The 60948-nt window shown below is 37.9% G+C and overlaps 2 protein-coding genes across 9 annotated transcripts; both read left to right on the plus strand.

Moving 5' to 3' along the window:
- Window positions 1–11661: 11661 nt before the first annotated feature.
- Window positions 11662–13565, plus strand: LOC103709167 (protein JINGUBANG). The gene has a single exon (XM_039114344.3). The coding sequence runs from the start codon at window positions 11704–11706 to the stop codon at window positions 13303–13305; it is 1602 nt and encodes a 533-aa protein (XP_038970272.1). The 5' UTR covers window positions 11662–11703; the 3' UTR covers window positions 13306–13565.
- A 1017-nt stretch (window positions 13566–14582) lies between these two features.
- On the plus strand, window positions 14583–60574 carry LOC103709193 (vacuolar protein sorting-associated protein, putative (DUF1162)). 8 transcript variants are annotated; one of them, XM_088719372.1, is made up of 36 exons: window positions 14583–15003; window positions 15119–15203; window positions 18323–20609; window positions 22468–22582; window positions 24024–24899; window positions 25249–25567; window positions 25652–26136; window positions 26634–26760; window positions 26849–26973; window positions 29339–30018; window positions 30144–30261; window positions 30364–30480; window positions 34175–34269; window positions 35332–35483; window positions 36788–36846; window positions 36929–37142; window positions 39282–39704; window positions 39822–40099; window positions 40294–40379; window positions 40455–40541; window positions 40765–41026; window positions 41141–41569; window positions 41690–41786; window positions 48019–48338; window positions 49477–49596; window positions 49827–49994; window positions 50197–50325; window positions 50436–50525; window positions 50938–51044; window positions 51137–51285; window positions 52513–52595; window positions 52680–52775; window positions 52902–53024; window positions 53149–53232; window positions 55505–55648; window positions 60186–60574. In XM_088719372.1, the coding sequence occupies exons 1-36, from the start codon at window positions 14944–14946 to the stop codon at window positions 60501–60503; spliced, it is 9507 nt and encodes a 3168-aa protein (XP_088575498.1). In that variant the 5' UTR covers window positions 14583–14943; the 3' UTR covers window positions 60504–60574. The 8 variants fall into 8 exon arrangements, 4 of the variants coding, with proteins under 4 accessions (XP_088575498.1, XP_038970269.1, XP_038970270.1 ...); XM_039114341.2 differs by having other exon boundaries at window positions 14588–15003; window positions 18346–20609; XM_039114342.2 differs by having other exon boundaries at window positions 14588–15003; window positions 18346–20609; window positions 36791–36846.
- The last annotated feature ends 374 nt before the right edge of the window (window positions 60575–60948 follow it).

Below are 60948 nucleotides of genomic sequence, written 5' to 3' on the forward strand. Positions count from 1 at the left end.
TTCACCGCTGAACTGATGGATCAATCCAATCATAAACTAAAACGCACAAATATATTTATCTTCTTCTTTTTTTGTGTGTGTATATTAGTTTGTGATTGGACTGATCTATTTCTACCATGGTGGAAATGGTCCAACCAATAATCTCTCCCAAATAGGGAGGACTCTTGTAGTAGTTAGCCCTTTCAACTGTTCCAAAAGGCAGCTAAGGAGTAGCCAACTGTATGATAGGAAAGAGAAACGATAAAGCGATGACAGTGATGATAGCGAAGGGGACAGCTTCCTGGTTCATATCGACGGCCCACCAACTTTGGTTTCACCCTAGAAAAGGTTCGTGTCATGGTATGCTATACCGGTCGGTACTGATCAGTACCGGACGTACCGTACCCATACCGATGGATACCGGTATCGGTACGCCAATGTCGATATGCCTGACGTACCGCATACCAACACTCGGTACGCCTATATTAGTGCGGCACCGGTACGGGATTCGGTACCGGTACGACGAACTTTGATTTGTGTCTAATCACATAGTAGCAAAGATGCTTCCAGTTCTGAGACACGACATAATAATTTGAGGAAGGATCAGAAGATTCGAAACCAAAAGAAATTAATTTGAGTCTTTGAAATCACCGTCTCCTAACTTGAGAAACATAGTCTACATAGCAAATCAACAATGCATGGAGGGGAAAAAAAATCAGGGAACCAAGCGTTATATGAAGGCAGATAAGACTCAGTAGTGGGTACTATTGATCTGAGTTCATTCTGAACCTTGATTACCATAATTAAGAAATATATTGGATTAAGAAATACTAGGGCATGCTATTCTATCATGGCATTTGACATGGTTTGCTGACATCGAGAAATAAATCTCTATGTTAATGATGCCGTAGCAGGCTAATATGTTTGGGTTGTTTCTCAATGTTAAGTCCAATGTTTAAGAGACTATTCTTCTAGCATTTTTTAAATACTTAATATAAGTTCAATTTTGATGATACCCAAAATTATACATATGATTTAACTTGCGAAGATCGCATTATCTGGAGGCTTGCTGTATGTTCCAGTGGAAGTGGTGCAGGATAAGATGTTTTTAGTAGTCAGTGTTTAAGCAATTTTTCGGACCCTATGCAACCCTTGTTTTGCTTATTGAGGGTGGAATCTGATGTGATAATTGTGAGTTGATGAAATTTGTTCTACGGAAAATTATTTTTAGGATCTGCCATCACCATTGTTCCACTTTAGCATAGTATAAATCCACTTTTAGATGAAAAATGCAATAATGCTTAACAAATCTTCAGAATCTAGACTCCCAAATGCATTATAAATAGAACATTTTGGCAATTTTCATTTGTTCTTGCAAAAAAATGCCGGCCCATTATAATTAATTGACATTATTGGACACTTACACTAATAGGTCATACCTTTGAATTATATGAATTAAATTCATGTTAGGCACATATGGGATGCATGAGACGAAGCATGGTTCATGTCTCTCATTTTATTATCCCTTGAAGAGAGATTGTGAGAGCAAGAACTAAAGCATGATGTATTTATCGAAGGAGAGAACATGCGTAAATGCAGTTTAGAACATTAAAAAAAATAAAAAATATTAATTTTATTTTTTATAAAAAAATTATTACTACGAGCTATAACTTTAAAAATGCCTCCTGCCGTCCATTTCACCTTTTTCTTTTTCATTGTTCAATATCATCATCAACCTACTCTACCTCTATTGTGACCAAAAGGCTACAAAATGAAATGAGGTAAAGAATTTTTTTTTAAGTAGTCATTACTTGAGGTGCATGAAGTGGATTGTTGAATTATCCATTAGATTAACTCGTCAAATTTTCATGGAAAAACAATCTTTGCTTGTCATCTTGGATAGAGTTGAAGTTTTAAATTTTGCAATTTGATACAAGTAGGGAATGTAGCAGCAGTACATGCGCAATTGCAATGTCTCCATGATCGATATTTTCTTTCTTCGACGCTGGCCATTGCTGATTATGCAAGCGGCAAACACAATTCCTCGCTATCTAACTTTGGTGACAAAGATCACAAGGATGATATCTGAATTCCACTTCATAGAGGCACCATGCATGTGGCCATGCATGATTTTTTAGAAGGGTAAGATGCCCCAAGCAATTACTGGTACATGTGGTGAGCATTATCTAGGTCACATCCATCTTTTGGAACTCCGGAACCATGCAAGCTTCCAAAAACATAGCCAAATTTTTCAAAGGACATAGAAAACTTCTTGGTTATTACGAAACATCCAAATCGATCCAGCCTTATCACTTCATGTGTAGACTTTGTAACAATTGACAATGACTGATGTCTTTTGTCCCTTGGCATCCAATGAACCCTCTTGGTACCCAAGAGACCTTCCTTTAACATCAAGAAGCTGTGTCTCAAGCGAGACAATGGTAATATGTGGAAGTGTGGAACCATTTCCATTCACCCAAGCCATTCCAAATGCTGAAGAGACATGGCCCTCAATTCCCTTTCAAATGACTCAGCCATGTGTAGTGTGGATGGATCTTTCCATATAATTGGGCAGTTATCATTCTAGTGGAGCTTCTTGCCAAGATGGACTTGCTCCATAGAAGAGAAACGGAACTCTAGCTCCAATAATTTCAACAGCCTATGTTACCTTGATAACCACTTATAATTGGCAATTGATGGCTTGAATTTATACACAATTGCCACGCAAGTGCGATACAAAACCAAGTACCCCGGGTCTTTAGTTGTTTCAATTCATGAACATCTTTGTTCCCTTGGACATGGACTTGTGAGATGAGAAGGTCTAGCTCTATATCATGTCATTTTCTTGTTGGTTTCAAATGTTATACTTGTCAACGCCCATAAATGAAACAAAAGCGCCGTGGAGGTGAAGAAAAGGAAGTGCATTGCGTGTCAAGACTTCAGGAGCCGGGAAGGGTGGTGCAATTGATTGGTAGGAAAATTTTGGACAGTGTAGACGAAACAGACGTAGACACAGTGTGAAGTCTGGAGACGGCAAACTACGTTGGTAGTTCATTGCCTCACCAAACTCTATCTCCAACTGACTTTTGGGATGCAGAATTTTTGAGGTTAGAAGTGAGGCAATTGACTTGAGAGGTTTTATAGTGTCATCCAAGGCCAAGCTAATTTATCCTTGGGCATTACACACAAAAAACAAAAATGTATAGTGTTATACCCAAAAAGAAATATCAGGAAAAAAGAAAAAAAAAGTAGTGGAGGCCATGAATTACACCAGCTAATGGATTCTTTATGTTTCCATGCACAAGTTGTGCAAGCTCCTTAATTGTGTTCTTTTATATTCTAATAACGACATCAATGAGATTAGTAGACGATAACTATTTCGACCAAAGTTACTTAGCTTCATCTATCTTTATTGTTTTTTTTATGAGAATTCTCAATTAATTGTAAAATTTGACAAGAAATAAAATACCTACTGTCTTATTGTATTTCTCAATTTTTTTAAAAAAAATATATGTGCTTTGAATGATGTAGGAAAAGTAGAAACTGCCACGCCGACTAAACTATTTTTTGCTCAACAGAACATGTAGCTGATGCAGTCTACATGCAGAGTTTCTCTCAAAAATTGAACAGAAAGGCACCACTTGTACGTAAAGCTCAATACATTGGAACCTCCAATACAAGCATAAATACAAAAGTATATCTTTGTATAAGGATAGAAAGGCAAATGCGCTGGTCAAAGAGACTATAGAGCGAAAAAGAGATCACTGAGCTCCAAAACTTCCAAGAAAAAAGAGCGTCAGGATCCCGTAGGCCCGACGCAATGCTCTCAGCCGCTAGGTATGGAGTGGGTATGGCCTCTCCCACGAGTTAAAGTTAATGCAACGTAGAAAACGACGCAATTTCTGATGGCGGTCATTTGCACATACGCAAAAGTCCACATGCACATAAATGTTTAAGATTTTGCTTCTGTTATATATATGTATTAATATTTAACCATAAGTGACGACAGAGATGGGAAAGTAGTACGGAATGCTATCTACAAGTGCAACCATTGTTTTATCTTAGAATGAGCTCTAAATTGAGATGGATGATCGATAATGGGCATGATACACTAAAATGGCATCCTTATGCGTGCATAAACAATAATTGTATGCATTTGTGTGTATCGTAACAATCTTTTCCTTGAATTACATACTTTAAGACTGAAAAAAAGAAAAAAACAATTATAGCCAATAAAAAAATAAATATCCGAAGATCATCATCGTACAATATCTGATTGAAGATGTTTTTTTTTAATCGGATAACTTTTTGAGTTCTATGATCGGGTGTTGTCCCTAAAAAGGACCCTACCCATAGCGACTGGGTCCAAATTCCTTCATTAAGATTCTAAAACGATTCGGATAAACCTTTTTTTTTTTTGAGAAAGTCTTTGACTGGACGTATTTCTCAAAAAATTTGATGAAGCGACAGAAGAAAAAGTTGATGTAGCAGTTGTGATCTACCTTCCGTAGGATTTTAGTTTTTTTATGTTTATTTCTACTAGTTATATTTATTTCTGAAAAGCTAGTTCTATTCAAACTAGGAAAGGAATCCAATCCGAATTATGCAAGAGTGGACCTTACCATTATAAATAGAGGCCACGTATCTTAGTTTTTGAATCATTAAAAAAAAGGAAGAGGATTCAAAACTCTACTTTTGTCAATTTTTCAATATTTTTCTAAATTTCTTTTGAAAGATTCGAGTTTAGTAGGTTGAGAAAAATCTTCATTTTCTCTAATCAGATTAACTGATACATCATGCCCCTGTTTATACTAGTAAAGTCTGCTCTTCGCAGAATTCAGATCTAATTTCTCTTCCAATTAGAAGATATGAGGATTGACGTTTAGAAAATTTATGTTTAGATGATCATCATGAAGTGAGGTACAACAAACACCTTGGAGGTAGCTGCACTGGTAGTAATCATCAAGAGCTTCATTATGCATCTGACATGCTGAAAAATGGACATTGCAGGAGAAAGTTATGGTCCAGAAATTATCCTTCACGATCTAGTCTTGAACATGCCAAATTTTGCTTCAAAATCCCATCTAAACCTACTCAAAATGGCTAGGTTGGTCCACAATGGATCCAATGATTCTCTAGGATTGCATATTTATGTTATATAGTAACAACATTAGTATGAATTTGTAGTTTGAATGCTCCATGTATCCCTGCCAAACCCCACAGATGAGATAAATGTTTCGAAAAAGTATATTTTTTTGAAATATTTATCTCTTATATGTGTCATGGACACTGTTGCATCTTAAATTATATAACCTTGCCATTTTATGCTTAGTTCTTCACACGGTTACACCAATGTTCTCGTTCTAGTTATTCTTGTTTTGCATATATTTATGTAGCTTTTTGTAAACTTGTTATCTTCTTTGCACAGGTTTACACCCAAGTATGTACAGAGCCAGGAACTAAATGAAAGAGACATACACGTCAAGTGACAGGGATGAAATTTTCCAGTCGTCAAAAACTAAACATAAAATACCAGTCATACAGCAAAGGTTCCAGGTTGCAGAAGGAGATGCTGGTATACAGGGAAGCACACCAGGTTGCCTACTGCCTGTGGTTCCTACTTCCTCGCTATATTATGATATACAAATATATGATATATATACGTCACAAGCTTGTAAAGTTAGTCTGACTCCTTTATATAAACATCTCATAAAGATTGTGCACCTCCTTAATCAAAATTCAGAAGTACAAGTGTATGTAAGCAAATGGAAAGAAGTAAAAGAAAAATATCTCAACCTTGATCTGGCAGGCACCACGTACCGGCCATTTCAGTGTAAAATAAGCAGTAGCCCAGTTTTTTATGAGAAAAAGTCCATGCAGATCCTGTTGGGATCTAGGATAGCATGAATGATATAGGAATAGTACATGCCTGTAATGCTAAAATTATCAGAGCTGATATCATGGAGGTTATCTGACAATATCTATGACTCATTATGATATACAAATATATGATATATATACGTCACAAGCTTGTAAAGTTAGTCTGACTCCTTTATATAGACATCTCATGAAGATTGTGCACCTCATTAATCAAAATAAGAACAAGTGTAAGTAAGCAAATGGAAAGAAGTAAAAGAAAAATATCTCAACCTTGATCTGGCAGGCACCACCACCATTTCAGTGTAAAATAAGTAGTAGCTAGCCCAGTTTTTTATGAGAAAAAGTCCATGCAGATCCTGTTGGGATCTAGGATAGCATGAATGATTTAGGAATAGTATATACCTGTAATGCTAAAGTTATCAGAGCTGATATCATGGAGGTTATCTGACAATATCTATGACTTATTATAATGCATGGGAGACAAGCATGAAGATTATGTTGCCTTAATCCCAGCTAATTAGTCTCCAAAAATATTATAGTAAAACATGAAATATATCTTTTGCGGATCTCTTTTTCATATTTTATATTGCAGGTCATGATTTTGCTTACATACATGCGTTCATGTTTTGGAACAGACTCTGACGAATTGCCAGGTGTTGGCCTGTTTGTCTGACCAAAGACTACTTTAACTCCTATGAAGCATGAAGTTGAAAGCTTGGTGGTTCCATGAATTGTTACCATGGTTATGGCATGTGGAAAGATAGGTTTGAATATGCCATGAATTTTCTTTATTTTTTGGATACAATTCTCTTTGCGTTGTCTTTTGATTTGAATGGTAAGCCCTGTGCCTTTCAGCCTGCACCTTTTGACCACTTAGCTCCAAGCTAGTAAGGGTTATCCGAACCCCTTATTCCCTTTGGATGGTTTTTTAAGAGAGAAGAAGAAGAAGAAAAAAGGAAAGGCACGCAGTTTGTGGCAGTGAAGTCCAAACTTCGATTGAAATATAATTTTTGATTTCAACTAAATTAAATATTGAACTAGCTGATCTTGTCCCCTCGATCCTAACTAGATATATCTAGTAGTTGGTGATATCAGGCAAAGATGAGATTTAAACAACCCCACTATTCTGAAATGTCCACTTATATAAAGATGAACCCCACTATTACAACTAATAATGTCAAAATCTCTACTTGGCAATCCTTGAGCCCCTTTATACTATTAGGCCCTTGTTAAGTCATTGCACTTCCTGTAGCTAATTCATCCATTAATTGATGGCATCAGCAATAATTCATAGTGTTCTTGATTTGAGGCATCTGTCAGCACAACTACCCTTTCAAGTACTCAAGATTTTTATAAGCATGAGAGGCCGTAACCTTCGTTGGAAAAAGGACAAGAGAATACAAATTTGCTCAAGTCACTACCATGCCAAAACTTCTAGTTTTGTTACTTGGTTGCAATATTATAGAAGATATTTCAATATAAAAGATAACAACACCAAGCCTGATTTATGTATCGATGCAAGTTACGCAAAGTAGCTTGTAAATATATTTCTCGATGGTTATCGAAGGTGCGGTGGACGAGATAATTAATTAAGGTGATGAGCATATATATGTGATAAGCAAAACAAGAGAGATCCATTAGATAGTGGTATCTGCAAGCTATATTAGCAGCAATTTTCTGCAGTCATTTTCTTTGAAAATTCTAGTTAATTGTACCATGTTGTTATATGCTCATTTAATGCAAAAATCTAGCAATGGGAAAGAGAAGCAACCTTAGTAAATGTGTGCAAAATCAAAGTGGAACAGCTTGACAAAATATTAATGTGTATTTTTCTTTTATGCAGAAAGATATGGAAGTTTTCTGCTGCAACTTTTTTTTACAGGATGCAAAAATGAATCTATAAACTAATTAATGTAACTTGTTCAAATATTTCACGTGAAGTAGCATGGCAGTTATAAATCAGAGTGCTAAATGCTCATGGTGATAAAAAGACACATGCAAACCAAGGAGCTCGAGCCCATATGATCTTTGTTTCTAGCTTGATCAACTTGTATCTCTTTATTAGATCTTTAACCAGAGATGGTGGTGAAGCCCCTAGGCTTTCAGAAATCTGTATGTCATCTACTGGTTCCAACTTCTTCAAATTTAGAGCATTAATGTGTGGTTGTCGCACTTTCACAAGTTCACCATAAAAATCAGTTTACAAACTTTAGGATGGATTCGAGTTAATTATAAAGTTTCCTTCAACCTATAGTGAATCACAAGAGAGAAATAGTGAAACAAATCTTTTATGAATTGCGAGAATATTAGCAAGTCTATGATTATTTTTCTGATCAAAAGCAAGCCTGCAATTATTTTTTGGGACCATCTTTCTCATAAAGATCATTATCTTTTTTCATCATGGTCCAGCCTCTACTAATCCTAAATTATTTCTATCTGGCAACCCTCGTGTTTTAGGTTGTCCAAAAGACACGTAGGGCCAGAACTACAATCTGGCTCATCTTAAAAGGCACTAACCGTTATATGTCATCACATTAGTTTATGAGATTCTTCTTGGAAGCGTGCTGGTGGAAAAGTAGAACACCCATTTGATGATGTGCCATTAATTTATAGCTCAAGTCCTGCCTAAATTTGCGTAACCTTAACACTTTATTATTATCTCATGACTTCTTTAATGAGTTCCTCAACTATTTAGGACACTGCCTAAAAACACATCAGGATTACGTAATTAGGCTTTATTAGCATGACACGTATAGGACTGAATGAGTCACAGGAAACAATTGATTTCCAGCTAAAATACGTGGCAGTGAATAGCATATTAGGGACCTATCTGAAAAATTAGAAAAATATATTATATTTTATTAGAGTTTTTTTAAAACTGTGTTAAGTTTGGTGCCCGCATATAATAGAATGAAGAATAATTTTTTTTCGGTAGAACAAGATAAATTTTTTTATTAAGAATATAATAGATATTTTATATAATTTTTTTAAAAATAAATGTGCAACTAAATATAAACTATTTTGTAATATATATTTTAATAAACTAAATATATAAAAATATTTTTTTTGAAAACAATATTATAGTGAGAAAAAATTGGGCTGAGGTAATTAAAACATTCACGGTTTTCTTGCGGCTGGTTGGCCCGAGCCCAGCACACACCGGGCCAGGTGGCGCGTCCGGGCTCTAGCCGTCGCAATCGCGCAGGGAAATCACGTGAAAAGCTCCCTAAACGTGTTGAGTTTGGTACCAGGACTCTCTTGGAAGCTTGAAATTTTCCCTGGTGTTACCATACTGCCCTTTTCATGTAGGCATTACCCATTATTCATTAATTAATGCGGAGTTACCTTAAATTGGTTTGCCAAGTGTCTAAATCAAATGTTTCATAATTCTTATCTAGCTAAGTAAAAGAGCTCTTCCACCGTTTATCTTTATAATAAAATAATGCATTGGCCTTGAAAATAAAAATAATGACAGGCAATCTGATTTAAATTTGTCACTTATACACGATAAACTCTATTTTCTAAAATGCAATGGAGATACCAAATGGATAAAACATCAAGTTCATGTTAAACAATAGCAGTTCTATTCTGATATTAGCAAGCATCTTTATTATATAAAGATCTAATATGATATGGTTAAGTGTTGTGTTAAATCATCTTAAAATTGTTTTTGACATTATGTGGAAATAGAGTTTTGAAAAATTAGTAATTTATAATTAATTTAAAAATAATGACTTTTTAATCTAGTTAATTTTTTCTTCGATACTTTAGAATAAGAAATATCTGTTAGCTAACATACTAGTAAAACAACATGGTTATTTGTTATATTATGACATAAAATAAAATAATTTAAAATTAATAGAGGATCTTAGACTATCAAAATATTTTATTAGCTTTCCTTAGAAAATACTTGCTAGATGAGATAAATATCAAAATGGTATTATCAGCACTTGTATAAACTAGATAGCACAATAAAACAATGAATGCTGCTAATTTATTTAAATAATCAAGTAGTTAATTAGAATCTTCAAAACCATTATAACAAGTGCACAGCTGGAGGTACTACTCTCTCGTTATTATCCACCAAAAAAAAAAGGTTACCTTTTTAGTTCCATCTCTTTCTTTTTTCTTTTTTTTTGCTTTGATTTTAGTTCTATCTCTTTGCAAATGAAGTTCCTAGAGAAATTGACCTCGAAAGGTGGACCATTAGGATGGAGACAACGGCGGCCCCTCCAGCCTCCTACCCGCCGTTTGTTCATTGCATTCTGTTAACGCCGTCACGTCTTGCCATGATCTAATCGTGACAATGGATCAAAGCTGAACGCGTCGTCACCTAATTGGTCAAACTAAGTTACTCAAGGACAGAAGCGTCATATACTTAAGATATAGGGGCATTTTAGGGCTTTAATAACAAAGTCAAACGCTCCAACCGCGGTCGGCACTTCTTGTTTCGTTTGGCTTCTCTGCTCCACGGCTAAAACTACTCTAGAAACCGCGCTGGAGAATTTTAAGACGTGTCAATCTTCCGTGTCTTGGTCAATTATTTCAACCTCTGATGGTCAACAACTTTTGATAATAAATAGTTTGTTTGAGCTCCTTGGAAATAAAACGAGAGGCAGCAAGTGTGAGAAATATTTTCCTTTTCTTTTCAAAAAATTATTACCTGCATTATATGCACCACATGGTCATGCATATAGCTAATGATTTCCTTAGACACCATCCATCAAGCATGCATATCAGTTCACCACAATGAAAATTAGTAGTTGTGATTGGCTGCGTACATGGCTATGTTAGTACGCATAGTATAGGCAATATTTTTTTCTTCTTTTAGGTAAAATTTCTCTCCTATGATTCGGGAATACTTATACAATGTAATATATCAATAATGATTTAAATAGTTTTAGGGACCCACAAAGATATTATGGATGACATATGCGGCTATAAAACTTTGAAGTTTTATAAATTAACTCATGTTTCTTGTTATCCATTTATCAAGAGAGTGCACGATACATTCTTTATTTGGTAGCAATTGAGTAGTTACCATGCTTTCCAATGTATACTAAAGGAAGCTTTGAAATACAATGCGTTGTCAATTATTTTTCAACAATATATTATAAAGAGGCAAGGGTGTAGCATATGAAATCCAATATCATGTAGCATATTTAATTTATTTACGATCATGAAAGAATATAATTTTTACGCTGCACCATATTTAACATATTCCTTCGCAAAAGTTAGGAAACCATCTTTGTTTCGATGGTGAACAAAAATGTACATATGCTATAAATCGAGGTGATAAAGTCATCAAATGATACTAGCATCACATATATGATAATACTTTTATTTGTTTTTCTGGGACTATTTTCCAGCCTTATTCTCAAAAGGCAAAAATTATAAATTTTCATTAACAACAACTATCATTATACATACCAAGATCTATGTTATTAGCTTCAAAAAACATATCATTCCTCCAATTCAGCAAGCATCCATCTCACCACCTTTAGTATGAACCTTTGGAAGATTGGAATGATATCTACAACTAGCAAGTATTCATGCAACTCCATGAATCTACCCTAATGCTATCGTATGATAGTTTCCAACTGTAACAAAGTGATGAGCCTACCGGAAAGTGCACTTGTCGCCCCAGCGTTGCTCCTTTGAAATTATTTATTTTTCAAAATTTACAGGGCAGCAGCCAATTATATAGGACACGTCATCAATCAACTATAATGCCACCTCAGCACTGGTCCCTTCTGATCTAAGTTTTATCCCGACACGCGTCTCACGCCCGCCGCGGACCACAGCTCCACATTTCCCCTCCCTCGCCTCTATATATGCCCTCCCATGCCTCTTCGGAAGCCTTCGGAAAAGCTCTCCGTCTCGTCCACACTTCCTCTCTTCCGTGCTCGGCTCCTATTCGACGAAATCTCTATGAGAGACCGGAAAGCATCATCTGCCGCGGCGGCGCCGTATAGCCCGCCGTGGCGATACTCCAAGCTCTCCAACTTCCTCCGCGATCCTATTAACCAATCCAATAGTGAGGACGACCTCCCCACCCCCACCTCCGCCACCGCCAGCCCCACCTACTTCTCCGAACGCAACCCCACCAGCGCCGCCAGCTCCCCGTATGCTCTCTCCCCCTGGAACCCCGCGGCCTCCCCCTTTGCGAAGTCCCCGTGGACCCATCTCGTCCAGCCCTCCGACGACCCCCACTCCGCCGGCCTCCTCGACTCCCTCGTCCGCGAGGAGGGTCACGTGTACTCCCTTGCCACCGCCGGCGACCTCCTCTACACCGGCTCCGACAGCAAGAACATCCGTATCTGGAAGGGCCGCCGCGAGTTCGGTGGCTTCAAGTCCAGCAGCGGCCTCGTCAAGGCCATCGTCATATCCGGCGACAAGATCTTCACTGGCCACCAGGACGGCAAGATCCGCATCTGGAAAATTTCCCCCCAAAGCCCCGCCGTCCACAAGCGCATCGGCACCCTTCCGAGTCTCAAAGACTTCCTCAAAAGCTCCATCAACCCCTCTAACTACGTTGAGGTCCGGCGGCACTGGAATGCCGTCTGGCTGCGCCATTTCGACGCGGTTTCTTGCCTCGCCCTCGACGAGGACGCGGGTCTCCTCTACTCCGGCTCCTGGGATAAAACCCTAAAAGTCTGGAGAATTTCCGACTCCAAGTGCTTGGAATCGATCAACGCCCACGAGGACGCCATCAATGCGGTGGCGGCGGCGGGGTTCGACAGGCTGGTGTTCACCGGTTCCGCCGACGGGACGGTGAAGGTGTGGCGCCGGGAGTGGGTAAATAGGGGCGGCGCCACCCGGCACGTGGCGGTGCAGACGCTGCTCCGGCGGGAGAGCGCCATGACGGCACTGGCGGTTGTGCCGGCAGCGGGGGGGACCGTGTACTGCGGGTCGTCGGACGGGCTGGTGAACTTCTGGGAGAACCGCGGCGCCGGCCGGCCGCCTGCTCACTGTGGGGTGCTCCGCGGGCACAAGATGGCGGTGCTGTGCCTCGCGGCCGCCGGGAGCTTGGTGGTGAGCGGGTCGGCGGACAAGACGCTGTGCGTGTGGCGAAGGGAGAAGAGCGGGGACCATACAAAGCTCGCGATATTGGCCGGCCACGCGGCGCCCGTCAAGTGTGTGGCCATCGAGGAGGACCAGAGCGGTGGGCCCGCGGGCCCGCGCTGGGTGGTGTACAGTGGGAGCCTGGACAAGTCCGTCAAGTTGTGGCGGGTGCCGGAGCGAGCATCCGAGTTGGTCGTGCGGACGCCGCAGCACGTGCGGGTCCGACCCGAGGCGGAGCTTCGGCGCTCGCCCCCGCACGTGCGAGGGCAGAGCGGGACGTACCGGCGGAGCAACGGCACTGGCGGGGCCGGGAAGGGCTACTCTTCGCCGGTGTTCTCGGAGTTGAAAGAGAGGAGGGCCAGCGTGCGGGCTGCCTCTTGAACACGTGCGGGATGTTGATGCCCTCTATGTGGTAGAGGAAAGATTTAAGAAAGATGTATATACCAGCCGGAGATGCTTTGTTTTTGATGTACAGAATAGCAGAGATTGGGTTGATGTTAGAAAGGTGTGGATAAAAACAATGATAGAGAAATGTCTTGATGCGTGTACCCAATAGTAGAGATTTGTATACATGGTTAAGCGTTTTGATGGATTTGAGATTTGAGTTTGTATCATGCTACTGCAAGCAAAATTTTGATTTACACCGCCCTCTCTTTACTTTTTCATGATTGTGTAGGATGTACACCCCCCTTCTCTTTACTTTTTAGTGATTGAGCAGGATGTACTAGTTATATAAATTATAAAAAAAATTTGTCTACAATTTTTTTTTACTGAGTTTTCTGTTTACTTTCTCTAATGTGGATTGGAACGTGGGAAAAAAAAGAAAATAATGGGAGAAATTGAGTTTCTCTTTATCTGGTTAAAAAAAAAAAAGAGAGAAGAGAAATGCGAATAAATCACTTCTATCTTGTTATTTTTTTCTCCTCTACAAATGGATGGTTTGGGGAAAAGCAAAACGGATGTTTAAATAATTTGTGTCTTCTTCATCACAAAATTAGATAGTTTAGATAAATTTTTTTTCTTTTCTAACCATAGTTTTTATTAGCACACAGTTTGGGATTGCTCCTATTCTATTAAAATATATATACATATATATTTTTCTTTTCTCCTCTCTTTCTTTCTCTTCTACCTTTTTTTTTTTTTGTTTTATCCAAGCAGATGTGCTATAGGAAATGCATCCAATGTTAGTATCGCTATTATTGGCAAATTTTTATGGAGAGGGCATGTATCCATTTAACTCTTTTTTATTAAACACATATTAATATATATATATATTTTTAAAATTGAAGGTATGGACTACATGTGCCATAGTTTTGTATTTTTTTCTATTTTAACTAAACAAATCAAACATATCTAGGCATGGTCACCTAGCACATTAATTTGCTCTATTAAATTAGTGATAATATGCTTCTAGCAAAGTTTGTTTGTGGCATGAGCCATGTTTTTTTTTTTTTTTTTATTCATTGGTATCGCTCATGCGCAGTCTATCGTGCATTGATAAAAATATTAAATTGATGTAGAAAACTATTTTAAATTGGTTATTTTTACTTACTTCATTGGTTCTGCGCATCGAGTCTATTTGATCTATACGATTATTTTAACTCAGCAATATTTGCCTATTTTGTTGGCTCTCTATATTAAAGTGCCGATATATTAGTGAGATACCACAGATAAAGACGCTTATGATCTTCTCCTGTTCGCGGTTCTTCTCAGGTCCCCGGTGTCCGTCCGCGTGATGGCGAGCAGCGATTGATGAACGACTCGAACCTCTCGATTCCTTCGATACCAATCCGCCGTGATGTTCATTGCGGAGGCACTGCGATCGAAGGTAGCGGCTCAGCTACGGCCATGGCTGCAAGAAGAACCAGATATGGAGCTCGAACTAGGGTTTCTACGATCTTATGGGAGAGCCAAGAACCTCTCCTTGGATCCCTCGGCACTCAATTCTTTGATGGACGACTCTGTGTCTCTAGAATTCAAAAGTTTTAAGGTTGGGGAAGTCCATATTCGGGTTTCTCCATGGTCGAGCCCTTCCCTCGTTCTTCAAATGCGAGGTGTCGATGTAACCCTAGCTTCAAGGTTTGTTTTGAATCTTTTATACCGTTTCTTGGCTTTTTTAAAATATTTTTTGGCTGTAATTTGCGTTAGTTATGCGTTTTGAGAAGTTAATGGTTGGTATGCCCATGGTTTCTAGGGAAACTGTAAGCAAGAAGCGTTCGAGTTCAAGAGATTTAGCTGCAAGAGAGAGGAAGAAGGCAATTGCTTTGGTCGATCCTCAGGTATTTTAGTGGCTTTAAATTTCTTGATGCGAGTTCTTTCGAATCTATTGATGATGTTTTGAGCCTGGTGCCACTGCCTTGCTATCTTTGAACCGGTAAACCCACTGTTGCTGAAATTTAGATAATAGGAATTAAATTTTTTCGAATGCAATGATATATCAAGGATTGGTGTGGCTAGAGCCCGTTCATGAAGTAAGATGGAAGCCCAATAGAGCAACTGAATGTGTTTGCATAGCCATGAACTTAGCAAAAACAAATATAAAAGGGAAGCAAAGATTAATTAAAGAGTACCAGATAAATTCTGATTAGAAGGGCAAACCAGCAGTCCCACAAGCAAACAAACAAAAAAAAGAAGAAAACTCTAGCGTGGAATGGTTCAAAGAAATTCACATTTGCATGCTAGCTCATGCCACGACCGAATGTCCAATAGCGTTGACATTCAAGAAACCCTGGAAACAAGTAACACAGGTAGTAGCTTGCAAGAGCTTGTTCCCAATGTGGTTGTCTGGATAGGATTGAGTTAAACATAGCCGACTTTGAGTTGGCTGGGCACAAGTTTGCTTAATTCAGGTTGGACCTGGCAACAATTTTGCACCAAACTAGGCACTGGTCTTTGTCTAGGATAAATTTCTGCTCAATTTTGGATCTGATTGACCAGGTCCAAACAACTCAGATCTGAATCCTTCTTCTTTCTGTTGTTTTAGCTGCCATTTTTTGAATAGTGTACCACCACTGTGTAGCAAAAAGAAGCAGAAAATATGCAAATTTCTAGTTGCCTTAGTAGCTGAGAAAATTCTATATAGGGTACTACACTTGCTCTGGACTCTTTGGAAACCTGAACCTGCTTCCACTTTCTAAGTTTTTCCCTTTTTCCCTATCTATTTTTCGGATTTAAAGTCCCACTTCCTCATATCTGTACTTGATTCCACTTCTGCACTTGTTCCCATTTTAGGTAATTAAGGTCGTTCCTATATATTCAGGATAAAAAACTTATCTAACCTTGTAGCACAATATGTTGCTTAACTATGATTTGGTACTACTAAATAAGTAGCGACATGGGCCATTGCTGATACCTACCATGTTATTCTCGAACAGTCTAATATGATATGGACTATCTAGTTATATTATTGCTTTGGCTGGATGAATAATTAAATATAGACTGAAATGATAATCATGTTAACATGCTAATTACATCTCCATAAATCACAGCCAATTAAGGCTGCAAATGGGTCGGGTTGACCCGTGATCTGACCCGATCCGACTTGATTGGACCCGATCCGACCCGACCTGATTGGACCCGATCCGAGCTGTTTTAAAGGATCCGTGGGGCTGGGCCGAGTTCTAAAATTCGACCTGTTTCATTTTCGGAGCCGGGTCTGGGTTTTCTGAATTTGGATCCAACCCGGCCCAACCTGACTCGACTCGAACCCGCTAAACTATTTGGGCCCGTGGGCTGCAGGGGTGTAGGCCCAGCCGCCTAGCTAATGCTTAAGGCCCAGCCCATAATCTTAACTCTCTGTTTGTAACTGCTGTTCTGAAGTTGACATGGAGTAGAAATGTAGAATAATATAATGATATCGAGCTTCGTGGTGGTCTCAAACTGTGGGGTTACATTTTTTCATGAAGGTAGGCGGGTTAGGTAAGAGATTGGTGCTCGTTAGGAGTATGAATGCTTTTATTGATTACATTTAGCTGGCATAAAATCAGAAGAAAAGAAAAAAATATGTATGGAAGAATTTATTTTTTTAAAAGGAAAAGGAAGCAACAGACGCAACAACATGTAGTGGAATTGGTGTTGTAGATTAAATCAACTTTAAAAAAAAATAGCAAATGCCATTGATACCGAAAACAGGTAGAGGTGCATAAGTTTATTCTGCCTATCTGGCAATGGGGACCCAACCTTTTAGTATCATTAGGTCGAGGATTTGTTTAGTGTTAGGTTTAGTGGTTGTAGGGCTTTTGCAGGCAGCTTGAGCCTCGTGAGCCTTTGTTCTATGCAACTTGCTGCTTTAGTTTAATGAACTAATAGTGGGCCAATAAATAGCTAATAATATCTAAACTTGGTTTATACCTAAACTCAGTCATGCCAGCTTGTGCTAATAATATCTTAAGCATGTTCTGCATTTTAAATATGATAAACATTAACCCATTTTAAGCAAAATAAATATTTATTTGTTATCTTTATACATATTTCTATATCTCTATCAATCTTATTTTAAGAAAGTGAAATTTTTTTAGATACAGTTATTTGCAGTGCAAGCAAAGCCATTAGAGTATTGGTTTTTATCCCTGAACTGGACCCGACCCGGACCCCAATTTTTTAGATTGGGACCGGGTTATGCATGGATCCAACCCGACCCAAATGACTCATTAGGTCAAAAATTGTAGCTGTGGACCTGACCCGACCTGATCCGATCTTTTATTGGGTTGGGTCTGGGTCCAACATTTGGATCCGAACAAGGAACTGGGTTGGGTGACCCGGTCCGACCCAACCCATTGGCACCCCTACAGTCAATGCACTGACATACTTAAGTCAAAAGGTTAATTAGAAAACGAACAAGGAAAACATGCTCAATCCAATCAAGAGACAGGTTGGAAAATGGATGGCTTGAACAAAAGTTAAGTATGCGTACCACTCTTGGTGACATCACCATTGTGTGCATTGCACCATCACACACAAAAAATATTGGATTGCCTAAATAGAGTCCATGGAGGACACCTACTGTATGAAACAAAATTTTTAACTGAAGGGAACTCTTTTCAGTTTGTTCTAGTGAGAAGGTCAGAAGGCTAACTTATAAGACATGAAGAGGATGATAAATCTCATGGTTAAACATGATTTTGGGGCAATATGATCTGAAGAAGGCTTAAATGTAAGAAGACAAGGGCAATGATAATGATGCTTATAATACATGTCTAACATGCATTCTATGCATCATGGTTTGTCCTGTTGTCATGTTCATTTACTTGTTGTGCTCAGACATTTTTTTTCACATGTAGAATGAGTGTTCATATGTGAATCTGCAGGAAAGAATACATGAGGTATCTAATATATGCAGTCATAGCATGATAATTTTATTTCAACCTCTATGAACATACTGTTAGCTCAGACACTGTAGGATATGCTTCTTATCATTTTCAGGGTGCTTCCATGCATGAAATGATCGAAGGACTTCTGTATAGGTCTTCTTCAGGAAATATAGCAATGCCTTTGTCTGGTGTTTTATTAAGTTGTTGTCAGGTACAACTCCAAGACATCCAATTAAAGTTGCAATTTATGAATGCATATCATGCTTGTGTGTTGAAGATGAATGATATTTGTTTGGAACCTGAGCTTCTTGAGTACAGTTCTTTCTTAAGAGGAATATTACACTCATTACTTCTGCCTAGAAAGGAGAGAATTTTAACTATTAGTTGCAATAGTCTGGAGTTCAGGTTGAAGGATAATGATTACACAAACTGCATCACATCTTTGATGGGTCTGTCAACATGCGTCAGATTAAAAGGTTCTCAACCACTGGGATTTGGCGTTCAAATAGCACATGCAGACATCAAATTTTCATCAGACAGCATTCCTCTCCTTTTGGTAATGTCATATGTATTATCTTCCAAAGAATGCGATGGTGTTAGGAACGGTCAGGAGCTCTGGAAGATAGCTGGACAAAAACTCGGTTGTTTGACTCTTCATAGAACTTTTTTGCAAAGAATAGTTCACATTGTTGTGCTATGGTCACGATATGTTTGTGCCTATGAGTTACTGCTATCATTGGTTGGATATTCTGCTAACATGACATTAAAAGAAAATGTTGCTAGGGTGTCCAACAATAGCAAATGTTTGAATCATGTTAAACATCAGTGGAAACTAATTAATGAACTAGAGGAGAAACTTCCTGCAGAGGCTGTGGGACGTGCACGACAGATAGCACGTCACAGATTATCATCGTGCTCATCATCCACTGATTTGAAAACATCAACCAGTCTTGTAACCACTTCATTGTTAAGAATTCTTGCACTCGTTTCACTTCTTTGGAGATTTATTTGCTTCATGTATCAGCTAGCTGCAGATTTATTTTTTAATTTGTGCATCCCTTGTATGCACCGAAGAATCAGTAGATCGTCTGCACTTATTCTCGGTGGTGTTTCTCAAGATTCTGGTTTGCAGTTTCAAATGACTCTCAGTTTAGGAGAACTCTACATCACGCTTTCTTCTGCAACTTCTGATCATGATCCTATTAGTGGAAAAGTTGAGCATGAAGCAAAGCTTCATCATGTAAACCTGCCTTCACTTTGTCTAATAATGAAGTGCTTGTGCTTTAACTATACAGTCAACAGCATTACAAAATCATTATTTAGTGTTCTTGGCGAACTGAGGTTACATCTGTCTTATGTTTCAAGGGCTTCATTTATGGATAATGACCCAGGAATTAAGCAAAGCTTATCTTTTAAAGCACCTAAAGTTCGTTCTGGCATTGAATCTAAGATAATCATGTGGAGTGACCCTGTTCGGGCATATGATCCATCAGAACGAGATGCTATTGATTCTCCAATTTCTGCTGATAATGCTTCAATCTTTGTCTTGGAAAATAATATTGCAAACTTGTGGTCAAAGTGGAAGAAAGTTAGTCAGATATATGCAGAGATAAATTTTCAGCATACTGATCAGCCATTTGTTCTTTGTGAGCTTCAAAACTTCCTTATAGATCCATATCTTGATAGTGGAGATTATGGACTTCATAAATGCACATTGACACTTGGAAAAATGAACCTTGATTTGGATTATTCATCTATAAAGTTTTCTTCTCTGTTGCTTGGGCAACTGCAACATTGTCGTCATTGGGCTACTACTATTGGGAGAATGCAGAGTCCGTCATCTTCGTCAATTGTACATGAGGAGAAACCTGAAATCAGTATGGAGGATAGGATAAGATCATACACCAGTAAGCTGAAGATTCTGTTAATTAATATGATTCCAGTCAGGAACATCCAAATTGGAGCAGTCATTGGTGGACCATCTATTCGAATTTTTCTACAAGATCAGCTGTTGCATGATACTGAACAATACAAGAGTCCTATAGTTGCTCAGGAAAAGAACAATTATTGTTTTGTGTTTGATCTCGCAAATATTGAATTTGCTGTGTTGCCTGCTTCTAAAGCTGTTTTAGCTGCACTGACTGAAGAGTCAAGTTTCAATGAGGTGGATGCTGAGTATATTTGGTTTAAGGAACCCCGCACGTTAGACATTTTGGAAGCACATGCCAGTGAAAGATATGTTGCTCGAGGGAGGATTGCGCTTGATGCTTGTTTGAGAATCATCGGCCTAGCTGTATCCATTGACAATTTAGAAGTACATCAGAAATCTCATGTTGTTGGACCTATGTCAATAACAATACATTCCTCAATCTGCAGGTAGAGTCTAATGTACTCCTGCTCTCTCTTGTCCCTATTTATTGAATTTCACTGTCAATTCATTTCTCAACCTAAACTTTTGCGTCACTTTTTTAGTATATTTATTTGTTTTACTGATTTTGTGTCTAAGTGCAGGATACATGTAAGCAACCTAATGCAACGTTTTTGATAGTTTCTGTCAGGATATTGGGATATTTGATGTCAAAGATTGCTGAACCGGTACCAGTAGGTGTAGTTGGCCACCGGACCGGTTTGGTACCGGTTCAAGCCGGTACGAACCGGTACCATTAGTTCGGCTTGATTTACGCATTCAAAAGCCTAAAAAAAAAATTGGAACCGGCACAGACCGGTTCGGGTCGGTACTATCCGATACTATTTTTTAACGCCTAACCGGACCGGTCAGAGATTGGACAAGTTCGGTACGGGCTTTCTTGTTTGATGTTCTTAGTAGGGTCATATTTTTGAACTAAATTATGCTTTGTCTGGATAATATTGTTTGTGCATGAGAGAGAGATGCGGAACATTTGACCAAGAAAGCTTAGGATTTATTAATATCCAAGTCAAAGGACTCAAAAGGATTCCCGAAATCTCTATAGTTGACCCTAAAGGCATCTGAGGACCCGAATGTAGCTACAATATCATGTTAATTTTTATGATATGCTCAAAATGGAATTCAAAACCTTGAACGTCAACCAAGACATTTAATGCCTAATCATCAGGCATTTTAGACTTTCATTCTGCATAGCTTAAGACCTGCTCCTTCCATGGAATTTCACATGTTTGTTTGGCGGCATTTATTTTATTAAGATAATATATTCAATTGGTTGGTTTGGAGGTTATTCATTACAAAATTATGAACTTATCCTTTTCCAAAGTTTAAATTTTTATGTTCGATGGTTAGGACCAAGGTATGCAGTACCGACTGTACCGACGTACCGGTGGGCATCGGTACCGGTACGGTACCGAACCAAACCGAGCCGAACCAGTACTGTACCGATGGGGCTAAAAGCCAAAAAAAAAAATGGAGCCGGTACGTACTAGTCAATTCGGGCCGGTATCGGTTCGGTACGGGCCGGTACCGGTCGGTACGGGCCGGTACGCGTCGGTACGGGCCGGTACGGTACGGTTCGGTACCGAAATATGTAGCTGTACCGTACCGGTAGGATCTGGTACCGGCCCGTACCGGCCGGTACGGTAGACCATGGTTAGGACTGTTCATGTGTTTTCTTGTTAAAAATAGAAGGTTTGGCGATGGAAAAAATGTGAGATGATAAGGAGAGAAAACATGAACTTGGAAATTCTATATAGAGCGAAATTATCAATTTCATGATATTAGAGCTTTTATGAAACTTTTTGCGCAACCAAACAAACTATTATAAAATCATAACTCAAAAAATATAAATTTCAATGCATACTTAATGCTACCATATCAATTTTAGACATTTTTTTTCTATCATTTACTGCACTTGCCTATGGTTGGGATGAGACTCTTTGTGAATTTAGTTTTCTGTTTGCATCATGGTATGCCGTATCGGCCTGAACTAGGTGGTATAGGGCGTATTGTACCATACTGGTTCGGTACCGGTATTCGGTATAGGTGGCGTACCGATACTCAGTATGCCAAAAAAATTTCATACCATACCGTACCGACACTGTGCTAGCGTGGCACCGGTACGGTGTTCGGTACCGAGACGACGAACCTTGGTTTGTATATATGTGTAGGGCCGAGGGTCATATGCTCAAGTGTATGTGGCCATGTTCTCCCATTCCCTAATTGTCTTATTTTGATAATATTAAATTTTATCTTCATGCTTGCCGGTTGATTTGCAATTTTGTAATATTTGAGATTCTTTTGCAGAGATTATCTTCGTTCATTATCTGGAGAAGTAGATGTTCTATCAATTAGTCTGAGTGGAATTACTACTGATGTTGCAGTTTATTTATATGCGGATGAACTTTTGATTTTTCTCCAGGTAATGATATTTTTATCTATCTTTTTGGTTAGAACAAACTTTATTGGGATTTGAATATTAATTGGAAGTTGATGAGCACAAACTTGAACGGACAGTTGTTTTTTCCTCTTTGTTATGCGGTCTTACTTTGGAATATATATTATCCTTTCTATTCCTCCTTGTTCAATAATTTTGGCTCCCTTTCCCAATGGGAAAGTACCAGAATTCCTAAATCACATTTCATATAAAAGATTTTCTGAAATACCCGATAGATGTTCATGTGTTTCAAGCAAGGTTTGAAATCATGACTGTACTGTACGTCTTGACCTTATACTGCATACTGTATCAACCTGTCTTGACATGGGTGTATTGTCTGATTTGGCAAACTCATCAAAAGCAATACCAATATTGAATGTTTGGCAGCCCAGCTAATGCTCGTTCTGTTGTATGCTGTTGTTGTTATTCCTGGTCGTAAGGTGTTGTCCAAGCTGGGTGCCCTAAGAAAGGTTGTCATTGGCAGCCAGTAAGGTGCCTTGACAGTTCACCAAGGTGCTTAGTCAAGGTTCTGTCTCATAGACTATAATGTTCAGGCCATTTGGAGCTTAGAGAGTTACCACATGGGGAATGGATTTTGTTTTAAAAAAATCTTATTATTTTCCTTAATAGTAGACGTCTATGAAGTCAAATTTACTAAATTTGGTCTAATGGTGCAAGAACATAGTCTCGAAGTAATTGAGTGTGATAATAACTTTGTAATATGTGATTGTTATGAAAATAACTGTGGCTTTTAAAATATCATTCATTTGTTTTTTCATTTTCTCTTTTCTTCTTGAGCTATATAGCATTTGTCTTTTTGTTATGTGGGTAGTTGACTTGGACTTTGCCAAGTTATATTAACTAATGCTAAATTAACATCAGAGTAAAAGGATGACGCAGGGCGATCTTAATTGCAGTAGGTGTTGCCACATGTACATTGTTCTGCTTCAAGTTTTAATTCTAATTTCTATTCTTAAAACTTAAAATTTTTTGTAATTCTTGATGAATCAGACCTCACTTACCTGTCCATAATATCTTTGAACAATATGCAAATTAGATTGCTTGAACAATTTGGGAAATGATAAGGTGATTAGGACCACAGGAGAATGATGAGGTTAGCAAAACCTGCTAAAGCACTTAATTGTTACCCTACATCAAGGCTTTCACTTTATCAATCTTAAGCTGGAAAATTAATAATAATATGCCGGCATGCTGATTGTTATAGCATCAAACAAGTTAGTCTTGTTGGCAAAAACAGACACAACTGCAATATTATGATCTAGTGTAATTTGATACACATCAGGGTGGTTCATCTCTTCACCATGCTATGCATTCGTGTAAGTAGGTCTGTTTCCTAAATAGCTTGTATCATATAACTTTGTTTATTTGTATATACTGCCTGTATTCACGTCTCTTCTTCTTTCAGGTTTTTAAAGCTATGTTTTCGGCATCATCTGGTTTTAGCAATTTCGACTCTGCCAGTCTTTGTTATCCTCGAGAATTCTTCAGTAAATTAATGACTTTAGCCAAGAAATATGATGATCTACAATTGACAAAATCTAAAGCTACTGATGAAAATATGATTATTAAAAATACACAAATTTTAGTTGATGCTGCACTCGAATCTGAGTCAGTGGACATCATTTTGAATGATTCACGAAATAAACATTTGAGTTCTATGAATGCCAATACGGCTTCCAGCAGTGCTATGGACAATGTCAACGTACCATCTACATGCAAGGAGATAATGATGACGAATATGATTCAATTCCTTAGTTTTGGTATTGGAGTGTTTGTTCAAAAATCTTTTATGCAGATCTCATGCAGTGGAAGTTTTGCAGAAATGCTGATTAATTTTTCGAAAATTCAGTCAGTTGTTTTCAACCATCAAAGTTCTGTGGAAGTTGGCACTGATATATTGCAGCTTAAGACCCAGCTTGATCAATCTTTAAAAAAATTACATCAATTCTCTCTTTGTAACTGCGTATTTAGTTTACAAGTTGGTTCTCATGGTGGTGCCTTACCGAGTTCATATGAAGTGGAAAGACACTTTCTGAATGCTGGAGAACCTGAGACCCACTCATGTGGTCCTAATCATAATGTGGAAGCAGGTCGATTGCTTGTGACAGATAATCCTGGGTCCTCATCTGGTTGCTGGATTTTTATGGAGATTGAATTTGGTGAGATTTTAATGGCTGAATGTTGTATGAAGACCCTGCTAACTGCAACACATCAACCAAGTATGCTAAAAACTTCAATTTTCTTTTGTGAGGACCTCCAGACAATCAGCTGCAAACTCCAGGTAATAATGGCTTGAAGATAAACTGTTAATGTTTCAAATACATTTGCCGCATATTTTTCCTTTAAAAACAATAATGATTTTTCATATTATTTTTGGACATGTTCAGCCATTCTATCATCCATATTCTCTTTTCTTTAATAAATAGACTGCTCTTTGTCTTGCTTCCACGGGCATCTGAAGAATATTTTATTTTTCTAATACTGCTTATCAGAGTCAGTCTTGTTTCAGTGCTTCATGTACTTTGCTGCAAATTTGGCATTAAACACACATTTTCCTTCTTTATTGTTTTCTGAAAAAATACATGGATTCAAATTGCTTGCTTCTTATGCAGTGTTAATATTGTGGACAGGGTGGTTTAATCTTTCTTGAAACGTCAACACTGGCTATGTTCATTGAGTGTTATAGACTATATTGTCTGCTGGCCATGCAATGTTTTTCATGGGTGTGCAATGTATCTGGAAGATCATCTGAAAAAGGAGGCATCCTGACACTTTCCAGTGAACATATTGTTAGATCAACCAACTGTTCCAATGAGGAGCACGACATAGGCACTGTGTCCTCGGCTTCAAATTCGGAAAAGAGGAAGATGTTTGAACATAACTTTGTCAAGGCACTTAGTGTTGACTTGTCTCAGTTTTCTCTTGCTCTTGTTGTTATGGATGGATCAGGTAAATAATTGCAATTTCTTATATTTTACTAACCCTACTTATAATATGCTGATGTTTTTTTTTTTTGGTTCACTTCTTTTGTAGATGAAATTCAGGAGCTAATTCTAGAAGCTGATATGAGCCTACAGCTTATGAGCTCTGGGAAAAATCTCTTTTTTGATTTAAATCGTTTGGCAATCTTTAGTCAGCATGTTCATAGAAATATGCTCAATCAAACAAGAGAATCGCTTGTGCCCCATTTTTGCTCCAATACAGCAGTTGCTTTGTCATCTCATAGTAGATCTGGTGAAAATATTCTTGCTTCTCAAGTTTCAAGAAGCATGCCTGCTGGCCTTGGTGATGCACATTCTGCAAATCTTCCAGCTCCTGGGCAGGAAATTTTGGTGGAGACATCTGGATTTTCTCCTTTATACCATGGCAATTACATCTTAAAGCATCTGGCTGCTTCTATTAAGATCGAGAAGATGGTTTTGAGGAATGAACTGGGCTTTGGGCTAGTGCAGAGTGATTGGTTCGGGAAGGGTTCCATTTCTGGTTTTGATTTGACAATAGCAATATCTGAAATTCAGGTCAACAATGGTCCCCCCCTTTTGTCTTTCTGAGTATCTCTTTAATTGAATGTTTTGGTAATCTCTTTAGAGGACTGCAGAGATATGGTTTACTTCTGCTGGTTTGGGTGACACTTAAATTAGAACAATTTGCTTAATATGATAATGTTGTCACATCTACATCATGAGCAAAGTTTAGCCCTTTTTTCTTTTCTTTGACTTGCATTACATATTTCATTTTGCTAATTAGGCCACTTTTACATTTTTAAGGGGCAACTTTTGAAAGGACATGTGAAATAGATATAATTCTGCAAGCGATTCTAAGCAATGCAAGCTTATGGTTATAAATTTTGTAGATGAATCCTTATTTCCTCATTTTTGGTAAGGGGTTTTAGTGTTCTTTTTTGTTTTTTTAATTTGATTCTTATCGCAGCACTGAGTGAGCTTGTAACAGTGCAGTATGATGTCTTCTTCAAGTATATATTTCATAAAGCATATCTAAATACTTTTATTCACAGATGCTTTTGGCTTTGTATGCACCTTTATGTGGGATATTCACTGCAAAGGCCAGCCAGAACTTGGCGCGGAATTTTGCCTATAGGAATCAAGGATGGACCACTGATACAGATAATAAGATTACTGATGGTATTTATGTTTGTCACTTTCTTCACAGAACATGTCCATATCTACATAAGTTATCATGAATTTGAACAAAGTTCTGTTCTTTAAATAGGAGCAATTGTGGCAATCTGGGATCTTCACCAACATATGTACTTTGCAGTTGAAGACAGAGAGAAAAAATATCGTTTAGTTGGTGCACTGCATTACTCTCTTGTTGGAGAACGGGCTCTCTTTAGGGTATGTAATTGGTTTTCTCCCCCAAGTCTCATTTTGCATATACTTCTGAAATATCTGAAATAATGATCACTAACTGGTAACTGGTGTAGGTAATATATCTTATGGAGAATGGAATGAAACTGTTATGATAAATTTTCATAAAAATGAATTTACATTATATAACAGGCTTTTTTTGGCGTGAGTAAATTTCTTTGTATGTTTTCAGCTTTTTTAATTTCTATATTTTGATTTTGTTATTCATGGTAAAACAGAGACCTGCAAAATTGTATTTACTCTATTTTCATACCATTATCTTATTATTAGAAAAGAGACAGATTCTTATATTTTTTTAGTGACGAGATGATGTAACCCTGTTGTAACTGCTTTATTTTGCATCTGGTTTTTAAGGTAATTTGTGATGCCACTCAGTTTATGATATATGGGTACGGTACCGAACCAAACCGAGCCGAACCGGTACTGTACAGATGGGGCTAAAAGCCAAAAAAAAATTGGAGCCAGTACGGACTGGTCGGTTCGGGCCGGTATCGGTTCGGTATGGGCCGATACGGTTTGGTACCGAAATATGTAGCTGTACCGTACCGGTAGGATCCGGTACCGGTATGGGACTATGACAACACTTTGTGCCTTTGTGGTCCCTCATTCCCCTTTTGCTGCTTTATTTTGATTGACAATAAACATATGTTTTTGATAAGTTGGTCTCAAAATCTAACTAGAGGGCATGTTCTAGCATTATTGGGCATTTGGAGTGCATGATGGAGCACCATTGATCCTGTTGAGCTGCTAATTTTAGAGAAATACCAGACAAAGGCCTTTGTTTGGCTTTGGAAGTTGAGAAGGCATGCACTTAAATCAAGGTCGCCCCTTCTAATAGTTAGGAGAAAGGGTAAGGCCAGCTAATTGGGAGTGGAGCACTCCTCTCCTAAAACATAGGATAGAAGGGTCATCCACTATTTTGGAGTGCACCCTCTCTCTCCTGACCTTATTAGCAGAAATGGGCCAACTTTTAAGTAAGCATGCCTTCCTGCTTATGTGTGCCCCCTCCTAATAACATTATGAGATGTTGACAGCCTATGAAGGGGGTCTTTTCTGAAAAAAGAAGGGCTGGTCCTTAAGTGAAAAAATAAAATCTCTTTCCTTCACACTCTTTCTCCCCGTTCCTTCGCTTCTCTCTCATCTCTCCACACAAGCTAGGCCCTAGGGTGTGGAGAAACTCCAGAGGCCTTTCCCCATGGGAAAGCAAGCTAAGTGGTGACTCAGCATGCATAGATAGTCAAGACTATGCTTTGACATCTTCAGGCTTGCAGTTGTGAGAGGAAGCTTGAATAACATAAATCGAACTAATGCAATTAGGTAACACTTTGAAGGTTTGACCCTTGCATCTTGTCCCTTGAGAAAGTCTTTTGCTGCATTTCTTGATCTCAGGGTTTGTGATAGTCTCTTCTGCACTATATACTGCCTTTCATCAGATATCACATAATCATGCCTTCTCAGGAATCAGAATGTAGTCAAGAATTCTTTAGATGCTTGACTTGTTTACGAACTTTCTTAGTTACATATGGTTCAAACTTCAAAGGGTTTTGAATCTTTTGATAGTTGAGGGAATCAGACCTTTTTTTGATTACACGGAGGTTTGAAGCCACAAAATATTTTGCTTCATCTTATGTGGTGATACCTCAGACTACTGACTTGCAAGTTACCAGCAGAAAATTTGTTTTCCTTGTTTAAATATACACTAAGATGTAGTCAAACATTTAATGTGGGTCATACGTTGAACCCGAACAAAATACTTCAACCATAAGTACCACCACATAATTTGCACCCTTTACTATTCAACATCACATCAGTAAGGGGACAGCTTCAAGACCATAAAGTACACCATATTAGAAGGTGTGATAATGAACCAATTCAGTGGTCGGCAAATGCAGCAAAAGAGAAGATATGGCAAAGTAGTTTTGATCAGCTTCCTTGTTATAATACTATGCGGTAAAGATTTTGAGCAATTGATCATAAATGCCTATACGCCTTCTCCTACCTAACAAAGAAAAGTAACTTGTTGGGATATTGAAATATAATTCTCCTTCCAGAATATCTATTAGACATTGGGTGCAGTTAGAATTTTAAACATGAAAGGATTTACCATGTGCACCTTTATCATTTGGAATTTTGTGCTTTTTTTCTAACTGTTATTTACCCATATTAGGAAGTCACAGTAGGGCAATAATGCTACGATTGTTGTAGTGATAAGCATAGTTGTTACTGGTGGATTTCTTATAGCTTTATACTCAGAATCTGAAAATTTAGATGCTGTTTCTTCTGTAAACCTTAGTACTATAATTGAAACATTTCTCAATTGGCCTGTTTTTAGGTGAGGTTCCATAAGACATGGAGAAAAAGAGTATCATGGATTTCCTTGGAATCATTGTACGCCACGAACGAAGAAGGTAAACCACTGTGCCTGAACTATAGTCCAGGATCAGGCTTTGTCGAAATATCTAGCAGCAATGGTAAAAGGTGTGCCCTTTGGCAAACCATCCCATATGAACCTGAGAGTTATGAGGATGATGTCGATGATGATTACATGAGATCTTGCAAAATAGCTTCTGGAAATGCTTTCTATCTAGTGAACCAGAAGAATGACTGTGCTGTTGCTTTTGTCGATGGCCTTCCGGAGTTTGTTAAGAAGCCGGGGAATCCATTCAAGGCAAAGGTGCTCAATGATTTTTCTCCAGCGAATGATGTTGGGAGGTTGCATATTTCTAATTCCTTCTCTGGCGACGTTAGTGGAACAAATGTTCAAGGAGAGTCATCTTGTATGGAAGGAGAGAGATCAAAACTTGATGCAAATCTCCCATCTGTAATTATTACCATTGATAAGGTTGTCTTGACCATCGTTCATGAAGTTTCAGATGCAAATGACAAGCTTCCACTCTATAAAGGCAGCATGAATGATATTCATGTCACCGGACAGATATTACCATCCAAATTCAGAATCATAAGCTCATTCCAGATTGCTGTTAACTACTTTGATGCGCAAAAAAACCTCTGGTTAGCACTCAAATTTAGCATTAGCATGTCTTCTATTTTCATTATCTGTTTGTCTTCCTGTTTCAAATTTCGCATCACAAACTAGACCTTCTTTCTTATACTTATAACTATTTTAAAATATGCAGGAGGGAAATTATTTCTCCTGTTGATTCATCTCTGTTCTTCCGTTCTAGATTCACACATCAGGTTTTAGTTAACAAGTATCAAAAAGTGCCTGTTTATTTTTATTTTGGGGTGAAGCAGGTGAGGAGGTTTATATTCTTGATTTGCCTTTCATCTAGTTTTAAGTTAAATGTGTTATGTTATCAAGGTCAATGCAAACAATTTCTCATGACTTTTTGGCAGGTGGATATATCTCTAACTGAGCTCTCATTGGATGTACTTCTTTATTTGGTTGGGAAATTAAATATAGCTGGTCCTTATGCTGTGAGAAGGTCGATGATATTTACAAATTGCTGCAAGGTTATTGATCTTCCTAAGATTCCTATTGCTGTAGCCTGTAGATGATAATTTTAATTCCATGTAATAAAAAATAAATAAATCCTATATATGGCACATACACATCCTCCATGTCACACACATACAAATATACCTTCTACAGTAACAGCTAGGTAACTGGCTGCTCAAGCATTTGAATGCCTTTTTTAAATAATGCTGGACAATATGATGACAGAAATGTATCCCAAGATAATCTCTCTGAATTCATGCAACGGGGATCTTCTGTGAAAGAGGATGTGTAAATGCAAAAGGGCTTACAAGAAAGCTTAATAGGTGGATGAAACTGCGTGCGATAAGTGAGCTGGTTAGATCTGCTGTCACCGAATGCAAGTAAATTGGAAAAGGCCACCTCAAGGCTAAATACTTGTGGGTGACAAATAGCAAAGTAGTACCACAAGGGAAAGGAGAAAAGAGCCCCCATCAGGGAGAGACCAGACTAGCTACAAGGAAGGGCTGGTGTAGGCTCTCAAGTTCAACAGAAATAGGGAATTGTTAGGCATTTTCTTTGTCAGGACTTCAAATAGGACCACCTGGACATTGTCTTATCCTGTGACAGAAGATAAGTTCTGTTGTGATAACAGATCGAACTGGTCAGACTAGGGAGTGGTTTTGGTATTGACTGGACCTAAGCTAGAGTTTAGATGGGATGGAACAAGGCTACTTGTCGTGAAGTTTTAATGCTGCAGAAAGGTCAGTTGGGTCTTGATAGAAAGGCAATAGTGCTACAAGGAAAAATAAATAAAGTAGTGGAAGACAAAAAGCAAAAGAGAGAAATATAGATAATTAGAGGTAGTGTTGTCAAAAGTGCTGCCTAGGAATCTAGGTGGTCTGCCTAGGCGCTTAGAGAGGCTAGATCGCCTAGGTAGTGACCGACTAGGTGCTGTTACATTAAAAGATACATACACTCCATTTTTTTGCTTGTACTTTCTTTCTTAAGTTTATTTTCATTGTTGCAACTAAAATATACTTTTTTAGCTGAACTAGAAGTGAGACTACTATAATTTATAATTTGTTTCCACTCTGATCATTGCTTCCTGCATCACTCCTAACCCAACAGCTTTCTCATTGATCGATGTTAGGTTAACTAAGCAGCCCTCTACCAGTTGTCATCTACCCATTTGCCTATGCACCATATGTTAGATTTTCTGATCAAGTTCAGCAGCCTTCCAGTAGGCTGTCGACGATTGTCGCTAGTCCAAAGACCCTAGAAGATTTTGTTTTAATTTTTTTAATACTTAGTATTTTCCTTTTCCTCTTCACTTCTCATCTTACTCTTCCTCTTTCCCTTCTCATTTGGAAGTTTTTTTCTACTATTCTTCCTCTTTTCTGTCCCTTTTCATCCATATTTTTGTCAAATCCATCTTTTCTCTATTTTTCTATTCCTTCTCATTTGGAATTTTTTTCTCCTCTTCTTCCTCTTTCTTAATGTGATTATGAGATTTCAATTATTAGCTATAAGCTTTAGGTTTTGTTCTTGGTAAGACTTGTCAAATTTTCATCTTTTCAGATTTAACTTTTAATAATGTGATTTTGTTATCACTTGTTACACCCACATTTGACTTGGCTGATTAACATGTGATGAAATCTTTCCATTGTTTTGATTAATCTTAACTCCTATTATGCTGTAATGGTGAATTTGATTTTTTATATGTATTATTTGAAAGAAAAATGAGGTTGATAGTGTTATTGTTGTCTTTTTATATATTATTTGTCCTTTTAAAAGATGGACTGCCTAGGCACCATAAAAATGAGGTCAATAGTGTTATTGTTGGCCTTTTATATATTATTTGCCCTTTTAAAAGATGAACTGCCTGGTCACCTAGGCGTTGCCTAGGCAGTCAGGCTCCATGCCGACTAGGAGCTGCCTTGCCACCTTGACGACCTTGATTAGAGAGGAACCGTCTTAGGCATGATGAAAGAACCACTCTTTTTGTGGTCTTGTGGTCATCTCATCGCTCACTCTGAAGTAAAAAGAGAGAAGTCTCTTATTGAAGTTTTGTAGCCATACACAATTTTTTATTTCTATTTTATTTTTTTATCCTTGTAGTGGAGAGGGTGTTGGTGGTGCAATTTGATGGATTCTAGAAAACCCCTTGAAGAAACACAAAATAGGCAACAATTTTTCTAAAGTTAGATATCAATATCTGTGCAAAATCTATACAGAGTCACATACCGTACTATAAATAAAAATGACAATCTTGAAATCAGGGAATATTCCCTCTTGATTCCATCTATTTTTATCTTAAAATCAGATTTATCTTAAAATCAGGGGATATCTTAAAATCAGAGTCACAGAATACTTCTCCGATTTATCTTAAAAAATTTGTTCATTGCCCCACTAACTTTAATGTACCCTCTCTCCTTTTCAAATCGAATCGGCCCCCCTTCATAAAACTCTCAAATAGATTGGATTCTATATATTTCTCTAATTCGTCTCCCAATTAAACCTTTTGATTCAACTCCTAAAGCAATTGCACTCTATCACTTGCTCTTTTTTCTCTCTTCCATCAAACATGCGTTGCATGTGCTCTATTGCTAGTAAACTCTAATAAAACATTCCTTGACGCATTCCTTGATGCTAAACAATAACTAAAACTGAACTAGGCTTTAAATATGCCTTCATAACATGATATTAATTTGTGCAAAACATCCATAGTTTGGACGTTCTTCCAACAGCAAATGTACAACTTGGAAGCATGACAATCTCTATCAGTAGTATTCGTGCAGAAGTTCCCTGCAAAAGTTCAAAGGAGGGAAGTTCCTATTGGTAATATGTATAAATTACTAGAAAAGTGGAAATAAATTTTAAAAAGAAAAAACAATAAATATTTGAAATGATACACACACACACACACATATATATATATGTCTGGACCTATTTTTGCTGTAACATGACATGTTAACTAGTAAAGAAATCATTTTCCCTATATTTTATGAAATGACATTGTCCAATCATCATTGCAAACTTGCTGAGCAATTCAAGTCAATGCAATAAGCAGCTACAGCAAATTGAAAAGAATCAATAAAAAAGCTGGGAATAAACATTTAGTTGAAAGCTAGTAAAATTTGTGACTCTCAGATTCTAGATAAGCCAAGAAGTTACAGTACCACTAAGAGAGAAGGTGAGTTGAAACCTACTTATTAGACCCACTTAATATAGTCTCGTGTAGTTATGTCCAAAGTGATCGCGCAAACGCAACCCACCTGGTTTTCCTAGGCCTAAGCAGGCTTCATGAACTACCAACATGCTATTGATTTGCATAAAACTCCTTGGCAACTTGCTGTACACAGGCTAATTGATGGTCCGCCTAGTTTAGGTGGCCTAGGCAGGTTGCATGAGCACTCACTAGATAGTTGAGCTGCATATAGGGCCTGCCTAAATATCCAAGCCCTGGATGGGGCAGGTGCACCCACTTAGGCCTGAGATGGTGCATTTTAGAATACTAGTACGTAACATGCAATAAAGTGAATTGTTTGGTGAATACCTCCTAGGCATTGCATAGTATTTAACGAACAAATGCATTAAAGAATCTGGAAACTTACTTTTTTCGCATATAGCTGATGTTAATTATTCTTAGCTCTGGTGATAATTTAATTTGAATTGCATGATGCAAATGATCTTGGGATGCTTCAAGACAAATCATTTTATTTGCTGCAGCTACAAAATCATTCTGGATTGAGCCTTCTTTGTCATTATGCTGATAATCAAGATGCAATAATTGCTGGAAAGCAATCAGCTTCCATTTTCTTGAGGTATTTACATGCTAATAGTTGAATTGTTGTATGTGTTGAATGATTTGCATTCTTCATAGTTGACTGATCTACAAATTGTTTTTTCACAAATACTAGTTGAAGCATGATTTAATTGTGGTCTAAAACAATTGTAGGAATTTGTTAGGGAGTTGAGGTTTCTTAGCAACTATGCATATTTGAAATGTGATTCATTTGCTAAAAATGGACAAAGATTTTTCAAAAAAATTATACTTATAGAGTGACATCGTTAGTTTGATTGGTTATCTTAGTTATCTATATGTTGCTAATTTCTACATAATTTTATTAAATGTAATACGTGATACAGTTAGTGCTGTATCCTGGTTTTTCTTTCATGCTTGTGATATTTTCATTCAAATTTGTGCCTGGAGTAGTGCTTTACTTCTTAGAGTAATAAGGGAACAGTTTAGTGCATTCAAATGTCACCATAGGCGACATGCCAACAATTTTATCAAATTGGAGGCCGAGAATGCAACTTACTGTTATGAACTTATTGTTGAAGTTAAATTATGAACTTGTGCATGCTTCACATTGGACAATGAAACAAATTTAAATTATTGAAACTTGATATATGGAAATATTTTGTCTCATCAATGTGACAGTGATATAGAATGAAAGCAAAAGAGCAAATAAACTTGTTATTAGTAGTAATCGGGTAAAGTGGAAAGTTTCCTGTACTTTTGTGGCCTTGTACGAAAATGTTATCCATGTGTAAGCAAAGCATTGATGCTGTCATGGGGATATATTTTGCCACATTTATCATGGCTGAACTTATGAATAAGTTCTGGTAACCATGACTCAAAATTTGCATGTTCTTGGCTAGGTCATAGCATCGTATGACTCTGGTTCTTTATGTGTCCCTTTAGGAGCTCTTCCTGTTGCTGACTTTTTGATAAGTTTTCTTAGGCTTTGATCTAGTTTTTTCAAACACACCTCATCGTATGACTCTGATTCCATCTAGTTTTTAGTTCGTTTTGGTTGTAGCTATTGTCTACTCCTATACTGCATATGTAATTTTAGCCATAATTTTTGCCATGTACTCAGGCATGCATCTTTAGCTGATCAGTCTTCTGAAAGTAAATACTCAGTGTCAGTATCTCTCACTAAAAAAGGGGTTTTTTCAACCTACCCGATTCAAATTTCAGTTGCAGCTTCTTCTATCTTTGCATGGAGAACCCGTGCTGTATCCTTTAAAGGTAATTGTTGCATTCTCACGTTCTTTGTATTTTTTAGTATTTCATTGTTATGCCACTGGATTTTGATGGTGAAGTTACAGATGATATTATCTTTTTTCTTGTTTGTCTTTCGGTTTAATTGAAGTGTGTTAATTTCCTGTTGCAGTTTCCTCGAAAAGAAAAGAAATATGGTTTTAAATTTCATGTTTTTCTGCAAGCAAAATCTTATGTTCTCATTCGAAAACAGACCCCAATTTTTTTCTTTCAAAGAAAAAGATCTTTTCTCTGGCATGTAAAGGGATAGGAAACCTATTTGTAAGAGCACTTTGAAAAAGATGAAGGACGAAACAGACCAAACTTCTATCCTGCAATAAAGAAAAAACCTCTACTTGCTCAATTTTATGCAAGCTTGCCACCTGGAAAAATTAGATAAAGGATTGATGGGATGCAATAATAAGTGATCTTTTTGGAGGGGAATTGTTCTGGTGAAATCAGTCTTTTATAACCTGCTAGTCTACTATTTCTCAATTTTTAATACCCTAATTGCAAATCTAATCAAATCTTCATAGTTCTCCAAGATAATTTTTTATCAAATAGAGGTAAATGACTAGGGTCAATAAGGGATTCATCTATTAGGCCTTAATGAGATTTGTTTATCTAGTCCGCAAGAAGTTCCTGGGTTAAGAATCTTGGGAGATACTAGTGGAGTTATTGCATGGTTAGTAGTGTTGGAGGTTGAATTATTTACAAAGAAGTCCTTGTAGATTATTAATCAAAAGTAGATATTAAAGAGAGAATTGTTGTCAGTGGAAAGGTGACATTAACTGTTGCTGGGATCTGAAATGATGTTTTTTGAGAGCTTGGAAGTTATATGATTGAAATGACCTTTAGAGTAGGGGGATGAGAAAATATGTATATTTCCTAAATTAATTGGTGCTGTAAGATGTTTTTCATACATTGCTTCCAAGTTTATTTGCTTTTCTGTGCACTTTTGTTAGTATTGAACAGGCATGGAACCAGTACCATGTCTTGTCCAGTTCAAACCAATTCAGCATTCTCCCAACCTGAAAACATCCCTTCCCTGAGAACAAATAGGAAGGTCATCCCATATTTTGGTTACCTATACCTCAGATATAGGTATCATATTGCTTACTTAGCAGTATTCTCTTCTTTTCATTCAAATTTGTAGACTTTTCTTAACAAGCTCTGTCCATCTGTCATCAAGTGACCATGTAATTTGGCTATGAGAACCGTAGAATTCATGCAATGAAAATTTTCTTCTATATCTAGTTTTGTCTCTTATTATTGTTCTCTGCTACCTTCAGCAGATTCAAGAAATTTCCCTGGGCCATTTATTGTTGCTGAGGTGCTCAAAGCAACTGAGGTATGCAGCATACGTAGCTTTGGCCATATTGGAAATTTATTGAATATATTATACTTCGTAGTATAAAGGAAATCATTTTCAGGAAGGGCTATTGCTTGTCGTTTCTCCTTTATTGAGAATACACAACAAAAGTGAATTTTCATTGGAATTGCGTATTCGGCGGCCACAAGAAGCAGCAGGGGAATCTGCTTCTGTTCTGCTAAGGAGTGGTGACACAATTGATGATTCTATGGCAATATTTGATGCAATCGATATGTCTGGTGGCTCAAAAAGAGCATTGATGTCTCTAAGTCTTGGTGAGTGAACTCAGACTTTGTTCTCTTCTGTTATTGAGTTTGTTTCCTTATTAATTACTATAGCAGTAGCTCTGGAATTGGGCAAGGCTTTTGGGTTTGACAATGAGGGAAGTGGCTAATTCTTGTGTTTATAGTAAAATCAAGCTTAGATTCCTCTCTTTAACACCTTGATTTTTTTTTCTCACCTTTCCTGTTTGTTTGCTCCATTAAAAGTATGAGGTCTTTTCTAGCCAGGGTAATTTTAAACTGCAGTGTTGGGAGGATGCTACTATTTGGCCAACAGACTAGGTGGTAACTTGATGGGCTTTGCAAAATACATCTGGCTTCATAGCCTAAGGCTAATTTGGATATCTGGATCAGAAGGATTAACTCAGTTCATCTTTTATTTTTTATTTTTACTACTTGGGTCTGTCTAAAAGCAATATTATGTATTTGGTTTGAGTTTATCTGGTCTTGAATTCTAAAGGTTTATTTGTTTTCTGTAATGAGGTTTTGGTTTCTGGGTTAAGGAAAGTTTGTTTGCCTTCCTGCATAAATTTAGTCAAGTTAATATTAATTGAGTCTGGCTAGCATGACATCTTTTGGTCAATATTAACATTTTTTTAGTAATTTTTTTACTAATTGGGTGTTTAGAAAAGATGTATGTTGTTTAGGTTAAGAAGTCAACTAGTCCTGGATTGGAAAGGTTGATTTGGTTTCAGCTTTTGGTTTCTGGATCAGTGGTAATTGGTTTTTGTTCCTCTGTAAGGCTTATCAAGTCGATATTAATTGGGCTTGGCTAATTGATTTTTTGTTTGGTACTGGGTTAGGAAAGGTAGGTTGGAAAGGTGGGTTGGTTTGATTTAATTAATTGGTGGACTTGAAGGTTGATTAAACTTGGGTTGAAATAATTGACTGGTCTAAATGTTTGTGTCAAGCTGAATTTATTTAAGGGTTTTTTGAGTTTTGTTCTGGGTGACAATTAATTTTGATTGGACTCTTTCATCAAGGTTAATTATGTTGTGTTTTTTTCCGTATGGATGGAGGAACTTGAGCTGTAGGGGCTGTCTACAATTCTAGATCCTTGGGCATTGTAACAGTGATATGCATAAATATTTGGTTTCCATGTTACCATCTTCAGTACTCATATAAGCATAGCTTAACTACCTCCACTATGCTGAAATCCTATTCCAAGCATCTTTAAGCTTCAAATGGCCAAAGCTAGCCCATTTGTTTCTCTTTTGTGCAGTGCTGTAAGGGAAAGAATGTCACCTTGTGATGTGTCTCTTGTAAACCCTTCCATAAACTAAAGAAAGGCATTTAGTAATTCCAACATCACTTACAGCAAAATTGAAGTCTCTTATCTGATTTTGAAATAAAATAAGACTTGCATGATTGATATGATTAAAATGGAACCTGTTACTTAACCTGAAATATTGAGAGCTCAAAGATGTAGTTGCTGTCTTGTTAGGTCTCAAAATAGGTATTGTAAACTTACATAAATGGAACAACTGCCCAGCACATTACCTTCTCAAGAAAAGGATGCAATACTTGAAGGCAAAAATATTTAAGAAATAAATGCTGGTACCTTTCCACTTCTTGGAGGAGATCCTTACCTTTTTTTGGTAAAAAAGGAGATCCTTACCTAAGTATACGAGACCAGCACTTATATGTTGTAGGTGAAGATCCATACTCTTTTCCAAGTTGTAGAATGCAGACCACTGTGAGGCATTAGAAGTTGCTACAAGATTTTGTGCGCATGTATGTTTCCTGATGTGTTATTGAAGTTCCACATCACTTGACTTTCCTGTTCCTGTTTCTGTGAAGTTGCAAGGTTAATTTAAGGAGGAATTTGACATTTTCCGCTTTATCTTTTGTAGCTGAAAATACTAAATGGAATTGAATCTTAATCATTTTCTTTGATTTGTTTTTTGGAATCTCTACTACTTAAGGACTGTTGTTATATTGAAACAGAAACAATTCTTTTCTGTTATCTGAAAACTTTTGTCTGTCTAATGTTCTTACCAACATCAGTTTAATATTTAGGCATTCTCCATGTAACTTGAGCATTTATGAACATTTGTTCTTAGATGTTGGCTGCAATTTCATCTACATTATTTTCTTAGATATATTTAAGACAGCTAGTTTGTGAACTTACAGGTAATTTTCTTCTATCTGTTAGACCTTATATTTCTGATCATATAGAGAAGTTCGGAGAAATTGTTTCAATAGAGTGGTCAGAAGATCTGAAAGGAGGAAAAGCTGTTCGTCTTTCTGGAGTATTTGATAAGCTGAATTACAGATTCAGGAAGGCTTTTGGTGTTGAATCACTAAAATCTTTCTTCAGTACTCTGCATTGTCCCCTTGTTACTGAAGGTCAGCATGTCTCTAATCTGCATTTTTTGATTCGGACAATTGGAAGAGATGTGCCTGTAATGCAGCCAAATGTTGGTGGTGCTTCTGAGGCTAATACTTCACCAGTTGCCTTGCAAGTACAGAGGGAGATTTTCATATATCCAACAATTCAAGTTTATAATCTCTTGCAATCAGAAATAGTTGTCCTTTTGACTGAGAACCATCCAGGTAAGCCTGATGTTTCGATCAACTTTCTTTAAGGCTGTTATCTTTTTCAGTCTTGACTGTAAAAAGATGGAATAAGCTTTGCTGGTTGTTGCTTTACAGTCTTCACTGTACTTGCAGATCTATGCATGACTGGTGACTGTAAGAACATTGGGAAGCAAGCAGCTATTCCATGCGGATCAAGTTCTTATTTTTATGCAAATCCAGCCTTGATTTACTTTTCGGTTACTTTAACCGCATATGATTCAAAATGCGAACCAGTGAACAGTGGTGATTGGATTAAGAAGTTGCATAAACAGAAAAGCGAGGTCCACTATCTTGATATTGAGTTGGATTTTGGAGGCGGGAAATACTTTGCATCCTTAAGGCTGACACGTGCAGAGAGGGGCATATTAGAGGTGGCAAGAACTACCATTCCATGGTTTTGTTATATAAATATTATCTCTTTTTCATTACCCTAGTCAATTTCCTCAAACTTTTCAAAATATTGTTCATGAAATTTGTTCACGGAGATTGATATTTTGATTATTTAGCTGGATTAACTCAAGAGGTGAGGTCACTCTGCAGTTAACTCACTATAACATGCATGCAGGTTACTGTTTTCACGACTTATACACTGCAGAACAATACTGAACTTTTCTTGTTATGCTTTCCTTCCAATCAGAAGCCTTTTCCTTGGTAAGGTTATAATAGTTGATGCATGCGCTTCTTTATTTGGGTGGTTTCAGATAACATCTTAATATAATTGTGCAGGGTAGAATCTGGAAAGTATAGTTCCAACCTTCCTCCAGAGCTTGGTTGCTTCTTGCCTCCTAAGTCCACCAGGTCATGGTTTTTGAAGTAAGCATCAGAGACATAATTGCATGAACACAAGCTTATTTTTGTAAATGAATGCAGTTTTTCTCAGTTTTGTGAAGTCTTTCTTTCTTTCTTTCTTTCTTTTATTTAAGGATGGGCTGGGGTGTTCTTTCCATGGTTTTGATTTTTGAAGCTTATGGCTGTTGAAAAAACATTATAATTTTTTTCCCAAGGTTATGGCATCTTATTTGTCTACTATGACCAGATCCAATAAAGTACATTTCAAATCATTGAAAGAGAAAACATCGGGAGCATTTCTCGATCTGGATATGTTATCTGGCTTCACTGAGCTATCTGTGGAAGGTGAGGATGATAATGGGGTGAGTTGGATTGAAAAGCTAGGGGTGTCTGTACAGCCATTTAACCATGAACGATGTGTGCCATCACAAGTGGTATGCATTGTCCCAAGATATGTTATATCTAATGAATCCACGGAGGCCATCATGGTTCGCCAATGTTATCTGGAGGTCCTACTCTTTCTCTTTTAGGTTTCATTTATGAGAATTGTGTATTTTGCTTGTATAGTTTTTCTACACTGCACACAAATGGCACATTTTCACACTGACTGTTTATTTTATTAGGATGGTATGGATGGGATTACTACAGTAGAAGGCAAACAGAAAGTGACAGTACAAATGAGGAAAAATATGAGGAAAAGGAGAGACGTAAGTTTCTTTGATTCAATTCTTAGAAGACACAGTAATGGAAATGAGGATTGCCATACCTTTATCCAGTTTTGCATAAAAGAGAATGGATATAGTTGGTCTGGACCAATATGTGTTGCTTCACTTGGTCGATTTTTCTTGAAGTTCAAGCGATTTTCGGTTACACCTGCTGATCGATCAAATCCAACCACTTGGAAAGAAGATAAGTTGATGCAATTTGCTGCTGTCCATACTATACAAGAAAGTTCTAGTCTAGTTCTGCACTTCTATATGCCACCAGATGTTGCATTACCTTACCGCATAGAGAATTGCTTGTGCGGAATATCCATCATGTACTATCAAAAGGTTGTATTAGTATAACTATTTACAGTTGCATATAGGTAGGAGAAAAATAAAAGGATTAACTTTAATGAATATCTTTATACTCAAATGTTGTCTGGTTTTGTTGCTGCCGAACCTTTTCAGGACTTGATGGAATCAGATATCTTAGCATCTGGAAATTCAGTAGAGTATGCTTGGGATGACTTGAATTTGCCTCATAAGCTGGTTGTTGAAATTGTTGGTACGGGCTGCTTCCTCAATGTTTTCACATTATTTTGAGCAATAAATGGAACTGTTTGTCATTTGATATTTAATTCGTATAATTTGTTCTTGCTTCCTTCACTGAACTTTATTATTATATGCCCTCTTCATGTAGAGTCCTTTCAATTTTAGAGGACACATTCGTTGCATGAGTTTGAAGTGCAGAGGAAAAAAATTGGCCTAGCAGAAAACATGCCCGTTTTTCCAAAAGTTGTATTGACTAAAACAAAAATAAGACCAAATTATAGAGGTCTTACTTTAGCTTGAGGGCCAATTGTAGAAATTTGCTTATAGTTAATGGACGAAAACTAGATCTGCGAGTATAAGGTGCCTAGATTCTTAAGGAAGGGTCTAAGCATTAGAAAGAATACTGGACGCTTCCTAGATGCAAGTTGGGAGAAAAATATTTGTAAAAGAGCTAAAAGCAAGTTCATTTTTTTGGAGTTTTCAAAAATATTTAATTGGTAATCACTCTTTTTAAACTTTTTCTATAATTTTAAGTCTAATTTGATTTTTTTTGATATATTTTGATGTTTCTATGATTTCGGTTTAATCTAGATGATGTATCTTATTGCTTTAAAATGATACAAATTATAAAATGATTAGTGATATGTTGCACTCTACAATGAACAACATAAAATATTCTCAAAGCAAGTAGTGACGTAAAAATTAAAAAATATTATAATTAATTACATACATTTAAAGTCCAACATACATACCGATATTTAAAATTGGGTCAAGTGGCCATGCTTCTCGTAGATATCCAGATCATCAGCATAGTCAGGAGGCACATCAACTCACCCCTCTAATCAAGCGGCGTTGTAGTCTTGTATATTCATCCTATAAAAAATGCGCGCTGGGTTATAAGCACTTTCGGATCTCTCGTTGAAGCTCTGGTTCTGAGAGGTATCCTCTAGTCGATAATACTGTTGTGGAGGGGCCTATCCAAATATGCCAGTAGCAAAATTCGACTAGTAAGATACTCCGAGCTACGTAGGATAGTAGCCACCGAAAGATATCTCAGATACACTATATCTATATTCGTATCCGTATGGGTCATAAGTTGGCTATGGCTGTGGTAATAGGATCCAGTATACGACTCGAAACCTGATACGTCTATCGATCATATTCCACGTACGAGGTCATCTGCAACTGCATCGTGTCCTCCTGAATGACCTCGAGGAGCCATCTCCTATATGCAATTGTATCCTCGCGGGATCTACCAAATCGTGCACCGTAGTCCCTATCCTGTGTAGCATGCGTAAACTGAGACTCCCAGGTGAATTGAAGATCACGCTGTGGTTGTCTCATAAATAGTGGTCTCTTGTCCTGCACTCAATCTTTGGTCGACATATTTATGACCACCAGAACTGTCATTGCTGCTGCTCATGGTCTCTGAATCTGAGTATACTGACTCCTCGATACTCTCCATTAGGGCTGCAAGTGTTTTCTGTTTTTCTTTTTTGGTGTGTTGGGCAGCTGTCTTCTTATCCTTCGTACCTCTCTACCTGGCTATGCTAGGAGGATGTATATCGCCCTCCTGACCGAGTCAACCGGATAGCATAGTGGCCTCGTCTAAGCATCTCTCGACCATATCTCTAAGAGGATATCTCAGACAAGGAGTCATGTGGTGACTGGCTTCTCTGTGGCTGATCAGCTGGAAGGATGCGTGAAATATTGCTTTCAACCCATTGCCTTGCATTGACCCCAGCGTCGCTGGCTACGAAACTGGCCGGTCATGGAGGCGATCCTCACTCATCAAGCTCCGGCTCCTGTTGCTGGCGCACAAGCCATCCGATCATAGGATCATCCTCATCATCTACGAAAGCATGATCAATTGGATTGGTATACTTGAGCTTCACTTTCTTCTGAATGTACTTCAGCCTCAACCTCAGATTATAATGAATATTTACAAGATTGTTGAGGCGCTTTTGTGTCAAACGGTTTCTCTGCTTGTTGTGGATGAGGGCGAAGGTGGACCAATTGCGCTCACAGCCACTTAAGGAGACCGCCTAGGAGAAGATTCAGATAGCTAGCCTCTTAAGATTTTGCACGGACAGCCCAAAATGAATCCACCGTTCGGCTGCAAAAATATTGAAGAAAAATAGATATAAGATAGTACATATTAGTAACCATCTAACGCCAGGTAAATATCCTGATGTGTAACATACCTTGATTCATACTTTTTTTATGATAGTTGCCGAGACTCCAAGGTTGTCGCTGCCCTCTCTAAATCTTTTGGCGTGTAAAAAAAAACTGTATTGTACTATGTCAATAATAGAATATACCAGTTAACTTACGCATGTTACTTAAGTTAACTTACCTCTTCTAGGCATAGGGCTGTGACTTCTGGATCAGGCTCCATTTTGTAAATGACATTATGCAGAGCTGCTAGAAGTTCGGCATCCATATCGATTCCAGCTACGTTGTACTAGAATCGACGGTTTAGGTAGTATGTTGTACATAGAATTCGTTATTGTCTTAGTAAAATTATACAAGTACAGGAGTAGTCTAATTTTCAATGTTCTTGCTTATCTTCTAGATGCAAGTTCCTACACATATGGTAGTCCCACTGCCGCTCAATGATGCCGATGTATTCCTAGGCATGGGCTGGATCTGCCTCATGATCTGAGTCTTTGCCCTCTCTATCATGTGATATAGGAAGCCCAGCTGGGGGTACCTCTCGCTGTCCATGGCCCGAAGCACTTCATACAATGGTCTGGTAGCCTTCACTATCACAATGGCTCATTGCCAGAATGTTTGCCTCATCACCAAGTTCTCGGCATTGCTTCCTTCAGTGTCGGCCCTCACATATCTACTTTTTTGCCAAACGAGATGGACAAACATTTGAGGTAGGGCCTTTTTTTCTTAAGAATGCTATCAAGTGCAATATAGTTGGTAGTAAACCGTGTGACTTCTGATCTCAAGATCTCTCCTCCTACATACCTCCTTATCAGTGCAAAGGACCCACATATAGTTATAAATATATCTGATGTAAGTTTGGGTTGTCTCCACTGTCTACTGCACCCTATAAATCTTCGCGATGTCTATCAACATGAGATCAATACAATATGCAGTACATGGGGTCCAGAAAATATGTGGCTACTGCTCCATCAAAATCTCTCCAATGGCTTTATATTGTGGCTCATTATCTGTGATGACCTATACGATATTTTTCTTTTCTACCTAATCAATCACCTCCTCCATCAGTTTGAAGATGTACACGGCATTGTGCACCTGATTAGAAGCATCAACCGACTTGTGGAAGAAAGTCTTCGTATCACAGTATGTCAGAAAGTTGATTCTCTGCATGGTAGGAGTGGTCTAACCATCACACATCACACTCAGTCCATATGTGGGCCATTGCTTTTGTAGGAGGCAACTCATTTTTCTAACTTTTTACTGTTAAGAAGCTCATCGTAGATGTCCTTCGGGTCTGAAGGATCTACACCGGGACTGACAGCTTGTATGGCGGAAATGACAGACCTGGAGTACGTATTGTCTGTCACATTCGTTGGGATGTGGCTGAAGTGGAACCAAAATCCAGTAGCTCGCTATAGATCCTTCTTCTTATCCTTCTTCAGCATTGAGTTAATCCTCTGCTGTTTCGAATCTCTGCTAGGAAAGGTATGTGGATCTAAATCATGGATTGCTGTTGCTGGTGGAATCTCTCTGGATAACTTCTTTCTGCTACTAGCATAGATGCAATCCGGCCACTGCCTCTGCTGATGGCCTCTCTGATTAAGGTGGACCTGCTGAACTCTGGATCTATCCTACTGCTCGTAGAACCGAAGTGCGACTCATAGTACGAGGGCCCAAATCGAGCTTTATGCCTGCCACTTCATCATGCTATCATTGATCATCCAGGCTCGCTTGTATGGCAGCCTGTATCTGTGCCTCATCATCTGGAGCGGAGGCATCCTCTTCTTGGAGTAATAGAAAGGTGACTCTGCCGCTCGACGGTCCACCTTCGTCATTTTGGAAATCCTCTTCCTCGCTACTCTGAAATTAACGAAAGACTTTGTCATCAGCTGTCGAACCTCCTGTGAGCATTTCCGGTACAAAGATATGTCGGGGCAACCAACATCTAAGTGTTGCTTCAAACTGGTTATCTCTCTTTTGAACTCGGTGTTACACTAGTTACACTTTCAATGGAGGCGGCCCAAGAATATTTTTCATGATCCCAGCCAATATCACACTCTAGCTTCTTTTTACTTGATGGCTCTATTCCTGCAGATTTATCAAGTACGACAATTTATCAATTATTTAGAAATAACAAAATTTTGTTACGATGAAGATAATTTTTTTACCTTAGAAAATACATCTGATTTATCTAATACATAAATCTAATTTTTCATATTTTTTTAAATAGTTTATATATTTTTAATAATTTTTAAATTTAAAAAATATTTAAATATCATAAATTCAGAAAAATATGATTTCTACCTCAGAAATTACTTCTTAATTATGTAATCTGTACTACTAATTTTTCGTAATTTTTTGTATTATTTATATATTTTTTTGAGTTTAAAAATAATTTTTAATATTAATATTTAAAAAATTAATTTCAGCTCAGATCCATGTAGAACCCAACAATCGATGCTGCATATATTTTTTTACGTTCTCAGGCATGCATCAAAGGCTACTTGTTTCTCAATTTTTTTCAAATTTAGGCCTAAGCCATTGTGCATGATCGCATCAAAATTTGGATGAATGGACACCAAATTTTTATGGAGAGTTTGCATGCCCCTAAATACGTTTTTGATTTTAATTTATTTTTTTAAAAATATTTTTAACTCAAAAATATATTTTTAATTTTTAAAAATTATATATAATTCAAAAATAAAATTTTTTATGTCAATATGTAGATCATCTACAGATCTACAACATATACAAAAATTAAGCCCAAATTGAAAATTATGGTATGATCTTTCTTTATTTTGTAATTTTTGAGCTATTTTTTCAAGCACCCTCCAAAAAAGAGAAAATGAGATGGAAGAGAGAAAGCACACCTTATGTAACCTTAGATCTTCCTTTTGATAGTCTGAATCAGTGTTGTTTTTGGAGTATTTCGGAAAGAAAAGCGGTGGAGAGAGTCGCTGCTTTCAAATGCTGTTCCGGAAGGCCTTCCCAACAGCCACTTGATGCTTTAAAAGCATCAGATGGCTCCATAGTGTCAACGCTCCACCGCTTTCAAATGGTGTTGGGAAGGCCTTTTCAGGCCTTTCCAACAGCCACCTAATGTTTTAAAAGCATCAGGTGGCTCCACAGTGTCAATCCGATTCGGAACTGGATTGACTCGGTGCGAACCGGTTTGCACTGAACTGACCGGTTTTAGTCGGTAAGGGACCAATTCCGACCAATTCGGTAGGGTTCCGGCTGGTGTGGGGCCAAACTGAAATTATCAGGCGAACCGACTCAGTTGCGCACCGAGTCGGCTCGGCACTGCCCGAATCGGGCGGTTTGGCCCGGTTCAGCAGACCATGGCTAAAAGCTTTACATAATGAAAGGCAAAGTCAGGACAACCATGGCCCGGTTCTAAGTTCTAAATGACAACCATTATTTGGTGTATTTGGCTTTCTAACCACTCCGAGCTATCATTCTAAGAACACATTGAATCAGAGACTGACATGGATAGTTGATTATGTAGTTTCTTAAGCAATTGTGATAGAAAATTTTTCAAGAGTCTAACTCAAGGTCTGTGGAACTGTCCCGAACCACCGGATTCGGGGCGTCTCGGGTCATACTGGCGACGGACCGGGACGGTTCTACCATTGAAACCGAGACGCCTCGCCGGAAGGGAAGAAGGAGAAGAGGAAGAGAGAGAGAGCAGGGAAGGGAGGGAGAGAGAGAGAGAGGAAGGAAGAGAGGCCGACCAGCCTCTTTTGTCTCTCCTCTCCCTCCCCCTCCCTACCCCCCTCTCTTCCCCTCTCGTTCTCCTTCTCCTCCATCGTAGAAGATGTGTCGGTACGGGCTCGGCACGGCATAGCACGGGCCTGTACCGACTTGTCCCACCTGGCAACTGATACGGTGCTTAATACCAGTTCCACCGTCCTTAGTCTAACTAGTTCATTTTTTATAATTTTAGAGTAATTGAGGGTTGAGCTTATTCTCAAACAACTTGATTTATGATCATAGGTTTGATTTCCTTATTAATATTTTTGTTAATATTATTTTTGTAAAATACTGAATTGCTTGTTTCACTTCTGTAGATATGCATCTTTTGCGTGAAATAAACATTGACAAGGTGACTGCGTGGAAACCATTGTTTAAGATGAGACAAAATAAAGGGTTGGCTTTGCAATTACCAATGGATAAGAGATATGGTCTTGAAAGAAAACCTTCTGATGAATCACATGGACTAAGAGTCTTTAAGGTGGGGTATGAGGTGTATGCAGATGGACTCTGTAGGGTACTACGAATTTGTGAGCTTGCTGACAGTTACAGAGAAGAGAAGATGCTTCAGCCTTGTGCAACTTTTCAGTTGAGAATTTCATATTTTGCGGTGCATTTTCTTGACAGCAGCAAACAGGTTTGCCTCTTCATACATCTCAGCCATTTCAATGGGAGAACTGGAGAAGCTTGTGACCGTACACTTGTTTTATAACCATATATTGTTATACCTTTTATTGACTAAAATACCATTTGTAGGGTTCCAATATAGCCAAAAAAAGGAGAACAAAACACAGGTTTGAGAAATCTCTAGAATCCTAATCTAGAAAGAATTCTAGGATCTCAATTTATGGATTTAGAAAATCTTCAGAACCCCTGTTCAAGGGTGAGAATTCCAATTTAAGGAATTCCCAGAATATCACAACATATAATTAAAAAAAAACATGAATGGAAGAAAGCCTGTTTTTGGGAGTACCAGAGTCATGCTTTTGTTCACATGCATAGCACGTGCATGGCACTAGTTTTGTTTTATGGCACTTGTAGCAACCATTGATGCCAAGTTGCTTGATTCTTAGACTTTTATGAGTGGCCAACATATTAGATATTCTTAACTTTATTTTTAATTATTTATCTTAGTCTATATTTAATTTTCTCTGTATCGAACAAAGAAAAAGAATTGTTGTTTAAGAATTTTTAAGAATAAGTTATCAATTCATTCGATTTTTTGGATTGTTGTATAACACTTTTTGTTTAAAAGATACGCATGTTCAACTCTCACTTTGTCATACAACAAAACAACAAGGTAAGCTTTTCCATATTCATATTTATGAACAGAGTATCAGCTTCATTGTTCAGAAGTTCATTTGAATTGTTTATTCTATATGAGACTTTTGTATTCATTTTCTGCCCATAAATGTATCTCATGCATATTTTTGTTAGGTTTCCTGCAGAAACCTCTTTCCAAATTGTCTTTTTGTTATTGGTGTGCGTGTCTAAACCTATTCTAGGAGTGTTCCACAAGAGTTGTTATGTGATTTATCTCAGGTTCACCTATCTCAGTCATTTTGATTTTGATTTAACTAACCAAACAGAAAGGTGTAACACTAGTAAAACTTTTCTACGGTACGATGAGCCAACCTTGTAATCAGCCTAAGTGCAGTTCTAATAAAAATCTTGTGTTACATCTCATTTGTCCCCTAGACATTTTTCTGCCATTCCTTTCGTTGAGTGTGCAAGCAATTTCAAATTTGTGGCATTTTATTTGTTTACACTTGCAGAAGGAAGCAGATACGAGTGATTTGCAAACATATTCCACGATTATAGTTGCAAGGCTTGGAAATTCCATGCTGGATTTGTTGACCACAGATCAGTATAAATATTACCGTGCAAGAATTCAGGTACTTTATGACATTTGAGAAGCTACAGGAAATTTTGGAGTCTTCCTCATATCTCTGATGATGTTATGTAATAAACATAAGAATTGGATTAAACTGTTTATAGCGTTCTCTGTCTCTCTCTCCCCCCTCTCTCTCCCCCCCTCTCTCCCTCACACACACACATGCACGCACGTGTGCGCATGCACTTGCTTGCTCACTTACTCATATTACTGATCCTATTAACAATGCAGTCAATAAATGTGGATGAAAAATGGCAAGGAGCTCCATTCGCATCAATGGTTCGAAAGAGCCAGCTACATGATTCTGGCTCAAATGAGAACATCCTTAAAATTGTTTTCATCCTATGTTCAACCAATTCTAGTGTTAAACAAGTCAAATACTCCTCCATCATTCTGCAGGTATATACTAAATGGTAATGAGGTATTTTTAGGTTTAGGTTTCTACATGATATTCTGTTCTTCTGGCCTTCAAATTCATGATTACATGCATTTAGTAGAGGCCTAAGCTACAGATTCAGATATGCATAATGGCATATCATTTTCTACACACCATCTAAATCATATCATACTAGCTGGCTAAGACATTGCATTTATTTTACAGCCTATTGATTTGAAAGTTGATGAAGAAACATTGATGAGGCTTGTCCCATTTTGGAGAACCTCTCTCAGCGATTCTAGAACACAGAGCCAGCAATACTACTTTAAGCACTTTGAGATCCACCCAATTAAGGTATGCTTCGGCTTTACCTTTCGATATCAATGCAGTTACAAGTGAATATGCTTATGTTTCTGCTGGTGGTTAGAATTGGCATCCTGACCTAGATTTCTATCTCTTTTAAGATCATAGCAAGCTTTCTTCCAGGGAGTCCATATGCGAGTTATAGCTCAGCTCAAGAGACTTTGAGATCGTTACTGCACAGTGTTATAAAGGTGCTGCAAAAAGTTCTTGATGAGATTGTCATCGTCATCATCATTTTTTTGTGAATAGAGCACACCCTCATATGTGTGTGTATGCTTGCACACATCTATATCTACATGTTTACATATATATGAGGCAAAAGAGCTTCCATAAAAAGAAAGGTTTACATTATGGGCAGCCTCCCATGGGTTCCTTTGAATGAGTGAAGAGGGAGTATGACAGAAAGCTATGCTACATTATTGTTCTGTTTGAGCTCCCTCTGCACACCTGGTAAATAAGTTGATTTCCCCTCTTTTGAAGGCCCTGCCCTTGTCTCTGCTGTAGAAAGATTTTTCTGTCTCTGGAGTCCTTGCACCTGTTGATCAAACAGTATCGACTGAAAGACCCCAAGCTGAAGCAACTCAGGGTTTTTCTTTTATGTAGGTGCCTGCAGTTAATAACAAAGTTGTAGAACTAAATGGGGTCCTCCTTACTCATGCCTTAGTTACATTCCGTGAGTTGCTCATAAAATGTGCACAACATTATTCATGGTAAGTTCTTGACATTTTATCTGCCTTACTTTCATAATATTTGTTTGGTCATTTGGTCATAGCCCGAGGCAAAATATCTTATGATTTTCTAGGTATGTTATAAGGGCTGTCTACATAGCAAAGGGAAGCCCATTGCTTCCACCGGCTTTTGCCTCAATATTTGATGACACTGCTTCATCCTCTCTTGATGTTTTCTTCGATCCTTCTGATGGCTCAATCAGTCTTCCTGGACTTACTTTAGGTAAGTAGCTCTAACATATTGGTTTTCTAATTGGTCAGTTACTTGCATATCGAACATGGAGACTGCAACATTCACATCTCAGTCTCATAAAACTCATGACAAAAACAAACAATTGGAAGCATTAAAATCCTCCGCATTTGTATGTTCAATAACTCAACCTTTAAAAGAGATACAGAAGAATCTATTATCACTTTTTTGTATAGGTTGTATCATATCTTATTCTGTACAGCAATCTGGACGATTTTTTTCCTATAAACGAAGTCAAATAGCCCCAGTTAACTAAAACTAATCCTTCACAAGTTAGACGACAGAAGTACTTTTGATCCATCACCCAGAATTTAGACCAATTTCTTATGGTCACAGTGAAAGAATAACCAAATATTACTAACATTAGAGTATTTGGATTGGAATAAGCTTTTGTATAAGCTGTTATCTGTCTAATTTGGATGAGTATATACCGTATTAAGCCCCCCAAAAGAGGAAGGCAGTTCTCTGTATTCTTGATAGAATTTTACATTTATACCGTCCAAAATCTCCCTACATGTTCTTCAAAGTAATTTAACTCAATAATCCACAAAACTGTAGACATAAAATCTTTGCTTAGTTTCAAAACTAACTAAAGAAAATGTGATGGAGGACTAAATTACCTTCTCCTTTCATGGAAAGATCACACTTCAATTGATGCAGTTAGCTTGTCTTGGAAGTCCAATAGTTACTACGAATAGGTGCTTTTAATTTTGCATGGCTTTCCATCTTTTCTGGAAAGCGATTATAGATAATGGAATCCTTATAAACCTTTGTAGATGATACAGTGATTAATCAAACCATTTTTTTCTTTTGGCTTAAAAGAAGTTTGAAAGGCTGAGCATTTTTTGTAGCTAGCTGACATGAACAAATATGATTTTGTTGGTCTTGAATATTGAACCTTAAATGCTCCACCTTCTCAATTTGATATGAAACTGTTCTTGTTTTCCTTCTTTGATCAGCATCAAACTAGAAAATTGTACTGAAATGTTTTTAATAAATTACTGTAGCATGAATGCTTGAATGTTAAGTGATTCTATGAAACTATCAGGGAACTCAGTTCTATATTGAAAAGATTAATCCATGCAAGTGAAATAATACTATATTATTAAATAACTTTCTTGTTAACATCGCAATATACTTGTATCATTTGTTTTTCCTCCCACAGTACTCGGTGATCTGTGCTTTCTACTTTTTGTATAGGCATGTTCAAATTCATCAGTAAATGTATCGACTCTAAGGGCTTTTCAGGGACAAAACGTTATTTTGGAGATCTGGGAAAAACTGTAAGCTTAACTGTTGTAATTTATAGAATACTAAGCTATGATATGCTACTGAATGATAATTACATTGCATGATGTTCTCTGCAGATCAAGATGGCAGGTTCAAATGCTCTTTTTGCTGCTGTTACTGAAATTTCAGACAGTGTACTGAGAGGAGCAGAGACAAATGGTTTTAGTGGCATGGTAACGCTCAAGCTATCTTTGCAATGAATAGTTCTTGTTTGTATGCGAAAACCACATGAACGATTATTAATATGGGATTCTCCACCCTTTTCTAATGCTTTGGATGGATGATTTGGTTTCGTTAAGGTTAATGGTTTACACCAAGGTATCCTGAGATTGGCTATGGAGCCTTCCTTGTTAGGAGCTGCTGTAATGGAGGGTGGTCCAAACAGAAAAATTAAACTTGATCGTAGTCCGGGAGTTGATGAGGTAACCTTTGCTGTTGTTGCCTGATCAGATATAAGTGCTCAGAGTTTTGAATACGTGATAAACAACGGAAAAACAATTTACTTCTTTTAGGACTCATGATTTACTGGTATCAAATCTCATGCAGCTGTATATTGAAGGCTACCTACAGGCTATGTTGGATGTGATGTACAAACAAGAATATCTTCGTGTGAGGGTGATTGATGACCAGGTAATTATTTAACTAGTCACTTTTATCTCATCATATACTTGATATATTGTATAGCTAATCAGTTTTATCTCAACATCTATTTAATGCCTTGATAATAAACAATACTCCGGTTACCAGTTTTCTGGAACATGGACCAATTGCTTGAATTTCTAGGGAACTTGATTTGCTTGCCATTATTAAAACTAAATGAATAACACTACTTACATATTCTTTGGATATATGCAAAATTTATATAATAGGGGTCGTGTCAAATGTTGTTCCACACTTTGGATGGGTTACTATGTACATATACTGAGATTCTACATTTTATGTATTAGAAATGTAGTGTTAGTTGAGGTATTTCTAAATCCCAGTGTGTAATTTTGCCAGTGATCAGCGAAATTGCAACCTCTTCTTTCTTTACTCAGCTGGTTAGTATTTGGACAGGTCTAGTATGCAAAAATTCTTCGATGGTCCAAATCTTGGTTCATATGGATCAAAATTCAGTGTCAAAGGAAATGAGTTCTTTTTTTGTCTCACTTCGGAGGACTTCACAAGTTATCAAATTATAAATGGAAAGAAAAAGAAATGAACACCCAAGAGAAGAATTAATTGAAGAAAGTAGGCAGACTAGCCCTCACTAGATTTGAAGTCATATATCTTTAAAATACCAAGATAATTATGAAAACCAACATAAACTCTAGAGCAAGTTGCACCTCTGCTTTAGAGAGGACAAGACCCTAAAGCTGGCCATGCCTTCACGCTAGAGGTCAAAAGAAAAGACATAATTACAGTAGAGAGGCTTAGAAGCTATGTCCATGTCCATATGTGGGGTGTGTATGTCGTCGTAGTATAAGGGAGAGACCCACATACAGATTTGTTGATCTTATTATAATAGAGGAGAGTAGTTAATTCTAGAAATAACTTCCCTTGGATAGTCTTTAACACAAAGTAACTCCTTATAGTGGTTTCTGTTAGTTTTCACTGTAAGTAACTCCTTTTAATGATTATTTCCATGAACAACTAAGTTTTGTTGCATGACCTATTGCATGAATGGCAAGTGGTAAATTATGATCGTTCCAAGTGTCAAGGACTCAAGATACAACTAAATGAATAATTTAACCAAATCTTGGTTGATTCATTATTATTGACTATTTACTATAGTTGTTCAATTATCAGTTTATTTGGGTATAAATATTTTCATATCTACTTCTTGTTCGGAGGTCCTTTTCTTTATAATAATAACCTAAGTTATCCACTATGAATGATGCACCATTAACTTATCTGTTCATAATGTCTGTTGTCACTAATGCATGGTTTAAAATTAAATACCGACCACATTGTCCCTGTACCAGCAGGGTGCCTGTAACCTGGGGTGGGGCACTCCTTAGTTTTGGCCACTATTTCATCTAAAAAAACTATTCTGCTAGTTTTCCACTATTTCATCTTGACAATCTTTGGTATTATTCATTACTCCGTTGATTTAATGTAAACTAATAATATTCCAATTTTTAATGCACAAAGACAGTTGTTCAATGTGTTCTCATAATAAGTTATTGTGAAAGTATGTATTACAGAAGATATGCTATTCTGCAATAATTTTGTTGTGTAGTGCGTAATGATCTGGGCTGAGCATTAAAAAAAAAGAAGCAGCAGCCATAAAAGTTGGCAATGGTAGACAATCAGATGAAATATATGTTCATATGCATGGTCTGCCGTACTGGTCGGTATGGGCCGGTACCGGACCCTACCTGTATGGTACAGCTACATATTTCGGTACTGAACCGTACTGGCTAGTACCGGCGCGTACCGGCGCGTACCGACCAGTCCGTACCGGCTCCATTTTTTTTTTGGCTTTTAGCCCATCGGTACAGTACCGGTTTGGCTCGGTTTGGTTCGGTACCGTACCGGTACTGATGCCCACCGGTACGTCGGTACAGTCGGTACCGCGTACCTTGTTCATATGTTTATATTGTTGTAGTTTTGGATTTCATTTTGCTAATACTGTTTCTCTAAAGTGGACAACTGTGTACAATCTGAGCGGAGCTTAACCTTCGTCCATAAATTGCCTAACTAAGATCGTACCCTTCATTGGCACTGTTTCAATTAGGAAGAAAATATGTTGCACAAAGTCTTCCAATTACTTTAATTGCCAGCAAATTAGGGCTTAGGGACATGTTACATGCTTCATATTGATACATAAGCACTCATGATGTTTCTCCATTCCTAGAAATTTCTATTCTAGCATTATATTGTTTTTGAGATAATATCGATAAATCTACTTGCCTAGCAGGTTATCCTCAAAAACCTTCCCCCAAACAGTTCTATCATAAATGAAATTGAGGAAAACGTGAAGAGCTTTCTTGTGAGCAAGGCATTGTTGACAGGAGATATTTCAACAGCTTCTCGTCCTTTGCGCCATCTACGAAGCGAAAGTGTAAGTTTCCTTATTATTTCTGAGTTGCTTTGTCTTCTTAGGAGCATCTTCCAGAGTCCTTTGTGTGCTATTTGAAATAATTGCTAGAGGTAGGCATTAGATGCAACTAATCCACATATATATTTTAAATATACTCATTCCTTCAAGTGTCCATATTTTCTGGTCAAGCATAAATATTAGAAAGCCTGACACCTGACAGTTCAAGGCAATGACTATCAGAATAAGGGAGATTAAATTTAACAATTGAATTTTACCTGTTTTTTTGAATGAAAAAGATGAAATAGGAAAGGTGAAACCTGGAAACAGTGTTGTCAGTTATTCAAATCACTAGAAAACAGTTTGCATTTACTCGAAATTTGGCATGATAAAAGTTGCTCAATATTCACGCCTTGGTTCAAGACTGTTGCTTAAGCTCAGAAACAGTAACTAAAAGTAGCGAAGTCAAGCAATGGCAGTCCTAGTTAGTCAGTTAGTTAACGTCAAAATAAATACTTGCATGTGGTATATATAAATCAGCATCTGCTGTGTATCGTGGATCTCAGTCTAATAGCTGCAGTGACATCAATCTTTATGTTTTATTGTGCACTCAAGCATGACCTGTATTTTTGTTGTGGGTAAGAAACTTAATATGGAATAGAATAGATCTAACCGATGACATAAATTCTCCAAGACAATGTAGTTTTGGAAGGAAAAAATCAGTTTTGATTTTTTTAGAAGTATTTTTGGATATATTTCTAGGTGAATTTTTGATGGACCCAGAAGGTTTATGATTGCTTGATTTTAATAGAAGTTAGGGGCTAATAGTGACATATGTTTATAAAAATGAGTCTTCTTGATGCAGTGAAGTTCTAGATCAATTAGGAGTCCTACTGCGAGTCTACTTCTATAATTTATGGGTTGTATTAAATGAGTCTAAGGTTTGCCATACCGACCGATCCATACGGACCATACCATACCGATAATGTACCGGTATAATTGTGAGATTCGGTATAGTATATGAGTTGAACCGGTCGAAACAAAGCAGCTGCCCTATACGATAGCTACCACTCAAGACTAGGTGTGTACCATACTGCACGGACCCATACTGTCTATTTCGGATGGTACTATGATAAAAAATGAGAAAAAGAGGTCGGAAGCTGTCTCAATAAGAGGTGCATACTGTGCCGACTACCGATTATACTGTACTAAAGTGGTAATGTACCAGTTTATTGACCATATGACAAGCTCTAAAGATAGACATAAGGCAGGGAAAATACTTTGTCAGTTTATTGACCAGATGCCTTTATTTTCAGAGTGGTGGAAGCCTTGAGCAGATACTTTCTTGATGCCTTATTGTTCAGCTTTGTACTAGTCCGCTTGACTTTGAGACCTAGCCTTAAGATTATAGAGGCCTTAGTGAGAGATTGAGCCAAGTCTGAGAAGGGCTTGGCTTGCTAAACTCAGCTTACTTACAACTCCACATGGAAGTTATATTTTATCTGATGGTTATGGAAGAAAATCAGTTTTTGGCTGGTAAACTGCAGTAACTCTCAAATAAGTAATAGTCATTTGAAACTTGGTGATCAGACAGAAGGGCTTGAGATTAATGGAAGGATGTAAAATGTGACTTACTTTTTATACACACATTCCGACGTCTTTAGAAATCTCTTTCTTATTGTTGGATTTTTTATTAGGTATTTTAGTCAATTAAATCAATGTATTTTAGTTATTTTCTTAATGTATTTCACCTTGCTAGGGAAATTCTATTCGTTTGCTTCTTCTTACCCTTTTGTCATTGGCACTCCTAATTTTTATATAGTTTGAGTGTGTGAACTGAATTCACAGTATGGAATTTGAGCACTTTCTCTTAATCAGTTTCACCTTGTATTTTTTCCTAGTCAGCAAATTTGTTTCACCAAATTGGTCTTTGATTTTGACTCGTCTTAATTTGATTCGACTTATTAAGACACTGCATTATGCTGGAAATTTCCAACCAAAAAAATCCTAAAACATGACTTGAGGCTAATTCTTGGTTGACTTATTATATTTTAAACATCCATGAATTTTTGCGCCTACTTTGATAGGTGAATCCCACTTCAAATTATTACTATGACAACTGGGCAACATAAATTTGAATTTATGTAAAAACTATAACATGAAATAGGGATCTTCCTACCTTATGAGTTTGGCCATTTTAAATTCTTTTAGTTACTCCTAGGATCTCTAACTAGGTATAAAAGCAGCCAATCTGAACTTTAAACTAATCACTATGCAGTTTATTAACTAAATTTGATGAAATAAATGTTTAGGAGCTTGAGAAATCTGATTATTTTGTTTTTTCGGGTTTTAATTTTTCTAAGATGTGCCTAAAATGAGACACCATGCCCGAAACATACCTTAGGATCTAATTTTGATTTCTTGTATGAGGTAAGGTAAGCCGAATTGACCCAAACCTAATGGTTCGGCCTGTACCAAGCTGAACCGATGCCAATCCGGGATGGTTTGGCTATGTGGGTCAGTTCAGGCATACAAGATGCTCGATCGGTCTCTATGACGTTATTCACTTGAGAGAATGTTCGAGAACCACTCTTCGCCCTCTCGCATTTTCTCTCCATCCTCTCGCCCACTTTCTCCTCTCTCTCCACCTTGCCAGGGCTTAGGGCTGGAAGTGGGCCGGGCCTGGCAGGCCACACTCCTACCTGACCTTGACTCGAAATTTTTCTTTTAAGCTTCAGGTCATGCTTAAGCTTGAATTTTTTTCGAAAACTCAGGCCCGAGCCTAATTGGGCCAGCTCAATAGGACTCAACATTATCCCATTGTATAACATCATGTTCATCCAGGCCCCGACGATAGAGGAGAGAGATCATGGTACCTCTTAAATGAAATTGCAGTAGGTCGATGATAGGGGGGCCGGGGGCTCCTTTTCATGACTTCGCCTTGCTTGGACGGTTGACGACTGCCACTGGTGACCGGCGAACAGGGATGATGGACAAACTTCAGGAAAGACCGACCGGCGATTGGCTATGAGGGACTAGCAGATTGAATTTTGGTGGCTGGCGGCGGAGGCGATGATAGGAATCGAGGACGAGAAGTGAAGAACGGTGAAGGAGAACCCTAGGCTCCGAATTGGATTTGGTCGATCGATCAAGAATCTAGATTTGAGAGTTTGGGAGAATAACCAAATAAGAGAAGAAGCCCTGCGGTTAGTGAAGTAGCGAACCCACCCATCGCTCGATTAAGCCCATTTTGAAACGAGCCTAAATGTTTGAATTGGGTTGTGTTTAGGCCTGCATTTGGGCTCCAAATCGGGCCTCATCCAGGCTCGGGCTCAGGCTCGAGCTGGGCCAATGATATACCCGAGCCCGGTCCGAAAGAAAAATGGGCTTGATAATTTAACCCAAATCCGGCCTAAAATTGGTCGGGCGTAGCCTGTAGCCTAGCTCGTGGTAGGCCCGACCCATTGGGCTTTAGGCTGGCCCAAGCCCATTTCCAGCCCTACCAACCTTTCTCTATCAGGTCATCGCAAGGCTTTGCTCCCCTGCTCATCGATCATTGTGCTTGACATCTCCATCGGGTCACGGTAAGGCATCCCTCCCCCTCTCATTGATTATTGCCCTTGGCATCTCCATCGGGTCACGTAAGACTTCCCTCCCCCTCTCCTCATCGATCGTCGCCCAAGGCATCTTTGTCGGATCGCGGTATGGCTTCCCTCCCCCTTTCCTCGTCGATTGTTGCCCTCGGCATCTCCGTTGGGTCACTATAAGGCTTCCCTCTCTCTCCTCGTCGATTGTCGCCCTCAAAACCATGCCCCCATCGCCGGTGGTAAGACTTCAAGAAGGTCTCTCTCTCTCTCTCTCTTTGTCAGGTCATAGTAAAATCTTCTCCCCCTCCTCCCTCTCCCTCTCTCTCTCCCTCCTTCCTCTCCCTTCCTCTCTCTCTCTTCTTCCCTCTCCTCCTCCCCTCCTCTCTCCATTTTTTGGTACACTCTAGCATGGCACGATATGGACCTGTACCGTACCATACCAATAGCCGACCAGTACGGGTCACTGTACTGATTCGACAAATCTTGTTAAGGAAATAATGGTAAAATTATGTAGCAAGAATCTAGGTGGCATAATATGGAGTAGTTTTTTTAATGGCTTTATATTTTCTTAAACATGTTCTCATTAAGAAATCTAGTTACCATGCAAAGGGTTGTCAGTCTCCCAAAGGTCTGGCAGTTTTCTCCATGAAGTACAAGTGACCACGCTTTTCAAGTCATCTTTGAGAGGTATAGCAGAAGCATTGTTTAGCTTTTTTTCACTCAAGAGACTTCTATAATAGTTCTATCATTAAGAAATCTAGATCACATGCTACTAGAACCCACCCCTTTAGTATATACGAGATTAACTAAACGCTCGAGATTTCATCTATAAGCAATATAGAAATTCAGTTTCAAGAATCATCTAATTCACATTTATACTTGGTGTCTGAACCTATTTCATTTGAAGCCGTCCAATTTCTATCATGACTAAGAGCAGTTGACTGGCATTATTCATGTGCTAAAATATGCTGCAGGAGTGGAAACTTGGGCCGACAGTGTTGACGTTGTGCGAACACTTGTTTGTGAGCCTTGCAATTCAGATGTTGCGAAAGCATGCGAACAAATTTTTGGTTAACATCAGATGGAATGTAAAAGCAGGTGGAGATAGAGGTGAGGCATCTTCTGATGAGAGCCAAGCAAAGCCTAGTAGGACGTGGGCAGTTGGTAAGTTTCTTTTGTCAGGTATGATTGCTTACCTAGATGGGCGGTTGTGCCGGCACATACCCAATCCAATTGCAAGGCGAATTGTAAGCGGATTCTTGTTGAGTTTTCTTCAAAAAGATAATGAATAAGCTTTCAAAGTTTCTATCCTCGCTTTAGGAGGGCAATGTGGTGCATATGAATAGAAATCAAAAACAATAAAGAGGAAAAGGTGAAAGGATTTGAACTTTCACACTAATGTTGAAAGAGCAGCTTACCATAAAAATAGTGGTTTTATGGTAGGACAGTTTTGAGAATGCATATCTTATATTTTATCTTTGATTCTTCCAAACCTGCAACGAAAGAATCAGAAGCGCCTGCTTGTGAGGCAAGAGCTTTTGTTAATAAGTGGCCTTTTATCACAGATAACCCTTCACCAAAAACAAAATTTGTTCTAATGTTTTTTCATTCTTTTCCCATTTGCAAATATCTGCCATTTGAAATCCTGTCAACACCAGTGTTCCATTTCCATTGGTCTCTAGCACCATTGCCAATCTCGTTTCTCACTCTGGTAATTGATATTTAACTTTACGATTT

Source organism: Phoenix dactylifera, chromosome 1 (genome assembly GCF_051530095.1).
Source record: "Phoenix dactylifera cultivar Ajwa chromosome 1, Ajwa_hap1_PhDact_Kaust_v1.1, whole genome shotgun sequence".
Lineage (NCBI taxonomy): Eukaryota > Viridiplantae > Streptophyta > Magnoliopsida > Arecales > Arecaceae > Phoenix > Phoenix dactylifera.

What these genes read in the sequence shown, in the direction of transcription:
- LOC103709167 (XM_039114344.3), top strand. Translation starts at nt 11,704, where the DNA reads ATGCCTCTTCGGAAGCCTTCGGAAAAGCTCTCCGTCTCGTCCACACTT.
- LOC103709193 (XM_039114341.2), top strand. Translation starts at nt 14,723, where the DNA reads ATGTTCATTGCGGAGGCACTGCGATCGAAGGTAGCGGCTCAGCTACGG. An exon ending in GCTGGTTGTTGAAATTGTTG is followed by an intron (nt 41,787 to 48,018) that starts GTACGGGCTGCT and finishes TCACTTCTGTAG; the next exon opens with ATATGCATCTTTTGCGTGAA. An exon ending in GCCATCTACGAAGCGAAAGT is followed by an intron (nt 55,649 to 60,185) that starts GTAAGTTTCCTT and finishes AATATGCTGCAG; the next exon opens with GAGTGGAAACTTGGGCCGAC.